Genomic DNA, 60,948 nt, shown 5'->3' on the forward strand with positions numbered 1-60,948 from the left:
GGCTCAGATTGTTTTCTAAGAGTCTGACAACATTATGGAAAGGATCCCTGCAGAGAGATACCTTTTTGTTAAAGACTAAGATCTGTTTAGAAACAGCCACTATATCACTCTGACCAAAGCCACCAGACTCCATTTACAGAAAATGGCCTTTTTTTTATCCCCAAGTATTCAAACTCAACAGAAACAAAATAAAACTCACCAAATCCAAGAGCAAAGGACTCAGAGAGAAGACGGACATCAGAGAAGCAGCAGGGAAAAGCAGCATGTAGAGTCAAACACTTTCACATCGAAATCTGGAATTATTCACCTGACATTATGACCGCAGAGACTTAAATATGTCTGACCTTTACCGAGTAAAAAGGTCACAGTAATTACTGGATAACAGAAATCCTGGAATACATTATGAACACATCATCCGGTATTTAAATGAATACATTAATAATAAGTTTAACTGATGAGTATTTCAGGTGTTTCATGCATGACAGGATGAGATATAAACAAAACTGGGACGCGCTCATCAAAACGTTGCTCCATTTCATCGCAAGTGGTCAAAAACTCCACGGGGCGCCTTTAAAATAGCATTTGCATCGCCTACATTAAATTATGTATCCTCACCAGTGCTGAAAGCGCGTCATTCATCATAAAACATTTGCATTTTTAATACATTTTGTTTGCACGAGTTTGTTTTCTTTTTCCCTCCATCACGAATTAAACGTGTCTAAACATCTCTTCTTTTCTGCACTAGCTTAACGGGGTGCCTTTAATTCAGTGACACATTTTAAGAGGCAGCAGGAGGTAACCTAATTACTCTCATGTAGCTTTGTCCTCAAACATAAAAACTAGGTTTTTAAGAACAAACAAGGCAGACCAGAAGAACACAAGAGGAAAACTGACTAGTTCTCTGCATGTCTCAGTGATATCCACTACATCCGTGCAAATATCCATTCAAATGTCCTCCCTTATTGTCTGTAACAGCGTTATTTCCCCACCGTGGGATCAATAAAGTTTTGTCTTATCTTATATTGTCTTATCTGAATTTTGGCACACCATCACGTAGAGTTCCCTCTGAGCTGGTGGCGTCCATGTTTGTTCTTCTTCTGCAGTGGGTGTTTTTCATGAACTCACCTTAAATCAGATAGAAACTTCATACCTTCCCAAAGCAACAGGAAGAGGATGCAGCAATAATAAAGATATGAGTTCATCCAGACTGTTCATGCACAGCCTCACAAATCGAGTTTCACTGAGTATTATGCACAAATGAGTGCATAAAAACACAACCACTGCACACTCTGAGTTACTGAATTGAGTTACGCATGGGGTGCTGATGGAGTCATTGTGACATTGAATATGTACTTAGCAGCTTATGATTTTTTTTGCTTAGATCAAAAGTGCATAATCAGCCAATAAAAAACAGTGAAATACTCTACGTCTTGCTTATTTGGAAAAAAAGAAATGAATAAATAAAATAATCGGCTTTAGTGTGAGAAATGTGTACTCACATCTGTGTTGACACTGGAAAAACATTTTCAGGAACATTGCAAATATAATGAGTCAAAAAGAGAGAAATGTATTAGCATATGCTGCATTGTAGAATATACTGTCATTAGCTACTGCAGTGTGTGAGTTGTTCAGCTCAGTGAAATAAAACTCGTTCGGTTGTTAATATACAAAAGCATGCTGTACTTTAGCTAATTAGAAGATTTAAACTGAAGGCGAGCGCCAATACATCTCTGTGTTTAATGAATCCTTTGGCTAAACCGCCTGACGCTACAATGCACGATGAAATGTGAAGTGTGGCAGCCTGTGAGCTCCGGTCAGCTGAAGATGTGTCAAGCAACTCACTCCTGAATTTGAACCAGCTTCCATTAAAACACTGATTAATTTGAGGGCCCTCCAGAATTTGCCAGAGCATGAAAGAGAGAATGAGGAGGAAAAGAGTGTGTGTGTGTGGTGGATGATTGCGTGCACACATGTTGTTGGTGAAAGTATTTAAACTGTGGACAGGAGGATTACAACATCCGAAATAATTGCTTTTCTCCTGTACTGACCCCTCTATGAAAGTTACTGGGGTGGGGGGGGTGGGGGTGTGAATCTTATATTTAACATTATAAAAAAAAAAAAAGATCTGAAAACAAACAAGTGTTTATGGCAAATAGCCGCAGCCAATCTCTACTGGCGTTATAATACTCAAGGAATCCATCTCACAGCTTCCTAAAATAACACTGATGTTTGAAGCAACAAATCTCCTGTGTCCTGCTGATCAGTGCGACGGACAGGCAGTCAGACATGTCCTGCATCCTGGGGGGGTCGCGGGATCAGCACCGCAGACAGTAATCATGACGCACATTCTGCAGAAACTCTGTGTGCAGTGCTTTATTTGAACATAAATTCAAACCCCACGAAGTGTAGTACCCCTTAGCTCTGAGAGTAGCACAGGTTAGCCTGTCATGGCGTTTGCAGCTGATGTTAGAGCAGATTTCAATTGATCCCTCACACTTTTTTGTGTGTTTTTATGGTTTTGAAGACTTTTTAAAAAGGCACCATCCTCCAGTCTCTTAATATTGCTCTTACAGTGCTGCAGTCCTATGCACAGAGCCTAAACATGGCAAAATCCAAAGCGTGTCTGGCCTGCTGTGCCTCGTTACGCTTTGCTAAACTGTGATTATAATTTGGGTGAGGATTTTAGTGAAAGGTAATTCCTAAACACGCACATGAAACAATGAGCTCTGCTGAAACGATGCAGGTAAAAGATCCCTGATGTCTTGAAAAGCCTGATAACCCAGAAGAAAAGCTTGATTGTAGAACTGTGACCTCATTGTGGCTTGCTTTTGTGCTGCACACACCCTCACAGGCACTCATGGTCAGACACATTTTTTATCTGAATCCATGGTAGAAAGGATTCCAGATCGCTCGGCTTATTGCTAATATCTATTGCTTTTGAAATGAAAAGATGCTTTTTTGTCTAACCGCTGTTCTCCAAGGTTAGGCTGAATGTGGTCGACCTCGCAATTTCTTTGTAGTTACCAAGGCTACAATGCAGCCTAATGCTCCGATCTAAAAGGCCTTTGCGTTGCTCAAGGGCACATTTACGAAACGGTGATTCAATCCTTCACAGCGGGTTTCATACATATTCTCCATTTTCAGAATGAGCAACATTCTAGTCACAAGCTTCCCTGACCTTTACGCCTCGACTGCAGCCATTTTAAAGAAACACGGGACTTGAAATGCAAGCAGTGACCTCCCCTCACACCGCCTGCCGATCAAATGGTGCATTCCAACCAACAGATGTTCAATCAGTCAATAGGTTGGCTGCTGTAATCTCCAGATGTTACCTACGCCCAGGAGATGCAATGAGTGGCATGTCCAGATGTTGGAAAACACTTTAAAAGCTAATCACTCTGAGATGCACATGCTGTTACAGATAGCAATGTGCTGATTAATTACATGTGATGGAGCTGACATGAGTCCAGCTTCATCATGTAATTAAAAAACACACACACAGAAAACGGTCCTACACACACCCAAAGAGGCTACAGTGGTTTCTCTTCGGAGAGACACCTGAGGCGCCCCGCCGTCCTCGGAAGACACGTTGTCTTGGCAACGGGCTGAAGCGGCAGCTAATGGCCTTCTTATCAATTTAAACCAAATGACTCTCAGGCAAAACAACGGCTCAATCCTCAACCCGCAGATGCGAACGCGGCTCAATCGTCCTTGAGATCTACACGAGCGCGGTCGAAGGGGGGGGCGAAAACGTGAACGCACGACCCAAACAAATGTCGAGAATCCACAGTTCACTCCACGATGCGGTAAACGTGTTCATATACATGCCCTGCCTGTTTGTACAAACATACAAACACACTCCATCATGTTGACAGGTTCATAAGGAGATTTCAGTTACGTCTCTACTGGACGGACACGCACGCACACGCACGCACACACAGCCACGTCCCAGTGGAATCCATCTTCATTTGTTGTGTGTGAGAGCAGCCCTGAGATTCAACTCCGTTCTCCTCCATAACTCATCCTCATTTCTCCAGATGCTCCTCACTGGTTGTCTCTGCTGTCTGAACAGAGCAGCAACATTTCCTCCAACCGGTGGCAAGGACACGATCTTCGCTCTCAATTATTTCCCTGCAGATTAAACGAGGAAACTTTTTTATGACCAAAAGTATTGCCTGATCTGAGGTTCTCACCGTGGGTACACACATCTACTCGGCAATATGGCTCATCTGAGGTTGTTGGGTGTAGTGTTGATGTTTAAAAGCAAGCTATCACCCCATTACACCTGGTATTAAAATGGAATAACGGTCTGATCTTGCCTTTGTGTCTACACCTGGTGTTTTTAATGCCCTGTTGTTATTCTCAGTGAGATTGGATCTCTGTCCTCCAGAGCAAAACCAAATTTTAATTTGCACTGATCCCGTCTTTCCGTTGACTTTGTATGCAAACCAAAGCCTCTGAAATTCACCTTGTGTTCTGTCTGAACACACAGGAAGAGTTTACATCACGTTAGCAGCTCTGCGAGGCTTTGCTTTGAGCTAAAGGCTAAATGTTAGCATGCTAACATGTCCCCAATTAGGAGGTTCAGGTGTTAAACGGGTATCATGTTTATCATGGTCACCATACTAGTTTAGCTTGTTAGCATGCTAAATTTGCTGATTAGAACTAAACACAAAGCAGGTCTACAGCTGAGGCTGTCATATCATGTCATACTATCATCACATTTTAGATTTATATATGGCAAACTTGTTAGTTAAGAGTTGTTTATTTACACATGTAGCAGCTACAGAGCAGCATAATCATTTATTTGGAGTGAATTTTGGCCACTTGGTTCAATATTCCCTCTCATTTAGCTCCCTTCTTGGCTTCCTCAAGCTAACACATAAATACATTAAGTCTCTTTACCTGCTAAATTCTCCACTACCATCTAGTCGTCCTTTTGGTGCTGAGCAGGTCATGCAAAGTGGATTTTTAGGGGTTTTTTTTGTGAAAACAGGTGTTCGCTGTGGCCAAAAATGACATCATGAGAACAGTGACAGTGATCCAAGAGTGCAGTCGTGGGACGAGCAGCTTAACAGTGAGCTGAAAGTCATCATCGATCTCTGCAAGTTCACAAGCAACCCTTTTCAAATCGTCACAGTTTTCACATTTCTTGCGTCCTTCGTGAAGGGAGAGGAAGGTATGAAGGTTGTATTTCGACGCCATGTTCACATTTTCAAACCAAAACTCACACAGCAAACTCTTTGGATTCTCTTTAACTCTCTAATGCGGATGGGAGGATATTAATCCTCCCATCTGGCTGTCACTAGTTTTTGGAAGCAAAGTACAGTTAATTATAAAAGGGTTGTCTTGGTAAAGCACAGCTCAGTGTGTGTGTGTGTGTGTGTGTGTGTGTGTGTGTGTGTGTGTGTGTGTGTGTGTGTGTGTGTGTGTGTGTGTTTGAGAGCATTGAGAGCATACAAGCAGGTGTGCTGAGAGTGATTAATCCTTGGGCAGACAACAGAGCAGAAAAACAAAATTAGATTAGGAAGATGATATTTTTCAGCTGTGTACCTGTGCCTTATTTTTTCTATTTTTTCCCGCAAATGATGCCTGGCCAGAAAGAAACAGACAACACAAACACAGTAATATAAGCACATTAGTCCATTGTTGAATGAGGTGGAGAAATTATGCAATATTTAACACTGATGTGAAAAGGGGATGGGAGGCAGAGATGTGTTTATATATAATTCAGAAAACTGGGGTGTGCTAACAGCACTGAAGGGCTATGATCTGTTGGGGGATTTGGCAAGCTAAGATAAGCTAAGCTAAGGCTAGACTGGGCTGCGCTAAGCCGGCTGGTAATAAGAGAGTTGGTCGAGTAATCTGTCAGTGTGCCAAAGTGGCGCGATCCTGTGGGAGCTCATTAGCTTAGCATTGTGCCTCGGTGGTCCTGCTTTGAATGAATGGAAGCACAAAGACAGAAACAAGCGCTCGTCGTGTTTCCTCCCACAGATCGTTCTTCGGCCCATTTTCTCTTTCTCTCTCCCCATCCTTCCCATCCCTGTCTTACTTTTTTCACCGGCTGACTAGTTTAACATGACGCTTATCATCTCGCTCTCAAAACGTTCCAGTCACTTCCCAAACCGCACTTTCACATTCATCAGACCGTGATTTTAAAGGCGACCCAGAGGCGCCCGTCAATGAGCCAAACAGGCCTTTCAGAAACTCCCAACCTGGCCCTCCATCACACAGACTCTCCTCTGACTCAAGCTACCTCACTCAAACTCCTCTCACTTTTTGTTTCACTTTAAACTCAAACAGGGAAAAAAAATATCTTTTCCCAGGCTAAACCATATTCTCCTTTTTGTCAAAGCTTTCATGCACCATCTGCTCCTTCCTTACAATTAGCCCTCCCTGCCTGACAGCCAGTGAAACATTTACATCTCCATTGTGGAGCTGCACTTCGCCTCCCCGGCTTCGAGAGAGGTGAGCCAACAGTCGAGGATTCCCGTTAATAGACGTGTGGAGGTGAAAGCCAGCTTCTTGCTGAAAATGACGCTCTCCTGTGTCTCACTGGTGCTCTTTGACAGCAATGAATCAGCCCCACCTGTAGAGCCTGATATATGGACTTTAATTAGAGGCTTTTTAACTGAGATGTCAACTGTGTGAGGCGGGTTATTAAGACCGGATTGCTTGGGCCGCCTTAATGATAAGTAATGAGTATGCAACCTCTGTGGAAATCAAGCCTCACTCCTGGATCTGGAGCCAATCAGGTTTCCTCTGACAGGGTACGCTTTTTATGACATACAGGTTGTTCAAGAATAGCAATAATATGTCATGTTTGCATGCACGTGCATGGTGGTGCAGCTTTCCCTGAGTGATTACGCGTCTTTGGGATGGTACCACAGGAAAAGGAAAGACACAAGAGAGTGGTGAAAAATTCAAGCGCACGGACATATCAGTTTTATGAGCTCTGTGAATGTACACCTCCATTATTTAGCAGTTCTTGGAGTGCAGCGTAACCGATCAAAGCCCTCGCGCTTCCACTGCAGGGAATTTTTAGTGTTCCAGGAAGGAAAGTTGTCGCAGGAACCCTCTCATTGCAAAAAAAAAAAAAAGGCTTTTGATCATTTACGATCACAGGCTGCCATGCATTATTCTGTGCCACACACACACACACGCACAGTGATACATATAGCATCTGCACCACAGCAGGCAGATAGATTATTAATCAAAAGATTAGCCATTAGTGAGTCACTTTTTCATGTGCTGTGGGAAAAATGCCTGAGCAATTTGTCCACACGCGCCCAAATCTCAACACAAACATACATCTGCACAAAGACACCAAGTAAAACCACCAGTTTCTCACACACTGTACATTACATAACAAAATGTACAGCTCGAACCCTTCCATCACTCAGGTTTTGCTTACAACCGGAGAGATCGGTGCATGAGTTACAGAAGAGTACAGAGCAGACTAAATCCAGTGAATAGAACCAGTCAGGATCAGCAGGGGAGGACCGGGGATCAGAGCCCAATCCTCTCCGACATCCTTCACATTTCTGCCGTTCTGCTGAAGCTGTCGGATGTTGCGCACACTGAGAGGAAGGGGAAATTTGTCAAAGCTTTGCAGGGGTAAAAAGGCAGAGACGAAGAGAACCGGCAGTTAGCTGCGAAAGAGAAAAACGGGGGAAGACTTCCTGTCAGTTTTGAGCACGAGCCGAGGTACAGTGGAGGGACACGCACCCTGGAGGCGAGGATATCTTTGAAGTGCCGCTACATCAAAGCATACTCGCTTTCATACTCATTTTTAATCTCTCTCCAGCCCCTCCAGTCATCACGCCTTGTGTTTACTGCTCCCCCTGTCAATGAAGAGAGTGATTGACGTACATACTGAGCGGAGAGCTCCACACCTGAGCTCCAAGCTTTAGGTACTCACACATGCAGCCCAGGGCATTAGACATGTGCGTGGAGCCTGATGAGACTGGAACAGCATTTTTTTTTGTACAAAAAAAGAAAAGGGACGACTATCTTGCCCTAAACTTAAAGAAAATTTTCCTAACTTAAAGGTGCACTTTTTGTAAAGCTGTAAAGAGCAACATCCAGTTTATTTTCCACAATTAAGTTAACTCTACTAAAAATAAAATTAACATTTGTGATAGCATAGACTGCTAATGATCCAACTGTACAACTAACAGGTTCACTCCATTTGTCTGGAAAACTGTGATGTTTTCTTTTATTAGTTCGGATTTCATGGCCATTAATGAACAGCATTTCCCACAATCCCCAAAACACTGTTGATTTCTCAGAAATTTACCAGGCAGCAGCCACAGTTGGAAGATGCAAATGATTGTTTCCTGGATTTTCTACAGTTAAAGGGCTTAAAGAGCAGCAGCTGAAAACCTCAACACATCCTCGTATCTGTCCGCATAAATGACTGAAGAGATCGATTGTGAGCGATTCCTCATATTTGAGCGCTGGAGAATAGCAGTGACGGGCTCCTTCGTTGTACCGGACCTTCGTCATCATGTGGTTAACGTGAAACGGTTGCAGTTTGCTTCGGTTTAGGCAACAAAACTACTTGGTTAGGTTCGTTACGTTGAGGAAAATGTGGACTTTATTACTAGAAGTCTCCACCTAATAATAAACATAAATACGGGTCATTATAACCAACTTGCGCAAATGATTTGTGTCCATTAGGCTGCAAAATCTTGTTTTTGCTGACCTCCAGTGGCTAAACTGAGAAGTGTACTCATGTTATGCTAACAACTTTACCCCTTCATACTTGCTGGAAACTTATTTTTGGCCTCAAACTCAGCAGCGATGTATGTTAGTGAATGGCTTTCAAAAATGTTTAATGAGGAAGGAAATGCGTTGAATATTTTTTCGTTTGTTTACAAGAAAACCCAACTTTAACTTTGCAGCTGCTTTTCAAGGTAAGAATCGTTAGACCTTGTGGATACAGACAGTGAGTTTCAGGGTCAGAAATTTAATTACAAGGCACGTATGATCTCAACCTGAAACGTCCTATAGATATTTCAGAGTTATCTGACCATCAGGTGTGAGGAAATATGGAGCATTAGCATTCAGTATTTGCGATAGCTGCTGCTGAAATCTCAGAGATGCATGTGCGGGGAATCGTGACCAGTCAAGGGCCAAAAATGAACAGACACCTGTCCAAAGATGTGAAAGAATTTTATATTACTGTCTCTCTTTCCATCCAAAATAAAAGCTCTATAGAATCTTTTTCATATGCAAAATTTGTGGGGGATCGAGCATAAAGCTCTTTGCATGCCTGCAGCGAGAAACAGTACACACTGAGATTTCTGTTATCGTGACCTCTGACACTCATTTGAATTCCTGCAGGTTGCGTATTATTCAGACGCTTCACCCGCTCGGGCTCTTCAAGCAGCGGATTTTGAAGCAGAGGCGTGAACGGGGATGTTCACCGGCGGGGAGAGGGAAATTATGAGAGCAACACACATCTGTCACCCCTGTGTGACTGCCCATGAGTTGAATTCATTTTGTCTGGTTGTCTCTTAGAACCGTCTCATCATAAACCGAGTCGACCTCTTTCACGATCACCACAAATCTATAAATCTGTCTGGAGAAGTCATAATTACAGTACAGCTAATGCAAATATAAAACATTAATTCAAAGCTATCCTCTGTTGGTCCCAGCAGGTTTTCCAAAAGGCTGATTTATCTCATGTTTAGACAAAACTATGACCCATATTATTTAACCTCAATTCCCAGGTGCAGACTCGGATCCAAAAAGGCACAAAGTACAGCAATAAGTACTGCTTTTGTGTTTTCACTTAAAGCCGGCGGGACTAGAAAGAGACAAAAACAAACTGTTTTGCGGCAGAAGGAGAAAAGACGGGGGATTTCAAGCATGATGGACTCAAGCAGCGTTCTGTTCCCCTCCCTCCTGTTCTTTTCTCTGTTTATGTTATGTTACAGCTACCTGTGCACACACAGATTTAAAGCATATACACAGAATCATTTTCAAGCGGAGGGGGGTTGGGTGTCCTCTCAAACGCATGAATGTTGAAGTCTTCTGTTTGCCACATTCGTCACGCTACTGGGACAAACATATGGTGGAGAAACGAGACCTGTCACTGCAGAAATACATCCCCAGATGTCCTTGATACGCTATACATCCCAGTTTAAATGCAGTACTTTCTTTCATCGTCACTCGGAGTGAAAGATTCCGTAACAAGTTATTTCCTCTGAGCTCAAGCAATGATGGGGGATTCACCTGTAAATCACATGAAATTGGTTTAACGGCACCATAGCATGCGACATCCATTTAACATCAATCAGCATGAATCAGCCGCAAGACATGGCACACACATAGACAAGCGCGGCATTACTGAGATGGAAGTGTTAATGAGGAGGAGGATGGCGATGGACCCATTTTAAAGCTGCACTCAAAAATAGCTCTGTGTAGACAATGGATTCAAGGGCTGTGCTATGAGGAAGAGGTCGCTCATAGGGGCGAACCGGCAGGGGATTATCACCTGACTCTGCAGCTCGCCTCAGGTATGAAGCATTTTAGCTTCTTTCAGCTCATTGTTTTGCTTTTACACCAAAAACCATTACTGTTTTGCTTCACTCTCACTGCTCTTATTGACCTTCTTTCCAGCTGCAGACAGCTGTTTGAATCTACCTGCCGATGAATCTGAGCACTAGTAATATGTAAAGCTTGATTACAATCGGCTGTTAAGAAGTGAATGTAAAATGAATGCATCCTGATCTAAACTGTGTGCAGCGGCTCTGCTCCAGCCACCCTACGAAGGAAACTCATTGCAGCTGGTTGTATTTCGTATTCTGTCAGTCGCTACTCAAAACTCATGAGCACAAGCGAGGGCTGGAACACATATAGATCGAACCTTTGCCCTCCATCTCATTGTTTGTCCTGTACGAGTACAATTTTGGATTGTATTGTCTGCAACTTTTTGTGCTGTCCTAACCAGCTCATGGAAAAGTCCCTAAATTGCATTTCTTTAATTTTTCTTCATTGCAATATTTCAAAATTTCCCTTAAAATTAATTCGACTATTCGTCTATGAAGCCATATCTTAGTTCAATTCTGACCATCTACAGAAGGAGTACCACAAATACTGACGGCTCTTGCTCAACATTTGAATTCCCTGAATGTACGGCATTCCTGTTTTTTGATATTTCATGTCACTATCAGGACACATCAGCATCAACACATTCAGACTTTTCTCTCTGAATTCATACTTACAGCAGCTGACATGACTAATTATCACCAGATGGAGGGTCATATTTCCTGTCCTGACATCGTATTAATCCCACGAGACAAGAACGGAGAATTAGCAGCCTACCTATCATTTTTAGATTAATGTGACAATAGGTTACGACCATGCTGCTGTCATTGTTCTGCTTTGTAAGCTCTCCAGTAAGCTGAACTGAGTTTAATCAAGTGCTGAGGAGCTCCCAGTGTCCCCATAGTTCCCACTATTCCTTCAACCTCTCAAGTCCGACATGCTGTCTCCTGTTTTGTTTCTGTCAGCAGGATGGCGGGAACATCAGGGGATCCGTTTCCACAAGATTAATTCTTTGAAATCACGAGGCATGTGACACGATCTGCTCACTGAACATAACAAAAAAACTTGTAAAGATATGGATCCTTCTACATTATGGATGATTTGTTTCTCGCCGTTTGGATTGTCGCCTTCCATCTGTCACTTTCTCTGTGGGTATAATTTAACCCCCGTGCACTGCTCCTAATTGCTCATCCTTTTTTGGAAACATCGTTTCATGTGTCTCCATGCTGAGGCCGGTTTGCACACAATGCATTGCTGTTGCGTGACTCCAATTCCTAAAGCAAATGTATGCCAGTATGAGCTCTTATTGAATATGACATGTTAAAGCAACCATGTTTCTTCTGGTATTTTGCACATAAATAATGTAACATACGGCGAGAGTGTTTTCGCTCGGCTGCCGAGGAGGATGACATGACAGGAAACGTGCATACAGACGTTTCTATAGGTGGGTTAATAAGCAGGACGATAAATGAGGCAGGACGGGGGTTTTCTGGTTAAAGAAAACAGGTTCATGAAGGGCTGAGCAGGGAGCTTTGTTTTTTTATGCGCCAGCAGATATGTGGCCATTACTGTCATCCCCAAACTTGGCAGGCTGACAGTTTAAATTGTGGAGAGAGAAATAGCAACTACATTTTACATTATTTATGCTACATTTCCTGGCGGTTGCCTCACACACTCTTATGCTGTGTTTAAGTCACTTTGCCACTTTTCTCACTGGTTTTAAACAAGAGCTGTTTCACTCCCTCCTCCGAACACGCACGCACACAAACACACACCTGGGCTTTTTCAGACTGATCCCCGGTAATGTGAAGCAGAGGGAAAGATGGCAGCCTTTCCACTCTGGATGTCATCTTTGTAAAGTGTGATCTAATGAGGAAATAGGAGCTAGCCTTCCTTTCCCTGAGTCTCTTTCACAGTCTCACAGCTCTCTGCTGTACAAACTGGAAGAAGAGCACAAGACCAGGCCCAATTAGCTCTGCTGTCACGGATCCCATGCAGTTAAAGCTCATACTGAATGTAATGCAAGCAGGTGGAACGTTAACAGTTTTGTCACATCACTTTAGTGTACAAACTATCAGTAAAGAAATATACAGCACTATGAATGCCAAGTACTTGTTTTGGCATCTCCACAGCAGGACAGAGAGGACTTTTCAGTGCCAAGACCATCTCAGCATGTGTTTTCATTTCATCTTCATGTGCATCACTGATTACTGGAATTTTTTATACTTGGGAAGACCAGTCATATACTAATAAAAGTGCCTAAGTGTCTGCACGCCAAACACAGTGATCATGTTACACAACAGTTTAAAGTGATTTACATTTGGAAACCTGCAGCACTGAGTTGTAATAGTACAGCAGAGTGAAGTACTAGGGAAAGATATCATAGAATAAAGTTGCCAATAAAAGGCATAATGTTATGAAAATGTAATGTCTAAACAGTCATTTCCTAATTTTCTGAACATAAAGTTAATATTTCATGAGAAAATGTTATGATATGAGAATGAAGTTGTAAGAAAAAGTCATGAGAATAAAATCATAATTTCTGAGAAAACAGTTATGAGGATAAAGTTGTAATTTTGTGAGAAGTCATGATCTTATGACATAAAGTTTTTTGTGAGACTTAGTCAGGATGTTGATAATAAAGTTGTAATTCTATGAGATGATATGATACTATGAGAACAAGGTAATTTTATGAGGAAAAAAGCTGTATTCAAGGTATCTAGAGATTCATGAAGCTCGTATCATAAGACCTCATTACTGGAACACACATTTGTTATGTTCAAAGTGATGGCAAGCCTGTTCCCAGGCACACATTTTGACTTGTCATAGTTGGAGGTGCAGAGTTACTGATAACATTATTAATGTTTTAAATAGGTGTCCCACGAAGCCATGACAGTGTGACAGCATGCACAATACCAGGATCCTGAAGTGAATTCAGCCATCATTCACTTTATAACTCAAACCTTTTTCTACTGTGCCATTTTAAAAAGTAAAACATTCAGCTGTGGTCTTATCCACAACAACGCATAATGTTCTTCAGTATTCATGAAACCAAAAAAAAAACAGCACATTGAGTGGACATTTGGCAGCAATCAAATCATCCTATTTATGAGCTGAGCGTTGCAGGAAGTTAACTTCCACTCCATGTCATAAATAGAGAAAAACAGAACTGTTGAATCAAAGCCTCGCTGTGGGTGTTCCTGCTTGTCCGTGTCTAAACATCCATGCATCACAGCTGATGTGTGCATACCAGCACGCCTGTGTGTTTGTGTAAAAGCACATGCATGCTTGTGTTTAGTGCTTGTGTATTTGTGGGGTTTCATCCTGTATTGCAATTACTAGACCTTCGCTATCAGTCACTTTAAAAAAAAGAGAAAACGATTCAAATCTATTATGCACCAAAGGTCACAGCGGGAGCACAACAAACCGCTAATTGGTGAGCAACGGAAAGTTGACGTGGCCATAAGCAGCTGTATAACTCTGTGATCCCAACCTAAGGTAATGCTGAAATCCATCTCACACTCCCAGAGACCAAATATAACCACAGTGTCTTGGCTGCTGCTTGTTGTGATGGAGGATTCACACTCTGAGGGAAGTTAGCATTGGGAGTAGGAGGAGATTTGTACATGTTGTGTAAAAGTCTGTTTGATCTGCACAAATTCTTGAATATTCTATATTTTGGCTCCAGATATTTGGCTGATAATCTTGTCAGAGTGACTAAAGATGAGTGAGCTGCTCGAGCTTAGTGTCTTTGTCATCACCAGCATCCATCGAGACTGAATGTGTTGCTGTTGAAAGGTATCAGATGTTGTAATTCCAGCTGAATGTGGTTCAATATTTCAACAAGTTTCAGACTCAGATTCAGCATCTGTAACCGTAGCAACACCCTTGGGTTCTTTGGTTTATGACCTTCCTGGAAAATACCCACTGTGCTTTCACTGTGCTTTGTGTTTGCTGTCAATTAGCAAAGGTTAGCATGTTAACACGCTAAACTATGACTGGGAGCATACTGAATATCATACCTGCTTCACATCACCATGTGAGCACGCCTTCGCATTAGCATTTGACCTTTTGCCTGCAAAAAAAAAATGACATTCCCATCACCCTCAGCTGTACTGTGTACTGCTAGCTAACAATGCTAACATGCCAAAGTAAGGTGGTGAACATTGCAAACATACCTGCTTATCTAAACATTAGCATGTTAGCATCCTGACCTCAGTATTTAGCTCAAGTAGAGCCTCCTAGAGCCACTAACATGGGTTAATCTTGTTATTTTCCCGCCTTTTTGGTGTAGTGGATACATGTATCAGTGAATGGCAGCATGACAGAAATGTTTTATCTACTTTAGATATTGCAAAAAGCAAATACTGTAATGTCGCATCAACCATTTTTCAGTCCATCTCTGCTGAGTGTACAAACTGCTTTCCAATGTATTTGATTTATTTCCAGTTTCTTGCATTTCCACTTCCAGATGGATGCAAAGTTATCTAAAGATGTGTGTTACCCCAAATATAAAATAGTATAAGCTTGCATATATGCACTCTCATGATTTCACCTGACCATTGCACCAATATAATGGATTGTACTCTTGCACTGTGAGATCCTGCTTTACTTTATCTGTGTATGATGCTGTTAGTTTATCCTCAAATATGAAGACAAAGACACTGTGGGTGTTAGTTGGCACTGGACTTGCTTGTGACTTAATGGTGGCACTGACACCTGCTGTTTAAACCAGGCTTGTGTTTGACCTTATCCAATATGGGGGGTAGGAGGTTGCCTGTCACCTCTTAATCTCATGTTTTGCTGGTGAAAGAGTGGAAGAGTGAGGAAAACTGTTGTTGTAGAGCTCTGATTGGAATCCTGTCTTGGCTAATAGCAGGATTATGTCTGAGTCCTCCTAAGCCTGCACTGCCGGGTTTTTATTCCGTTATAGTCCAGACATCTCCTGGGTTTTGTCATGAGAGTAGTGTTATCAGATGTGTGAACGTAAACACTGTCTGGAGAACTATGTCATGCTAAAAAAGTGGCCGAATCATTTTTACACATCACTATCAAAGCAGGAAGAGCTGCTCTTGTTTATTGACTGTGTAGATTTTTCACTCATGAATAAACCTGGTGATTTGCAAGGTGCCAAAGTTAATCTGCTTTGCATAAATAAATTGGTTAGCAGCATCTGTTCCTTATACAAGCTTGAAATGGAAGTCAGGAAATCAGAAAATTACCTAATTATTCATACACTACTGACAAACCTGAACATGTAAATGAAATTATAAAAATGGGTTCTTTCTTTAGAGGCAAATAAGATGTGGATGTGAGGGCGTCACGGCTGCGATAGTTGAAAGGAACCTGTGATTACACAGGCAATCAGTGATGTTATAGCCAATTCACAGTCATTAAATGTTCCATGGAAATGAACAGAGGAAAGAAATCAAGTGGGTCAGAGACTGTGGTCACACTAGAGCGATGTCCCAGGAGCAGGTTGGGAGTCAAGGACATGCTGGAGGAAGATCATATAAGCAATATGACTGAAATACCTCAACAAATATTGGATGGATTGCCACACATTCGTCTTCCCCTCAGGATGAATTGTAATTCCTTTGGTGATCACCTGACATGTCATCCAGCACCATCATCAGGTCAAACTTTCAACTGGCCTCATATCAAATGGCCCACCTGCAGCCTACATTCAGTTGTGCCTTCTGTTCACTGGAAATTAGCAAATTAGCACATTAACACACTGATCTATGAACATGCTAACACCATACCTGCATGTCAGCATTGTCACTGTGAGCATGTTAGCATACTAGCATTCAGCTCATAGCTCCACTGAGACGCTACAGCCTTCTCGAAAATGATGTGAAAACAACAAAGGTACGTACAAAATTAAATGTTATAATTCAGTATGTAAAGACCTTAGAACTTAAACCACCTTTATTCTATTTATTTATTTTATTCTGCTTTTCTCTTTTTGTCATTTCTCTTGTAGGATCTGATTCACGCCTTCCATTTACTGTGTTTTAATCAATTTTTTTTTTTTTTAAGTTTTGGGGGGCAACAGGAATACACAAATTTTCAGCAGACACACCAACTTATTCCAAATGAAATCATGAACCATATCACTGGGAATGTGTCCAAGTTAACATGTCTTATAAATGACTTATAACTCAAATGGTACATGGACATTTGTAGTTGAATGCCCTTGATCTCTGTGTCACCTAACCAGAGAAATCCAGTTCAGAGCAGGCATTGCAATTAAGGAGTTAATGTAGTGGTACCAATGGGCAGCACACAGAAATAGACATTCCTAGCTGTCTTCCCTGACTCCCACAGCCTCCATTCCTTTCCAGCTGTTTTGCAGAAACAACCATCCATCACCAGCCATTTGTGAAGTCTGCGTGCCTAAAATGTGTGTATGTGGATGTTTGCCAAGTGAACAGTCTGTCCTTTGTGTCTCCCAGGTGACACATCACATCTTGTCACCAGAGTGACTCGCATTGGCTGAGCGTGGACCAGGGTTTGGGGCAGCTCATAGGCATGCATACATGTCAATAAACCCGACAACATGCAATGACTGTAAACCTGCTTGAATGCACACACATGCCCAAATGTGACTCATATTTCGGGATGCTCAACAAACTGGGGATGCTAAATGATTTAAAGGGGGGTCCCTGGGACATGCCAGATATTATACATTTTTAGTGTTTTAAAGCCCCCTGAGCCATTTTCACAGGGCCCGGAAATTCTAGCAGCAGCCCTGCTCGCACATGCAAAAACACACGTTTCACCTGCCACATCACATCATGCCAAGAAGCTGTGCAAAGTGCATCCTGTCATAAGACTGTATTATGAGAGGGAGCGGAACAATCAAGTAAAGAAAGGTCATAACACTGCTGGGAACAAGGCAAGTCCCCGGTGCTCCACTTGAGCTTTTCCGGAGTCTGAATTTTGTTCTGGTGTGAGCTGGTGGCTTTGGAGGCTGCCTTAAATGGGTCGGTGTGAGCCTGCAGAGCCCTAGTCTCAGCCTCCAGACCTGCAGCAGAACAGTAAGTCATAGTCCCTAATTATCTTATCTTACGTAAATAATGTGTTAAATTTGGCATTTGTGGTCATGTTAATGTGTCCTCTAGACTTTAAAATGTAGCAGGAACAAGTTAGATAAGTTCTATTTGAATATGATTGTGCATTTGGTGCAGCACCTAAACGCAGTGAATGAAATGTGCAATAGCAGCAGAATTTGGGGCTTCTTGTCAGTCAGTTGTCAATTGTGGTTTTGAATCATTTGGAGCAATAGGATGAATTGTGCTTGCAAATGAGGTCCATGCTTAAAATGTTATGACCTCTGAAATACAAGTTTTGTTTGCTTTGTATTAAATGTCTCAGATCTGGATACAGGGAAAAAATTAGAAATGTGGCTATAAAAAAAATAATGCAAGTGATGTAGAGAGCTTATTTTTATCGGTATGATGCCAGAGATGTTCCATGAAACGTTGGCCAAGGACTTGATGCATCTATAGGCTTGATTCCTCTTTTATGTGATCATAACTTAAAAGCATTAGGCTGAACTTCAGGTTAAGGTGACAGACACATTCCCTTCATCCGAGAAACGCTTTCTGCCGCTCGCTAAACACTGAGACTGAGAGAGGGCTGGAAATATATGGTTCAGCGTTTCCCCCTCACAAGAACAGCACAGTAATCAATTCCATTTAGTACAAATCCAATGCACTTAAACTTCCAGCGCGAATAACCAGAGGCTGCAGAGCAGAGGTACATTTATCGATAAAGCAATTAATTCAAACTCCTCTTCTCCTCTCCTTGTCCTCCTCCTCTGGGACTGCTGCTCCCCCGCCATTAGCAGCAGAGGAACCTCAGGTAGCCATTACTCGTAAAAGTAACGCATTACTTATAAAAAAGGGAGTCAATTTCTCTTCTCACAAACTGTCATGGAGCAGAAAGCTGTTTTAACACCTCTTGTGAAAGAAAATTACATTGGCAGAGGAAAACTGCCAAAGCGGGAACAGTAACATTAAGCTAATAAATGTTAGCTTAGCTCTGTTTCTGCTGATTTTAGCTAGCTCGTGGTATCCGAAATGGGGAAATTAGGAGAGAATAAGGTCAAATTTGGTGGAGAAAACCCTGAAAAGTAAAAATCTTTTAATTTTTTTAAACTTTTATATGGTTAACTTAACTTAATTTGACATTTGACTACCTGAATAACTACGGTATCAGTAATGAGGTATTTGCAATGTGGCACACAGCTACTTTGGCTTTGCTCATGACTGCGCAGAGACTGTAACGTCATTAACGACACCACACTGCTGACTTTGCGCTCCAGTGCAATTTTAATACGGACTGGGTGAGCACCAGTCTGCCCAACGGAGAGGAGAGAGACGGGGAGAAACATGAAGAGCACCTGACACCCCCGTCAAGCCAAACTGAGAAAGCCAGAGCACGCTCGGAATTACATATTTAGCTTTCAAAGTAAAAGCGCAAATTCTCGGGACAAGCTCGGTGAGTATATGGAGCTATAAGCTCTAAAAACACAATTTAGATAAAAAAAAGTATGTTGTTACTTCATACTAAAATGATCATTTGTCTCAAATTTTCACTTTAAAGCTTCTACAGCTTACAGGGTGAGGGTGTAGCCATGTGAACGCTTGAATCGGTGTTTTAATTTGAAAACGCCAGACGGTAGCCGCGCTTTTATTTTGTCTGGCTTCACACTCTCTCCGTGTCTCAGAGCTCGGTCGGCTCGTAGAGACAGCAGGATGCCAAGGGGAGCACTCCGGCACACGGCGTCCGTTTTACCGTCTCCCGGCGTCGTCTCTCGGCCACAGCAACTCTGATGGGCGTTTTTACCTTCCTTTTACCGTCCTCGACGCTTGGATATTTTCGGAAGCCACGAAATGAAGCGAATGAATGTGAGCAACAAGAAGTGTCCTGTTGTTGTGCCTGTCTCCAGCATCACTAGTAGTCAAGTCCTCTCCGTGGATGCGGTGCCCCAGTGATGTTTAGTTTCCAGAGGATTTTATTTAGTGTTCTGTAGTGGACTACCCAACTTTCCCCCGCTTTTTTGTTGTCTTTTTCGAGGTTTTCCGTCTTTGAAACAAAGATTTCAGGATAGACCAACTCCGGAAAACCAGCGACTTGACATCTGCTCCTGGCGGAATAACCATTGTTAGCGGTTATTCGCCTTTACAAGCATCTTTTCTGGGGTGGGAATACGACTGATGCTTGCCTTGCTCGTCTATTCGAGTTTGTATCGTCTCGTTCTGTTTGTCTGTTTGTCCCACAGTGGCATGAAAATTCATGAATGCGTCCAAGGACATGTATACAAATTACGCATGCACCATGACGGTAGTAGGCTGTGCGTAATATCCTATTATTATATCCCTACCACATGAATGCAATAACAAACATATTCAGTGTCATTACTGTGTTTGGAGAACATTTGGCAGATCCATCATAACTTGATTGGTGTGTGTGTGTGCGTAGCATGGGCGTTAGGACTATGGCAGTGGACTCACGCTGAAGTGTTTTATACGAGAAAACACCAAAATGAGAACAATTTCAAAGTCCTGTATTGATCAAAATGTAGAATGACATCGCCAGGATTTAAATCAATGCCTGTAAATGTGCTCAAAGTTAGCAGCAAATTAAAAGCCCATTCCACGCGGCTCCATGCCTTTGCCATAATTAACGCCCCGTGTGTGTGGATGGATCAGGACGCACGCACGCCTGTCCCATGTGCCCGCGTGTGCGCCCCTGGCCGCGCTAACATGCCCCTTCTGTGTGTGTGTCTGTGTGTGTGTGCGTGTGTACAGCCACGCTGGAAGTCGCCCCCCATGTGGCCGTCGGGAGTGGGGAGCAGGCAGCCCTGCCCGCGGGAGTCGGCGCTGCGCAGGGCGGCCATCAGCGGCAACATCAGCGCCCTGCCGCCGCACGGCGTCCCCACCGGCCGCAGCGTCCGGGTCTTCATCTGTTCCAACCCCGACGGTAAGAGTCAGCGTGATCAACCCCCCACCCCCCTCCTCTGCCAGTCCTGCACACTCCCCTCAAGCCTGCGGACCCTCAAATTACACAAGACAGGTTTTTTTTTTTTTTTTTTTAATGTTGTGACTCATTTTACAAATATGGAAATACATTACTAGTATTCTGCATCCACACTTCTTGGGCTTTTTAGGTTTCAGCTCAATTGCCTGCAGTGGAAATTAACACAGTTAAGTAGCACGGTTCAGAAGATCTAATTTGTGTGGACATTTCTTGAGGAATAATCATAAAACAATTTGTGGCTAAGCATCTTAAATGATAAGCATCTGCCACTTTCTAAGCATGTGATCTTGTCATCCAGTATCGATTTGACCCATTCTGAAGGAAAAGTCAGTTCTCGTGTTAAGGTGTCCTCTGTTGGCTTGGCATTGAGCTGCAACATTTAAAGGACCACTTGACATACTGGAAAACATCTTAAATTAGGTCACATCAGGCCATGTGATAACTTGACAAGAAACAAAGAAGGTGCATGATTTATTCCCCAACCAAAGCACAGATCGCTTTGGACGCAGAGTGCATGTGCGAGACGGTCGGGTCGTGAGGGAGACACCCAGTTGCAGCGCTGTATTTGAATATGCCCCGTGGGCTAAAGGGTAAAAATAGGCTCAGTAAAACTGGAGTAAACAAGGCAAGGGAAGTAGAGTAGGCTATGAGAGGGAGAGAGAAGGAGGCCATGCCAGGATTAAAAAGGGAGGTTGCTTTTGTCGATGCATCACTGTCATCTGCTTGCCCTCACTGAGCAAATTGCTGCGGACATCACCCGCCCACTCCCGCCAAAAATAAATAAATAAATAAAATAACGAGCTGACCTCAGATTATTGCACTGTTATGGCCTTCAGTCGAAGACAAAAAGTCTGGCACTGCTTCGCCACCTGTAGCTGACTCAGTCATTCAGACCGCTCCCGTCACAGCGGGAACGTAACGCTCCGATCTCCACGTGGATGGAAAAACAATGAGGGGGCTATTCCAAGGAGCTGTTTTCACACCGTCGGCACAAATAGAAAGAGACACATCTCAGCTGTGAAAGAGAGCTAATTATGCACTGCTGTTTCCAGTGAAGCGAGGTGCTGGCGTCTCGAGCCATATCCTAATAATGAAGCTGCAGCGGTTTGTCTCACGCTGCTGACTCCCCTCCACAAGTTCACCTTGATCGAGTTACATTTGTTTTGATCTTTTTTGGACTAGCAGTTCAATCCATTGCAGCATTCAGATTCAAACTGATCGCACAAGCTTCACAAGCAAAGTCTACCCTCCGGTTCAACGTGCACATGGAGAGATACAGTTATTCATGACTGTGACCCAGGTCTGCCCTCAATCCTGCTGCAGAGCCCGTTTCTCCATGTTCACTAGAGGGGGCTATCCATGCACAGGTTTTATGGCTTTCACCTGACTCCACATGTGCTGTGTAATGACATCCACGTTTTGATGGCGCCCAGTCACAATGAGAGGACAGCCCTCTGCTTCAGCATCACTCTTTTGGCATCTCCGTCCAGCATTTTAATTTAAAACCCCGCCACGGGCGTCCTGCTGTCGCCGAGCCGTGGGAGCCAGACAGGATCACCTTCGCCTTGACAAACTTCCCTTTTATAGCGGTGGACAAAATATACGCCACACATAACGATGTCGTTTCAGCATTTGTAATACCGGACGCGGGAAAGGTGCGATAATCCTGCCATCACAACAGTATAACTGCACTTTTCTTTTATTGTGTCTGTGTGACTGGGGGACCTCTCTGCTTTGATCTACAGTACCAAGAGTTTTATGTGCTTGGTTATAGCGTCGCTCGGCTGAATACACTGACCCTAATGCCCTTAATCAAAAGCCACAGACAGCCGCAACGCACCTCCACTGCTGTACTCTGCTGTCCTGTCCGTCTCGCCTGTAAATGGGCGTGACACTCAATTTTAACAACACCTGTAAAAGTACATTGTCCTCTCAGAGGATGTCATGGAAGAGAGGCCGGAGCGTGCACAGGTGTTGCAGAGTGTTTGCCAAAATGCGAGCCCAACTACTAATTTGAGTGGATTTACATCCTCCTTCCATGATGTTAATGAATCACTCAAGTTCTTGGCTGAGGTGGATGAATTTGTGTGTGTGGATCAATTAAAAGTCCCACTATCTGTTCTCGCCAGTCGCCAGACGGTAGCAGCAAACCAGAGAAGAGCCTGACGTGATTTATTTTTCTGCGTACTGTTTAGTCCATTATGCAGCCCGTCTCATCTGTCAATACGCATGCGAGCGTCCGTGCGTGTGCGCGTTCGTGGAGATCCATATAAGCATATCAAGACAACTCCATTACCTTGCTGCAGTCGCCTCGGGGGCTCTGGCACGGGTTGTTTGCGATAGGCAGCTATTTGTATGCAAGCTATCACTTAAGCTGTTTAAAGTTGATAAAAGCACGAGGCCTTAGGGATGCGATGCTTAAAATCATCTCCCCCTCCAACGCACCATCATCAAGGCAACAGTATGTCACCGCTGAGACCACTAATTACATTACATTTAACCCCACAATTATTCCCAGTGTTCAGATTTCCTCTGTTTGTCTTTTTCAGGCTGTTGTTGTCGTTTGCAGCTCAGATTTCGTTAATTCGCTGTTCTTCTTCCTTCAGAAATATCCCCCCTCTCCCCAATCATCCACTTTTTGGAATCGAGTCTGGTGAGAGAGAACAAAGGAGAGAGTGGGAGGGATGGCAGGGAGGATGACTTGTGGAGAGAGTGTGTCAAGGGTGGCTTTTGTTTAATAAATTGCTTCTCAGGGGCTGGAGAGTGCCAGATTTTTTGGACGAGGCCGGCCCCGTTCTGCGGCATCGTGGAGTTCATGACGCATGATAGCGAGCTTATTTCTCCACCTCCTGCGTCGTCCTCTGCCTCCGTTCTTTTCCCCAAAGGGAGACTAGTTTGGCAGCAGCCTTTACTGACCTCTCTCTGAGTTTTCCAGAGTGCTGTGGAGCAATTCTGCACCCCCAGGACATCGTTCTGACAAATTCAGCAGTTGCCCTCTCGCACTCATCCGACTCCCCGGGTGTTCAGAGCATTTTATGGAACACGCTGTAAAAGCATTTCATCAGGGAGCGACGGCGATGAGAGCAAGCAGCCCGCGAGATACACCTGAGTCAAACTCCGCAATGATTATCCACTCATAACCAACATAATTAAACTCGAGAAAACCAGTGTTGTCTGCAAGTGGTTTAGAAGTAATGGGAATTTTATTTTATGTGCACATGAAGGACGCTGCCGAGGGAGAGTTAGAGGGCTGATAATTGAGATTTCAGCCCTGTAATTTCCTAACAATGTTTTATTCAGCGTCTTCTTCTTGGAAGGTGTATTCATTTTGGGAGCCTCTGTCTATTTTTGGCCACATCTAAAATCATCTTGAGCCGATGCGGTAATGCTTGAAGCCTCGCCAAAAACCGTCTCTTCACTGTCTTCGTTAGTTTGGAGCATCAAAATGTCAATGCATCAAAGGTGTTGTCTGGATATCTTTGCTTCCAGCTGCGCGTTTTATTCATCAACCTCTTCAGAAATGTATCTGTCCATTCTCTAATTTGCAGATTCAGACTGTAAAAAGACAAATTGACGAATTTCCCAAAACTGAGGAGTTGCTGCTTCACTTAAAAAAAAAAAAAAATCACATGAATATTTAAGACATCTCCCACAGTTAAAGTCTTCTTTGAACACAATACTGTTTCTCTTCATTTCTCTCAATCCAACCACAGCAAGGACACGAGGACAGAGAGAAGGATTGCAAGCAAAGATTAATCAGCGGGAAAAGAAAAGTTTCCGAGATTAAAACGAAATAAAATGTGACGTCTACACAGCTCAACAGTTTCTCGAAACCAGTAAGCTAACCTCCTCTCAGTTTGTGTACACCAACCAAAACCAGAAGGTAGGTGGGAGTAGTTCACTAGGGGCCCGACATTTGGGTGTCCCCACCCAAAATTCTCTGTTTTCAGCTCAAACTGTGGGAAGACATCTCATCTGTTATGTCTGACGGCTGATTGGAGCACCGGACTGCCCTGAGGACATGCAGCGTCCGTGGTTTACCTCCATCTTTAACTCAGAGGAGAGTCTCTGCGATCTTGACAATGATGTCATCATCGCTTCCTATAATTGGGCTGTGAAGCGTTCAGGGCATAAATGTGCGCATTTCACGTCAAAGTCCCTGAAAGCCCCGCGAGTGGCTTTTGAGGCAACAGCTGCCAGCACAGATGTTACCCAGAGAACTTTATGTTGGGTAGACGAACACTTGTTCTGCATTCGGATCAATCACAGTGTAGGTGACTGGCAGAGAGGTGGGGGAGGACCCCATCACTGGCATGCCCTGCTGTATCAGCATGCTGTTGGTGATGGTGGCACCGTCACCTCCAGTGGATTCTCTGCATCCTGAGTCAGTGGTTTCCAGCTAACCTGTAGGGCCTCCCCGTGCTCAGGACACGCAGGAACATCTGGCCTTTATGGATGGCTGATCTCCACCGCCGCCGCCGCAATTTGCCTTTAGCATCTTCCAGGTCATTCGGTATCGATTTGCTCACTGACTGTGCGTTTGCATCATTGCGGTTCAGGTTGAGATCTGCACACTGAGAGAGTTTCGGAAGTTTTTGGGCAGCAGTGGTCTGAGAGGGAAAGAAGAAATGTTTTGCTTCGCTCTATCGATGCTTTACGTTGCTTTGCATTCGATGAGACGAGTGAGCGAACAACATGCTGCAGGTTTGCGGCTGAATTTGAACTCAAGCTGCAACAAAAGAGTCTTTTTCTTATCAGTTGATCAGTTTATTATCGCTATTAATCAATTAATTGTTTAGCCTGTTCCCACAGTCATTCCTAGTTGGTTTTCAGTGGTATTTTTGTGTCCTGCAGTCCAAAACGTTCACATCTGAGAAGCTGGAACCAGATTTCTGTTTGATAAATGACTGAAACGACAAATCAGTTATCAAAACTGTCTCAGTGCTAATCTGAAAATTTACTCGGAGCGGTGGTTCTCAAGCTTTTTTGCTTGTGGCGTCTTGAATTTTGACGTTATTTCTGGATCTACCGACCTCTCTTCACAGTTTGCATACAAACAGTTTTCAGTTTTCTCAGATTATTTCCATTTCACAATTAATTTTAGGAGGGCAGAACAGATATAACCACCTTTTTTATAGCAGAAGCACAGTTTGGAAATAACCAGCACTAATTTTGGGGACCACTGCGCTAGAAAGATGCTCATCTTTACGTGTTTGAGCTGCTGTGTGTTGTCCATACACAACTTTGGGTGGTTTTCTTCAATTGGTTTTTGATTGGGCTGCATGATATAGTAAAACAAATGATAGTTATTTTGACAGATACGAATATTTCAATATGACTCATGATTTGTTTGTTGGGGTCTGGACCAAACAAACATATTTGGAGGCCTGTGCTTTGGATGTTGCACTCGGCCATATTGAGATTTTAATAATACTTCGATTCGCTGTTCAGCCCTGGATTTGTACCTCCACTCCGTTCCAATGAAGGTGAGAGGAATTTCCTTTGTGATGTCTTTCTGGAGGCAGATATATCTAAACCTGGTGATCTCACACACACACACACACACACACTGTACATCAACATGGGCGACCGCTCTTGTCACAGCGTTGTTCTATTTGCGAAGACACTCGTCTTGTGGATTCGCTCGCTCTCCCTCACTGTCTTTTAATCACAGATCTCTCAGCAGTTGTGCATACTAAGTGGCTCTGGAGTGTCAGTCGGCGTAGCTTGATGAGAGAGTGATTGCTTTGTCAGTCGTGTTGATGAGACTCCGAGAGGGCAGCTGTGGACCGGCCACTGTCTGGAGGAATGAAGGTGAAGCACTGTAACTAACATCACTACATATATAATGCTGCAATGCTTTTGGTCTGTTATCCAGAGATACTTGAGCGCTTCTGAGACGATTTGTTGTCATTAATCAAGTTGAAATGGCAAACAAGCCCAAGTTGCAGTTGTTTCATTCCACCGTGCATTGAATATCTTTCAGTTCGGACGATTGGTTGGACGAAACAAGCAATATGACGACGCCATGTTCAAATTCTGATGGGCTGTTTTCACCGTTTCACATGTTAAGGACTAAAGAAGAAGCAGGAAAATTTGGCCGCATCTCTTTGTACACCTGACCACCCATGAGTTCCCCAAGGATGAGGGAGGAGGAGGGGAAGGGAAAAGAGAGAGCTGACAGGACGTATCTGAAAGTAGAGCCGGGTTGGTCGTCACCACTGAAATAAACAGATTGGAAAATTAGAGGGAAGGACACACACAGCGAGAAAGGGGGCGCATGGAACATCCAGCCTTTGTTCCTTCGCATGTGGGTGTGTACGCAGCAGACACACACATACGTCAGGCTGCCATAACTCATCATCATCCCACAAAAAAAAGGAGAGAGAGAGAGAGAGAGGGATGGAGAGAGAGGCGTCTCGCTGTTATCAGCACAATACAAACAACAACACAGTTTAGTCTGTCAGGTCACAAGCAGACACACAACAGCAAGACGCAGACTTCACTCGTTTTCCACCTTTCAGCACTTCCCAAACGCATAACACACGAACCCACGTCCACACACGCCGCTATCTCTGCGTTCATGACGTCACCGGTGATCTTCGCCGTTTATCGCGCTGCAACGTCTCTCTGATGGAATGAGACCGCAGCTCCACTGATGCAGCAGCTGCCATTTATTCCATTTGCATACCATTACAGCCGTTTTTGATTTGACATTTTGCTCGCGTAGCTGTGGGCGGATACATGTACGGTCACGGCCCAGAGCCTTACTAAAGATAGATGAGAGGCAAGATACGTCAGACTAAATTTGCGGGCTCTTCTACTCGCGGTGCGTGTGACACGGTTAGCGGCTGTTTGCGCGCCGGGCCGCCGTGCGTGTTCATGTGCAAGTCAGCTTCTTGGTCACACGGGGCCTCTCTGTCGGGCATGTTCTGTTTTTAACTATCCGTCCACACCCTTCAGAAAAAGAGGGGGAGGAAGAGACTGGGCCTGTCCGAATAAATTACAGTAACCATTTGGAAGACAGTGAAAAAGAGAGGAGAGGAGGAAAGAAAGTGGGACACAACAACAAGCCGTGGGCAGTCACTCTGTGACACTCTGACTGTCCAATGTGATCACTGCCTTGGTGAGGCTGGATAATCCCACATTCTTCAACAGTGTGTGTCCGCACGGCCTCTTCTAGGTAATCTTCATGGGTGTGAGAAGGCTGCATGTTTACAAGCTGTGGACACACACGCTGACAGGGTGCTGATGATGATATTGGAAGATGTCATGTCAGAGGTGAGACGATTAGTGAAAACTAGCAATTTGAAGACGTCACCTTGAGGTTAGGGGCAGATTTCACAGTCTTCTGATGCTTTATAGACAAAAGGACCAATCGGTTAATGATCATCTGATCAATAATCATTAGTCAAGGCCTGAAATGAGATTGGATTGAGTTGTTTTGTCGAGGTGTATAGTTGTAATATGTTTCCAGCGGTGTTCAAACCCAAGAAATATGCCTTTTTATTTATTCTATTCATCTGTCGCTGTTGGGCGGCACAGTGACGCAGAAGGTAGTGCGCGTGCCTCACAGCAAGAAGGTGACCGGTTCGATCCCCGGGTCGGGCGGGGTGAAGTTTACATGTTCTTCCCGTGCATGCGTGGGTTCTTTCCAGCAACTCCGGCTTCCTCCCACAGACCAAAAACATGCTCATTAGGTTAATTGGTGACTCTAAATTGTCCTTAGGTGTGAGCGTGAGCGTGAATGGTTGTGTGTCTCTATATGTTGCCCTGCAATCGGCTGGCGACCGGTCCAGGGTGTACCCCGCCTCTCGCCCAATGACAGCTAGGACAGGCTCCAGCCCCTCGCAACCCCGAAAAGGGATAGTCAGGCATAGACAATGGATGGATGGATGGACCTGTCGCTGCAACTTCTGGGGAAACATGGGAAACACTAGATCCGAGGAGAGAGGTGGGAGAACGTGATTCACAGCTGTCCTCAGATGACTCCAGAAACTGCTGTTATGACAGCCAGGACCACCCAAGTGATATTAGTGACCCTGATAATGATGGATGGATGGATGGATGGATGAGGGGCAAAAGGTTTTAAAGTTTCTACAACCAAGTGCAGTCGCTCTCAATTCATCTGCGATTGTGTTTGAGTTTTCTTCAGAAAAGCTGAAATTTGGGGCAAATAATTTACTTTAGTGGCTTTGTTCCTCGTCTGTTGAATGAATGTATAAAAAGGCTGAACTGTGGTCAAACCTAGGCTGCTTTTTGAAATGCGTTGAGTGTGGAGGGTTTTCGATGTGCTAGCAGACGAGTTCTGCTTCCAATCTTTCTGCTGTGCTTAGTTAAGCTAAGCTAAGCTAAGCTAAGCTAATCACTTCCTGGCTCTACCTCTGTATTATGTCTTTCATTTCCTCCCTTTAATCAAACTGGCCATGTAAATGAGCCTTTAGCTATCATCTGCTCGTTGCTCTGCTCCTGTCTCCCTTTTCTGCATGTTATTTTAACACTTTAACACGTCCTCTGTCTTTTGTCTCCAGACACCGAGGCGGAGAGGAACGCGCTGAAGGAGCACGTCTACCCCAAACTTCGAGACTTCTGCAGGGAGAACTATGGGATTGAATTCCAGGTAACAGGCTGCGTTCCCTTTTTTCTACCTTCCCTTTTCCTTTGATTTATTCCCTTTCTGTCTTACCTGCCTCCCGCTCAAGGGGGGCTGTAACTTCCAGAGATGTAGATTGCTGGTCCTGACTGTTAAGTGCCTCCAAATCTACACCGTGGCTTACAGAGCCGGCCGTACCTGGAGGGGCCCTGAGAGCAGCGTGAGGGGTCCTGTCCCTTTAAGCGGACAGAAGGCCAGCAGAGATAAGGTTTCCATCAGTGAACGCTGGCACAAATCTCGCTGTGGATAAGGCGGCGTGATGCGAGGGCTTTCCCTTTGTTGTTGTCGGAGAATCAGCGCATTCTCCCCGCGGTGTCCACTGATCGGCGTCATTTGCATTGCAAATCAGCATCAGTGTACACGGAAAGATTGCTATCAGAGGTTTGTTTGTTTAACAAATCCAGGAGAGCCCTCCGGTCATGGGGGGAGATTTCTGCAATAGATTGTTCCTGGAAGGATTTGAGGAGATTTGATTCCGATGGGGGGACTTGTGACCCCTGAATTGTTGCGCAAAGCTGGAGTCAGCTGGGTGTCGGCAGCTAATTCTCATTTCATGCTAAGAATGTTTGGTAAACAGCTCCGAGCGCATGCTATCTAAAAGGTGTTACAACAAGACTTAGCACAATGGTGTTTAGAATTCCTCGCCTGCATGCACGGGTCCTTGTAACAGTGGGCTAATTGGAGGACTTGGAAGGTTTTGAAGTACTGATGTGTGATTGGGGTCATTTTACATCCAAAGAAAACCATAAATATTCTTTCTTGCTGTGCACAAGTTGGGTTGGATTCAGTAATTTGTGCAGTTTGTTACATTTGAATGCATCACTGCTGTTTTTCCGTGAAGTCTGGCCACACACGTACGAGCTAGCGCCGGGCCACCGTGCCGTAAACATCATGCACATCCTCAGAAATTTGAATTCAGAAGCGATAACTGATACCAAATCTTAGCTCTTTTTAATCTGTTGTTGTTTATAAAATCTACTCTGAAATGGTTTTTGTGAGGAGACGAGCCAGCCGCTGAACGGGATGAATCATTTGTCATTCGGCGTATGGCTCCAAAGCCAATGTTCCTGCCCACCGTCGACGGATTCTCCACAGGCTTGATGCGCTTATTATTACAACCATCAATTATATAAAGTCAAAGGGTCAAAGACGCCGCAACCAGACGGAAAGATCTGACAAATGTCCCTGCGTGCCATCGAGAAGTGCAAGATGATGCGAGAAAAGCCAGGCGGAGACGTTTTGGCTCCGGTATCCGTGGCCACGTGTCTGTCTGGTGATTCAGCTCGCTGTGACGAAGCGTGAGCTGAAATGATTATGCAGAAGGCCTGGGAGTTAATACTATGACTCACTTACTCTGCACTCCCTCCTCCTCCTCCTACATCCCAAACCCCCCCACTCCTCATCCTCACCCACGCAATGTGAGAATTGGCACCTTGGCTTAAAGCACAGTTTACTGGAGCTGGAGAGTGACTTGCACTGGTGCGTGCGAATCTCAACGTGTGAAATCACGAACCACGTCTACGTGCGGGGTCTTTGCAGCCTCGCTCTTCTTCTGCTTGCGTTTTTGCTTTGATTCTGGAATGCATGTTGCGATCCTGCCTCCCCTTTCACACACGCTCGCTCCGTCTCGCGCACACATCCGCTGGCACACACTGACACACATATGCCAAGCTTATGAAACCCGATTCTCCCCGGTCCCTCATCACTTGACTCAGTTTCCAACCAGAACGCTCCCTTAAGAGGATGCAGAGGGATCGCGGGAGACGGAGAGAGGGATAGAGGGAGGACGAGGGCGCGGAAATCCAGCCCAGGGGCCGAGGGCTGCGTCCTCATTCAGTCAGTGCACGGCAGCGCCGAGAGGGGTAGCAGGGGCGGTGGGGGGGTTCAGCCTCTGTGATCCCTTTTTACCATTTCTGTCCCCCGTGTTTCCTGCTCTCCCTGTCTTTCATCACTCATTTGCATCCGTTCTTTTTGTAAATTCACAATAGAGACACACAGGAAGATGCAGCGAGGAAGCAATGGCAAAGATGCACGTGAGGATCAGGGTCAGCGAAGGTTTCAGCCATGCGACGTTGCTGCTGGTGCGTGTGAGGTTTGGCTGCCTCTAATACGGCTCCGCTCTGTGGAAACTAAACATTCAACCATACGGTGTTATTGATGAGACGCTGATCAATGGATTTCATGCTTGCAGCTGAGTTTTTGGACGCTCAAATATCTGATTTATTTATTACAGTGTGGTGGCCCAGCGGGACCAAGCACAGTTGGTTATCAGGCCTTTATTCACTGTCTGAGCTGATGATGGTGGGTCTTGTCGTGCTGATGCAGATCTTGGATCTAATTTGGTTTAGTTTTTGGTTTCGATCTCACATTAGCTGTTTAGCTCTGCTCTCAGGATTCAAACGGGTACTTCTCCTTCAGGTGGTGATATGAGTTTGTGTTATTCATAATTTCAGATATATCACCTATGGCAGGCCCAAATAGTTTCCCTTCTGGGCGTTAATTAAGTTGTATGGTGGAGATGTGCAGCTGAAAAGACATCGAAGTATCTGTTAAAACTGGGCAAAAGTTTGTTGAAAAGTTAAAGTTTATCGAGATTTGCTTGAGTTGTATTTCAAAAACTATAGTTCACCAGGTTTTACCAGATCTTCTGAACATATTTCTTTCAAAAAACAGCACAAACATGTTTAAAATGTAACTCCCTCACAGTGTGAGTAAGGACGACTGCTTTCCTTCCACCTACAACCTGGATTAGTCTGCAGCAGAGCTGCCCAAAGTGGTGTCCACGGGCCAAAGCTGGCCTGCCACCATTAGTTTCCATTTTGACTCTCCAAGGGAAAAATTCTGGGCACCCGGGGTCTGTAAACTCACACCTCAGCCCTCAGTGGTGCACATGCTGGGCTGTCACCTTCTCATCCAGATCCCGGCTCCCATGATTTTGCATTTTTTGGCCTCATAAAGCATCTTACAGTACAATCACTTCCTCTCACATGCAGGAGATAAACTGAATCTCAGGGTTACTGGAAGCTGCGTTGTTAACAATGTGTTCTGGCCTCTCTGAGCTTGCCCAACTCACCGGCCGTCTCACACACACATACACACACACGGTCAGACAGTGCAATTATAATAAAAGTTGAGTTGAATTTCTGCTCAACGGCTGTCACTTGGACGTCTTTTACAAATCACAGCACCAGCAGCGAGATGGGAGACGAGATGATGGGCGAGACGATGTCTCATGATGACTGAAAAATAGCCTTTTCATGGAGTCAGTTGTGTTTGCACTTTCAGGGAAGCAGGAACATGGCTGTCATTTTGGCTTTGTTGAGAAAGGACACAGCGCTCTTTGAATATGTCACCCACTTAAAAATTTAAAAGTGGCTAATTAACTTTAATGTTTTGCCTTTTATCTTCAAGTCACTTCTTCTCAAAAGCTCTTAAATAATTTTTACTAAAACAAATGAACTGAATCCATTTAGAGACATTTAATTTCTTTCTCTGTGTGATGATGGAAATCTCAAGTCTGACTGTAGATATTTGTTTTTCGGCTGAGAGGCTGTTCAAAGCATGAAGTGCTCATCGCTCCTCCATCTGTTTACCTGGCTGCCATGTTTCTGGTTTTGTGTCTCTCAGTCTGTTTCTTTCACTGCTCGGCAGCAGGCCACCATCTCCGTTCTCTGTCCTGCTCTGAAATTGTTGTTTTCTCTCTTCAGCCTCTACAGAAACGTATGAGTGCGCCAGCTGCCTCCGCAGGAACGATGCTGACAATCAGTGAGGAATAATCAAAAATCAAACAGGTTTCAGCTAACGCATACAAGTATAACCTGCGGGAAAAGTGTCTTATTACTGTCACCCTGATGGTTATATTTTCACTGTTGTCAGTTTATCTCTTGTCAGCAGGATATCTCAGAAAATGGGAGCATATTTCTGACATTTGACGGACAGATCGGCCTGGAAAAAGCATGAATCGTTGTTTTTATCCAAGACAACAAAACCAAAACGTAGACACCGGTGTCTTAGTGTTGTGACATGTTCAAGGAGGTACAAATAATTTTAAAAGATCGGGGCAAATGTAGAAAATGTCGCATCTAACATCCGGTGGTCAGATGGACTGAGCATGATGCGCTGCAGGTAATGCTCTGATTGCAGGTTTGTGCTCGGTCACAATCCCAAAACCTCCTCAGGGTATTCACATTATAAAACTCTTTCCTTGACTTGAAAACGCATTTTTGCCGAATGCAGAAATGTCCACATTGATTGAGCTACAGGGCAGCTGAGAGATGAGAAGATGAACTGCAGAAGAAGCTGCGTCGACCCTTTGACTTCACTCATAATGTACCCTGGTTCCCATTAAGTTTAAGAGACTATTTTATCAGGTCTGGCAGGTGTTCTGACTGCACGATCAAAGCGTAACGATCGAGTGTCTCGCAGGCGATAGCAGCTGCAGAAAAAAATGGGAACAATTGAACCTCAAGTTTTTTCTTGAACTTTCTGTTCTTAGTTATGGTCGAAGTCTGTTCTCTGAGCGTTAACACCCTCAAAGTTTGCAATTCACACCCAGAAAGCTGAATTATTCCCAATCACTGCAGTGTGTCCACCAGTGGCGTAGCCACATAAGGGCCAGTGTGGGCCAGTGCCACTATGACTGACAGCTGGCCCACCCTTTCAGAAGTGGCTGGCATTAACTTGAAAGGAAGGTTGCGTTGGGGAATGAGTTTGCGTCCCTGGTAGAGGTGATGGACAGCTGTCCGCTGGACATTTTCCTGGATGTCAATAAGCTGTATCGCATTGCATCGGGAGAATTCACACGAACCTGCGATCCTCCATGGGAACTCCCCTCTCTCTTTCACAAAATGTAAAAAATAGTGGACCACACTACTTCGCAAGAGTCCACCCTGTTGAAAAATCCTGGCCACGCCACTGGTGTCCACCGGCTGGCCAGCAGAAATCTGTGCTCTGCCGCACACCCGCAATGGTCGACAGTGCTGCGATTAGTTTGTCGGTGTGGGTTCACTTATTGGTTCGAGGAGCTTCCAAGTTGGCCAGATGGTTTGTCACACAGATCCATCTGCGAGGTCGTCTGAGTAAACTGCTCGGAAAAGGGCAAGAAACACTTGGCAGGTGATTGGACGAACCATCTGTTTGTCAGCGTCTACCGCTGGCTGACTTCAGCAAATCAGATCAATGACCTATACAGTATAGTAGGAGAGCAAAACTTGTGCTGAAGCCATCTTTTCCATCAAGAAAAGCCTTCAGTGTCATTCTTTGCTCTCCAGCTCTGATATAACTGATGCTATCGCAGCATCTAAGCTAACCTCTTTAGGTTAGCTCTTGAGTTCGAGATGGATTCTAGAGTCACGTGATCTTGTATGATCTCGCCAATCCAGCCGACCCTCAAGGTCCACGTTGCATCTACTCTCATGTAACTCTCAAGCGCCTCCATCTGGCGTGGACACATCAAACCTCATCTCACATTCAGAGCACCAGTCCCAATGCTGCGTTCGACCGCCTATAAAAAAACCCATCAGACTTGCTCCTGCTATGAAAAAGGTGTCTCCCAGAGCTGTTTTACTCTCCCTCCTCCGCTGCTGCCTCATTACAGTCACCACGAGTCATGTGATCTCATTACCTCATGTCTTTGACTGGCTCTTAACCTTAACTTGCTATGGTTGAGCTGCAGCGTCTGAAACGCTGCGCCATAATTAGCCCTGTGTGTCAGAGCTTGACAGATTTTCTCCGAGGCGTGCATGTGAAATTTCCGCTCAGCACTCATTATTGACAACCTCAATCAACTCTATTAGAGTCACAAAGAGAGATCTGACCTCTTACCGTAGCAGACGGATGACTGACGGGGTAAACGTAGCATTGAGAGATTGAACATTAAAGTCTAAATCCCTGCTTACCTTCCCTTCTTTTTTGTATTTCATATCGCTGCAAAAAATTTCTGATTTGGCCACAGATTTGCTGCTAAAACCTGCACTTTCCTCGAGCACCAAGAAAGCTGCATTCATCAAACATTCTTAGAGATTTACTACATGTTCCTGATAAAATTGCCTGCAGTGGAGAGCTTAAGAGATATTTATGTTGGCACCGTGTCTATTTTTACCGTTGTTTTCTGCCTGAGAGTCTGTTGGTGGGGTTTTTCCGCCTTTTTTCCCCGCCTGATTTCATGCCCTTTCTTCCTGGGCATCTTGGGCATAATCCCAAAGTCTAATAGTCTAACATTCAATAAATGAAAGAAAAAAAAAAAAAAAAGGGCTCCTCCTGCATTTGACCCGCCATGGGCAAACGCCTTCCAAGGGCATTAGAAAGCTGCTTAGCAGAAGCTGCTTCGGCTCTTACGTAAGCAACGGCGCCCCCACTACCGCGGTTTTGGGAAGAGAGGGAAAGAGTCGGGGGAGAGAGAGGAGCAGGAGAAACGACGGGGAAGTTGGCATGAAAGGAAAAGACACAAAAAAGTTAGAAACAACACCACTCCTGAACTAATCATCCATCCATGAACGTTCCCGTCTCTTTGCCTGTTCTTCTGCACACTCAGGTGGGCTGATGGGCCAAATTTAATCAGCACATCCTCCGCACACGATATGACTAATATCTTCATTTAGCTTTTAATTACCCCGCATCCTCCCAATCACCTGATGGAACCCAGCAGAAACCTCATCGTAATCATGGGGCGCTCATCTCACTTCACTCCACCTCCCGGCGGTCCTCGTCGACCGAAGAGCCGATCGCAGTCTCCCACACATGTGCGTTGGAAGTAGATTAGCGACATTGATACAGTGGCTGATGTGCTCAGCAGTGAGTTTTCCGCAACGGGCCAACACGAGGGATCATGTGTGTGTGAGTGGGAGAGTAAAGTAAAAGCCTTTGGTGGTTCAGAATAATGCAAAGAGGCTTGTAACTGAACTTAATCAGCACTGTTGTAAAATAAGTGCCACACATTCTTTGGTTCTGGCTTCTCGAACGTGAGCTTTGTGCTTTTATATCATTTGGAGCTAAAACAATTAGTCCGTTAATTGATCACTCAGAAAATTACTCAGCAACTATTTTGATTACCAGTTAAGTCATTTCTCAAAGGAAATGCCAAACAGTCCCAGGGCAGCTTTTCAGCCCTGATGATTCATGCTGTTCTTTGTCTTATGTGACAGCAAACTGAATATCTTTGAGGTTTGTTTGGACAAAACATGCAGTTTAAAAGATGTCAGCCCAAGATGAAAATAATTGTTAGTTGCAGGCCTGCTATTATCCATCGAATATCTTTGGACTTTTGATCAGACAAAAAAAGAAATTTGAAGATGTCTCTTCGGGCTCTTGCATTGGATGTTTGCGACATTTAACAGGACCAGACGATTGATCACACAACAGGTAAAAATTTAAAGAACATGAATAATAGAGAGATGCATCCAGTGGCTCCCAGCATAGAGCTCGGGGGCCCCTTAAGGGTTGCAACACAATTCTGAATGGTTGTAATACAAGACAGGAAATCAAAGAAAATGTTCTTAGATTTTTCTCTGCTACACTCATTTGTTTCCATTCTTTCATGTTTTGTGTGGATCTTTAATGTCAGTAGTCATCGCTTCATCCTAGACGTGCAATATGCAGCCTGTGGATGGGGGTCGCAACTCCGCATCGCTTTGTTCTCAGGTGTTACAGGGCAAACAGTTGGTAGCCACTGGAATAATTGATAATGAAAATGTTTGTTATTTGCAGCCTGAGGCTGTGGAAGAAATATGCAGCTCGCTGTCTCCTTCCAGAGTAACACAGCTGCTCACAGGTGCACAACAACAATCAGACAGATGAGCCGGGGTGTAGCTCCAGCCCTCCCGCTGCTCCCACCAGCACCAGCAGAGGCGAACATCTCCCAGACTGTCAAAGTAAAATCCCACACGCTCAGTTTCAGTGGCGAGCAGTTGTGCCGGGCTGCCACTCACTGCTGTTTTCTGCCACACTGCGGATGTGTCAGTCATTGTGCCGGGCTAAACTCATTTGAGCTAGCGAGTGTGGTGAGCAGCAGAGCATGAAGGAAGACAGCAGCAACCCTCGCTGCTGAATCACTTTGGCTTCACCTCACCCCACCCCTCTTTGCTCTGCCTCTACTTTTCACCCCTGAAACGTCGCCATCCGGGAGGCAGACCAGCAGAGTGGAGAGCCACAAGAGAGGCGAAGAAGAGGCGAATTATGAGATCAAGCGCGTGATGCGTTTTTGGGGACTGAAACTTGAGCCTCAAGGTGGCTAAAAACTGCAGAGACCAGGAAGCTGCCAGAAGGAGGTCTTCCCTTTGGACAAGACCGAGCCAGCAGCAGCATGGAGTGCTTACAGGCACTTCCTCACCTTCCTCTCCTCCGGTGGGAGAGCCCCCCCGTGGCGTGTTTACAGTTTGAATTGTCTGAGCTGCCAAAACTTGTGACAAGTGTGTTGAGGGCGACCCCCTCTGTGGCGTGTGTGTGTGTGTGTGTGTGTGTGTGTGTGTGTGTGTGTGTGTGTGTGTGTGTGTGTGTGTGTGTGTGTGTGTTCAGTCACCCCTCCCGGCTGGTCTCATGCTCAGAGCAGCGTCGTGGTTTTCAGCCACACAGAGCAGGTTGAAAGCAGTAATGGCATTAGTTCAACTGTGATTTGAGAGCGTAAGCTGGAGCTGTTTTGCTTTTGTTTAATTAGACTTAACTCAAAACTTGGCATCCGTTTTCCTCCAGCTCCATTCAGCGCGGTGCTGCTCTGCTCAATTGTTTTATTTTCTCTCCACTAAGTTCATTACATTTCTGTGTGTGCATGCAAATCAAAATGTGTCCTAAAGTGCTCTCCTGCGGCAGCAAAGCCTCCCAGTAAAATAAGTATTTCACTTCCTAAAAGGAAAACCTGTCATTTACTTGTTCTTTGGCAAGCGGAGGAAGGTGGTCTAGCTGTTTTTTTCTTTTCTATTGCAGAGATTTTTCCACAAAGGACAAGAATACATTTCCAGTGTGTGTCTTTTTGCTCTTATTAGACGCACAGTCATGTCAGGTTTGGCCCATGTTTGTGTGTTTCCAGGTAGTGGACCTGTACTGGGGCGTGGACCCGGAGGAGTGGGACAGTCCGGAGCTGCAGAGACTCAGAATGAAGCTCCTGGAGGAATGTCTGAAGACCTCAGCAGGACCGTGTTTTGTTGTAAGTACTACACACCACACAGGTCACAGGTTTGGATGTTATCACTGCGTGTCCACACTTTGCATAATAATAAGAAAATATGTTAAATCAGTGTCTGCTTCGTATTTCCCCACAATCCCTCTGATATGACATTAAGAAACAGCTGTTCCCTCGCTGTCAAACCACCAGTTCTGGTCACGTTTGCAGAGTGGCAGCTTTTGCAAGAGTTGATTTGCTTTGTTAGGGTGCTGCCAATAACTCTGTCACGATAAAAAACCTATTTCTGTCTATGTTACCTGATGAATTGATATTTTCACCACATAAAACCAGCTTCACAAACATGACAGGAGATGCAAACTCATCTTTGCCGGAGTGCAAAGGAGAAGAAAAGCACCCTGGGCAAGGATATCGGAAAAGCTTAAAACCCATGCGAGGCTAAAATTACACTCATACAAATGAGTTATGCGAGGACCTCTGCAAGGAGAAGGAGAGAGAGTGGCATGAGGCGTAATCACGGCTGACATTTCAATGATCTTTTCTAGATCATTTTAGGCGACGGGAGAAAGGAAAAAAAGTCAGGCACAAGGACGGAAGAGGATGAAGACAGGAGTGAGGAGAGGAGGAGGAATTGATGGTGAATTATTCAAATAGAAGAGATCCGTTTCTAGAGGTTGAAATTGAGGTGAGAGATCACAGGGAGGGGTAATGCATTCTGGGTAGGGCAGGAGCCCCGGTCTGCAGGGAGCATAATCTCCTTCCCCAGACCAAGTTTTCTATTTTCCTCGCCGCCCCCTCCCTGCATGCACGGCTTCCTCCTGCCTCTCTCATTCACCAGTTGCTGTTCTCAGTCTCTCTCACGCAAACAAGCGCACAAAACACACTTTTCACAGCGAAACATCTGCGGCTCAACGACAAAAACAGCTCCGGAAACATGAGAAATGACAGCGTCTCCCTGCGCGACCCTTCCACGCGTCTAAAACAGCTGATTTGTTTGGTCTTAACTTCAAAAATAATTTAGTTGAATAATAATTAGAATGCTTGCAAGCATACTGTATAAGAGCCCCAGGACAGCCGACTATGACACTCTATAAATCCACAGCAAGAAAACATCAGAACACAGATGCCAAATAACAACCAGAGACAATCCATTCATCATATGCAGCGTGGCAGAAATTTGGTATCAAAAGCATCTGATATCACCAAGCACGCAAAACACACAGCTGAACAGAGCCAAGACAAATGTTAGCACAAGCAGGAAGTGTTGGAGCTTACCTTGGCGAGGTCAGGCGGTGACGTCACGCGAAGGAAAAGCGTTCATCGGGCTCGAAGCGGCGGCTGTAAGGAACAGCCAACCAGAACTCTAGAGCTTTCTGGAGAAGCTGCTTTGTAATCAAAGCGCTCACAGGCGAGCTTCCTCGTGTTCGCGGTGGCAGCAGGTGCTGGCAGGTGATCAGCTTGAAAAGACCGCCCTCTACCAAAGGGTGCGTTGGATATATGTCGCAGCATCTTGACTGTGTCATGTGATTTGATAGCCTGAGCAGTGTGCAGGCTCTAAAACATTTAGATATTGTTAAATATTATGGTTAGATATTATTAAGAACATCTACTCTGCTGCATGCCCACGCTCTTTTTTTCCCAGTGTGCCTTCGCATTGCAGCAGTTTCCTCCAAACACTGCCTGAGTGCTTCAGTGGTGACCCCTGCACACAGTCTAGAAGTTTAAGATTTCTCTGCAGATGTTTTTGTTTTTGTCCTTAAGTTTTCCGCCGCATCCTGAGATTTGATGTCACGACCTCTGAAGCGCACGGAGACGCTGTGCCGTATCAGGCCGTACAGTGTCAGCTCAGTCAGACCAAACTGCGCTGAAATGACCAGATCCGAGCTGAGAAGAAGTAATCCGCTCGCCTCTTTCGTGCTGCTTGGCGCGCTGATTTCATTCATTCCCATCAGCCGCGCCGCCCTCTGTCTCTGCTGCAATTTCACCATCTTAACCCCGACTGACCCCGAGCAATGCCACACAACATGCTGCGGGAAAGCAGGCGCACAGAAACACAGGCACGCTCACACACACGCGCGCGCACACACGCAGACACACAGCTTTTTGTTCCCTCCTGCTTTCAAACACACACCCACGCAGGCACGTACAAACAGAGCATCCTGACCTGAGGCACTTTCTCTGTCATGAAATGGAGAATCAGTTAGGGTGAACTCTAACTCTGGGTGATACAGACTGTTTACACCCCGCTACACATGCACACACACACATCTATAGTGCATGTCCTCCCCATCTGGCTGGTTAAATCTTTAATGGCATATTCTAGTAGTCCACTCTCGGTGGTGAATGAAGGGTTTTATAGAGCCCACAATAGCTCCACAGAATTAAGTCTCATTCAGACTTGTCAGAGCCAGCTGCTGCAGCCCCTGCAGCCGGGCTCCCCGCCGCCGCCGCCACACAGGCCGGCCAGCCCCGTCTCCAGAAGCGAGGAGCTCTGAGGCGGCGGCGGGTCCTTTGATCAGGGACTTAGATCCTCGTTTATGACAGTTCTGGGTTGTCTGGGCCATCTCTGGAGTACTGTTGTTTATTTTTACAGGGTGGGAGACCTAGATATATATGTGAGGACGGGGGGAAACGTCAGCAGAATTTAGGGTCTTGTTATATCTGCAGCAGCATACGGTAGGCGTCAGTGTGTCAGCGTGCACTGTTCAGGAAAACCCCAGAGTCTCTCCTGCGCTGCTTTTCGTTCATCTCCTTTCAAACTGCTCCACACGCCGTTATCGCCAGCTTCACCCACTGAGGCGCGCGCCTCAAACGCTGCAGCCCAAGTGTCACCCCCAGCTAACACACACACCTATACACAGAGCCACACGGCAGTAAGAGGGGACTTCAAAGAGAAGCTGATGTGGGGGGTCTGCAGCCTACAACAACTGTGACAGAGCCCAACACTCGGATCAGAGGGGGGACGGAAGAGAGGGCGAAGACAGGGGGAAAATCTGTGAAAGGCACAATTACATCTGCATTGATTATTGATGCGAGAGGAAATAGAGGAGGTGGGATTTGTTTCTGTTGCAGAAAAAATGGAGAGATAAAGAGAGGTGGAGGGGATAAGGAACGCGAGAGAGGAAACAGGATTGACACGCGGAGTGGAGGTGTGTCTCTCGCTGCAACACCTGGAAACCTCTTGATTCTCCGTCTGGCACACACACCTCTCCTCCTTCACCTATGAGTCACTGCTCTGCTGTACTCCAGAATCAGAGTAATAGCATTGATATCGAGCTTTGTAACTTCTACACAAAGGCAGGCTTAATCCCACTCATCATCTCAGGCTGATCACCGGGATCTGGGGATTTACATCTCGCCGCTCCGCGTTTTTAAAGGCGTTCATTCACCTCGTTACGCGGGATTGAGTGGAATCACAACTATGAAAACAACCAAGTTCCTTTCATTTCCCCGGCATGTGTGAGCATCAAGTCGCCTTCGTTCATAAGACGGAGAGTGGGCTGTTATATAACCGGCGTTTTATTGGAAGTGTCAGTCTTTCTTTATGAGCAGGAATCAATTGCAGCAAGTGTTTTTCAAAGGGCACGGCTGAACACAAGACAGGTGGCAGCGCAGGGTTGTTAAACACACACACACACACACCACTACACCTGGGTGAAGGGGGGCTTTTCTCTAACCTGTCGATGCAATAATGCTGGTTTCCATGGCGATAGCAGGGGTTGGCATGGTGATGGTGTCATTGACCCGGAGATTAAGCATGACAATGAGCCACGTCTGTTTTCACCTCTTTCTTCTTCTTCTTCTTCTTCTTCTTCTTCTTCTTCTTCTTCTTCTTCTTCTTCTTCTTCGTCTTCTTTCTTCTTCTTTCGTCCTCTGTCTCCTGCTCTCCAGCGGTCTCAAATGTCCCCGCGTAAAAAAAACCCACCAAAAACTCGACAAACGCCTCAAGGACGTGTATCGGCACACAGAGAGCAGCCGCTCATCCAGTTTTCCTGCCCTTTCTACTTGCCTGACTGGCCTTGTGGCAGGTTTACTGCATGTAAGAGGATAGTAGAGGATACTGTAGCTCTTATTTTCTCTCTGCTTCGCCTCCATTCAGCTAAACATGATGTAACTGCTAATGTGATAGCCCTCACTGGCGGGTTTACCTCTCGTATCCAGTGGAATTCGATACAGGGAGCAAATTATTGCTGCTTACAATCCAGCAAAGAAAGAAACCTGCAAGAAATGACTTACTTGATGTTGGAAATTGAGTCAGTCAATGACATATGCAACGTTTAATAAACTAAAATGAGCATGCACGCTAAATCCGCTTGATTTTCAAGTGTGCTGTCGATCGAAATGCTCAAAGGAAATAGAGGAGCTGCTCAAAGTGGCAAAATAAATAAAGGACGGTGGTGAAGCAGTTCCTGCAAGAGAATGGGATTGAGGTTTAAAGGATAAAGCTAATATAGGTCTCGAAAACAGCACTCAAACGTGTAAATAGAGAATTTTTTGAGGGACTAGTTTCAGCAGTGGATTGATACACATTTGTTGATCTTACAAGTATATCTGAGGATAACGATGGGACTTGTTCGGATCAAAATGTTGGGTTAAGTCTTGTCATGTAATTTGTTGACAATAAGAAGAAAATGTAGAACATCAGCAGCCTTTTTGTTTAATTAGCATCATCTTTTCATAATAGCACAAACCTGCAGCCTCCATAACGTCCAGTTTTCTGTGACAATTAGAGCAGACCGTAACGGATCATGGAAATCGCTCACGCCTGAGCGACTGCGCCGAAAATTAAATATTTCTCTGATCAGATCGTGTTTCTTTCTGGAGCCATTTCCCCCCTCTGCAGTGCCAAAGCTTATGCAGCAGATATCAGAACAGTTGACTGTGTGTTTCATTGATTGATTGACCGCGTGAGCGATTGATTTGTTGATTCATACTGTAGCTGAGTACAATATCTTAGTCGCCTCTCCCAACTGGCTCATCAGATAAAGTGCACTTAGCCAGAGTATAAAATCCCTTTGAAGGATGAAAAGCCAGAGGAGGGAGAGGGGCCGAGGAGCGCGGCTAAAACTGGAAATGCATTTGGCCCCTGTGTGCTTTGGCATTGTCACTTTAGCCTCCCGTGCTCCTCACACCTGCGGTTGCTGAAGTGTAATAAGAACTACCACCACCCAATCAAAAGAGAGACGCACACACGCACGGACACACACTTGTCAGCTGCCGTGCTGTAATCCACTTTCGATGGCCTTGTTCCAGGCGAGCTCTCTGGCTAAGACAGGCATGTTAAAACCACCCGGCAAATATTTGGACACTTCTTACAGTTTGGCTCCGGTAAGTTGAGTGGGTGACAGAAGTGACAGTAGATTACACGCGAGGGTGGAGTGGGGTGAGGGCGCTGATGTGTTGGCATTTGAACACCTGATTTTGCTGTTTTGATAAGCACCGCTTGGTTTTATCCTAATCTCTATCTCACCACACACACGCACACACACAGTCGGTCACCCGCTCCATTCATCCCGCTGTATCACCACGAGGCAAGCTGACAGAGACTTTGTCAGCAACTTGGAGAGTGACTGCTCTCTCCTCCTCTCTCTCTCTCTCTCTCTCTCTCTCACACACACACACACACTCACTATATGTCTCTCTCTCCGCATTACTGTAGTTCAGCCCAGTGCCTCCGTCCTCCACTGACACATCACTGCAGCACCGTGAGTCATAGAGGGTGGATGAGGTGACCTGCAGGGTAGCCTGGTGGTTCAAGAATCCGTCCTGTCACAGGTTCATAGACAATCTGCAGGTCTCTAAAGAGCCTCTTGTTTGTAGGCTTATATGTAGATTTAATATTATGTAAAAAATGTTTGGATCAAGGCCTTAAATGCTCACCAGATCTCTGAACTCATGGCACTGTACAATACATTAAATACAAGCTCTGTAGTGACTGTTCATGAAGCCCTTCAGCCTCACATCAGCATGACCAGCTAACTAGATTGCTACCAAACTGCAGGTTAGGTTTTTTAAAAAGCCATGTTCACGATAGCACGTCCATTGTGTAGACAGTCTTGGACTATACCACCATGTAGGCACTGGACACGGCATTTTAAACCAACCCATGGCGGGACTGTTCATCCATCCATCCATCCATCCATTTTCTATACCGCCTATCTCTTTCGGGGTTGCGGGGGGGCTGGAGCCTATCCCTTGTCAACGGGTGAAAGGTGGGGTACACCCTAGACCGGTCGCCAGTCGATTGCAGGGCAACACACAAGACAAACAACCATTCACACTCACATCTAGGGGAAATTTTAGAGTCACCAATTCACCTAATCAGCATGTTTTTGGTTTGTGGGAGGAAGCCGGAGTACCCGGAGAGAACCCACGCATGCACGGGAAGAACATGCAAACTTCGCACAGAAAGATCCCGACCGGGGATCGAACCGGCAACCTTCTTGCTGTGCCACCATGCTGCCTCGGACTGTTCATTAATAACCTAATTAGCAAACTAGCTTGCTACAGTTGCTATGAGGACCTGTTGTTTCAAAACTTACTATGAATTTTGAATGGACAGGTGAGTCCGCCCGTGTTAAGACAAGACGACTGGATTGCTGGAATTGAATCAATTGGGTTTCAATACAATTTCTTATAACAGATTGCATCCCATTTATCCCAATCAGATCTCAGGTTGTCTCTTGGTTTCACATTTCTGCTGAGGAGTGCAGCTAATTATGTCTTTGTCGGCACCCTGAGCTGAAGAATCTTCAGCAACGCTCTGTATTCCTGCTTCAATGACATGCTTTGGCCTTGAATGCATCTCGTGACCTTTCCCGTCAATCAAAACTGAAAGCAGTGAGCGGCCTGGCCCAGTTATCTCTGAAACTCTGTATTTTGGCTGGGAGGGAGCACAGAGAGGTGCACGCAGGAGGAAAGCCCTTTCCTCTCTCCCTGTCTTTGGTCCTTCTTTATTTAGTCTTGCATCACGCAGATGCTCGGCTCATGTTCTGTACTTACATTAGCGCTGTTTTCTAATTAGGCGTCTTGCTTTATTGGATGTACTTGAATATTCCAGTCACAGGAGGGTTCATTTATTCATTACTTAGCATAGATTTCTTTTCAGCCTTCTTGTTTTATTGCAAATACTTTAACATTCAGGGGATATTTCTTTCATTTCCTGTTGTTGTTTTTCTCCCTTTAGTGGAGGCTACATACAGATCAATGTTTATATAATGCAAAGATGGGTTTGGAGCCAAAGCACAATACCCAACCTCGAAAGTGACACCTCCTCCCCCAAAACAACTGATACTGTACCTGGAAACAAGATGCAAAATGGACCTTTGGGTACCAAATTTATGCAGCATGATTACAAAACTGCAGGACTGTAAATGAATCCACCATGTGCATTTGTGGGTTTTGAGAGTAGGACGTTCCTACGGACCATGCCACATGCCATCATCTGATTCTGCTTGTTCTCTGCATCTGTTCCCACTGCGAATGCCAAGGGAACGAGGAGTCCAACACGGAGTGGCTTTGAAGCGTCATTGCCGTGAGCGCACCAGCATAGTTTTCCTGCTCATCGGAGCTCACAGTTATTTGGCTCGTCCCTCGCTCGCTGCCCGTCTTCGCCCCCGGGGGCTTTAGCCGCATGTGAATTACGACACATGGAGTAAAGATCAGCTGGTCGTGGAGTTGGAGCATTTCCAGTGATTTCTGCTCCCATTGTCCTCGAACGCGACCGATGGAGCGCATCCAGGAGCGTGCGAGGAAACGGCCGTGATCACTTCCGATGCTGTTGAATGGGTTGCCACTCAGAAGCGTGTGCGGAGATGCCGAGGGGAAGAGTGAGGAGTCGTCAGGGCTTACTGTACAGTAGATATGCCATGTGGAGTGGGAGATAATAGTGGGATGAAAAGGCCACTGTTTAATTTGATGGTGCCTAATTATGCAGCTACTGCGTCGAGAGTTCTGGTTTCTGACTGAAAAGATTGTGGAGAACGATTGTTTGGCTTTGGTGGAGAAGACGCAGTGAGGATTATGAGCGTTAACCTATAGCAAGACAATCAAATTCAATCAAACTTCACAGTCCGAGATTCATCTACATACGTCCTTTTCATTAATGCATTCATTTCCCCTCATTTAAAACAGCCCCATCTGTTCTATACATAAGGCAATCTGCTCATTTTCTTAATACTACTGATTACTGAGCATTAGGAAATTTGGCCGAGGCTGAGTGTTTTACATAAATGTGTCATTCAAACATTTGCCGTGAAGCAGCGGAACAAATCTGCTTTTTCTGACTGAAAACAATGAATTATGAGAAGAGACTGGGTTTAAACTGTGCCTTTGTGCTACCAGATAGCTTCCTATGTATGGTCAGATTTGTAATATTGTTGATATGTGTTAACGTGGGACGTCTCAGCGGTTACAATTAGCATCCAGCTGCTGAAGTGTTTTGGGGATGGTGGTCAGCCAGTGTGAGTTAACAACACTTCAAGGGCCTCTTGTTAACCACAGTCGCAGCAGCCTTTTCCGTCCTATTCTTCATATAAAGACTAATGAGATGACTCTTGCTCATCCTCCTCCAGCTTTAATGCTTGAATTGCTCTTTTACATATCTTTACATGGTGATTTATTTATGTTGGTGCGTGAGGCCGGATGGCGTTTTCGTTTCACAAACGCGGGTTCCGTTTGCTTGTGAACGATTGTTATTTTCAACACTTCCTGCAAACATAAACGCGTCTCTGTGGGAAGAGAGGCATTTTCTTATTTAAACTATACATATGCGGCTGTGGTGGAAAGCAATTTCCATCCAAGATAGAGCTGTCACTATGCACCACAGTGTACACAGAGTGGGGATTGTGGTGGCAGCTCCATCCCCGATGTCACAAATTGGCTGGTGGATGTCCCAACTGCACCACACTTGTGCCTGTGGCTCTGAAATTGCCTTAAATAAGTTGCACGGTATGCATCATTGACTCCACTCTGCGCCGCTGATCCAAAAAACAGAGCCCTAAAACAGTTTGAAGGCTCATGATGATACACATTTCCTGCATCTCTCTCCCTCACCTTCCCTGCCCTCCATCTTTCTTTCTTTCTGTCCTTCCTTCCTTCCTGCCTTCAGGGTCTGGTGGGAGAAAAGTACGGCAGCATCCGAGTGCCGGGGGAGGTGGAATCAGCGGAGTTTGAGATGATCTTGGATGCAGCTGTGGAGGCGGGGCTGGAGACACACATCTTGGAAGAGTGGTACTGCAGGGATGAAAACTCTGTGCCACCCGCATACTACCTCAAACCCAAAGCCCAAATGCTTAAGAACTACCAGAACTCAGTGAGTGCAGCCAACGTGCAACCATGACAGGGGCAGAAAGGGGCTTTGTTGGTGGTTGTTACCCACATGGAGGTTACTAAACAGTGCTGATAATGCATTGTTGTCCTTGAGCTCGGAGGTTCATGAATTTCAGTCTCCTTGAGGAACACATTTTATATGCACACACAGAAAAGAAAAACCGGCTTTGCCTTCAGTTTAGGAGCAAAGTTGTTTAGTCTCAGGCAGTTCTTGAGCTCTTTTGAAGTCTTTTGCTTCACTTTTTGCCAAAACAAAATAAAAAAAGAAAAGAAAGTTTTAGTACATTTGCAGATGACCTTGTAAAAGTCATTTAACAACAATCCTGTCAGCACAGTTAATTTTAAATAAAACCATTTAGCTTCTGAGTTCCTCTGAGTTTTGCTCAGAACTGCATGTTACTGTTTCCTTGACTTTTACTTTAAGTCATGAAAACTACATTGTTGGCTTAACACACTCTAGGATGCTAAAAGTGAAGTGATCAGTGAAGACTTGAAAATTTGAAAGTCATTTTTGCCTTCGTTACTGCATGTGTCTGCGCAGAGCTTAAGAAAACGCGAATAACCGCAGTCCTTCGTCTAAACTGTCCTCTCGCTGCCCTCCGTCCCACTTAGATGGAGTCGAGCAGCGCAGCCAAGACCAAGAATGACAAGGCCTGGAGGAATGTGTCGGAGGAGATCAAGAGGATCTTCCGAACCGCGGTGCTGCAGCTTCAGGAGAAGGGGACCATGAAGAGCGCTCAGGCCAAGAAATTCCTTTGCTCTGGTTGGTTTCAGGTCGCCTTTTTCTTCCTTTCTCTTCTCTTCATGTCCTTCTTTTGACGACTTCTTTTCAAGTTGGAACACGTCTTGCTGGCTGATGTTTTGCTCGCTTCTACCTCCCCTGGTTTCTATTATGGTTTTTCAAATTTCTTTATGTTATGTTAAAAAAATACCTTTAATTTGATGACAAATAACATAATTCTATGAAATTGTGTTTGATTCTTGAGCTAATCGATAAGTTGGTTCATCAATTAGTGGAACAACAAAATAATTCTGCAGTCATCAGTGAATCGCTGCCATTTCTGAGCCAGAAATGGCAAAAGTTTACCGGTTTTAGCTTCTCAAATGTGAATATCTGCTGGTTTTTAGTCTTCTATGATAGTAAATGAACATTTTTGTGTAATTTTGTGTCTGTATTTTAATATTTTTGACACGTTTCTGCCATTTTATAGACTAAACAATTAATCAAGAAAATGATCAGCAGATTATCAGATCATCACGATAATAGTAAGTTGCAGCCTTATAGTTGATAAAATAAGTGACGTCAGTTTATTTATCCCATAAAGTCAAATCAATCACACCTGACAACATTATGTCTGATAATAGTGTATCCTGTGTGATCCAGTATATGTGATTGAAATGCCAGCGTTCCCACAGGTTTTTATTTTGGCAGCATCTTGCCTGAAATAAAGAAAGCTTCTGCTGACGTGATGATTTAGAAGAAATAATGATTTTAAAAGAAAATATTAGGCCTCAGCGGAAAAAATCACTCAACAAAGTCCATGAATTTAATGAGCGAGGCTCTTGTGTAGTTCGTCATCTTGTAGCTAAACTGATAACGAGAGAGGAGATGCAATCAGGACCCGTCAGGCTCAGCTCGGCTGATGACAGTGATTGATGGATCACACTGAATGGTCATCTCACGGTAATCAATCCAAATAATGTGCTGCGATGTCAAGTAAAAACAGACAGCATTTTTTTTCTCCTTGTTTTCCATTAATTTCACTGTTTACTGATGTTGTTGTGTAATATTTTCGGTGATTATCAGGCCAGAGTGTTGTGTTAGTCACAAAACCACAAATTGATTGTGTGGTGTGGTTCAGTGTGGTTCTAGAAAGCACTAATTATTTTTCACCCAAGGGGCCAGACAAACTTTAAAACAGAGAATCAAATAAAAACAGTATTATCAGTTTTAGTGTAACAGGTAACAGCAAAAACAAAAGGTAGGACTCTGACATTTGAACAATTCCTCCCACTGTTTAATTTCACCCTGTGAGGTTGCTCTCATATCAGTTCGTGTCTATAAAAGACTCCATTTGGGAATCGCCCGGTTATTGCTGAATTGTTTGGACAGCACTGGACTAATCTTTTCTCTTCTGAGGTGGTCATGATGGGAGATGATCTAAGCAATAACATGATCAGGATCTGATGAGTCCTTGCTTTATAGTCCTGATCCTGTTCTCGTAGAGACGACACAGTATGCAGCCATTTGTAATGGTGGAAATCAGGAGTAAGCTAATTAACTAATTGCCGCTCAAGTTTTCTAAGTTGCTTGAAAAGGAAGCACCTCTTTTGTGTCAGGAAACTGCAGTTTTTATGCACTTTAATTGAGCACACTGGGCTTTAAGCGCTGCCTGGTTTTGCTGTATAGAGGAACTTGTGCCGTCTCCTGGAACTCCCAACTTTCCTTTCACACTTTTCTCTCTCCCACCTAATTAGTGGGCTACCATGTGAGCAGAACTACACAGGAGATGCTGGCAGAAATTCAGTCAGCTGGCTCTTTGTAGGAGAGCCTGTGATTCAGTTCAGTGGTGCTGGCTTATGTGATTTTATCAACTTTGTTTCCTCTTAAATAAGGCTCAAGAGAAATGTATGTAATTGGAAGCTAAAGGCTTCTAAAGTCAGTTCAGCTTTGCTCCTGAAAGAAATCTAAATCCTACATCTGTTAGACGTTTATCTTTGCAAGTTGAACATTATAATCCAGCACTGGGCCTTATCATCACTGGGCCATTTTAGAACTTAGCAAACACAACCGAATCATAAGTTTTCAAAAGTCGTGACATATGGAGAAGTTGAGGAAGAGTTCTTAGCAATCCGATGTTTTTTTCTCTTATTTCAGCCTTGGAGGACGAATTGGACTTTGCCCTTGGGAAACAAACTCCTGCCTTTCTCAGGAAATGTGTCTGCTACATTCGCAAGATCTCCAACTTCGACCGCTTCGCCAAACTCCCCGAGATGGCCCGATACATGGACATCGTGGTCAGTGGCGATCGCGTCATGCGCAACCAGGAAGCCTACGAACGCCTGCTGAAGGTACGGGACGAATTCATCCCCACGGTCGTCGCTGCCTCCAACCTCCGCGTCTACTCTTCAGTCACTCACTGCGACATGAAGTTAGGCTACTCCCAAGAAGTGGAGAGCAACTATGTGGAAGGTCTGTGTAAACAGTTCTACGAGGACATGGTGGACATCATCCAAGCCACGGTCCAGCAGAACTTCGACACGGAGACCGACCCGCTGTACGATGAGATCCTGCAGCACCTGTCGCTCTGTAAAAGCTACGCTGAGCTCTACACGTTCAAGACAGAGTCCTTGGATTACATACAAGAGTATCTTTTGCCGTCCAAGGGGAGCAGAATGAGCCCTCTGGTGGTCTATGGAGGACCCTGCACTGGGAAGACCTTGCTGCTGTCGGAGGTGGCCACACAGGTGAGATGCTAAAATATGATGGTGCCATCAGTCTTCTCTTGTGCGATCCCCGCCTGCACTTTGGCCGGCCCTCGTGGTGCGTTCACGCTCGTCTGTCTGATCTGAGCATGTGTCCATCTTTGTACAACAGCGTATGAGGGGGCGTGCAACTGTTCATCTCTTCTCATCAAACACTTGCTTGACCATCTGTGTGTCTGCCAAAAGACGGTTCATTGCCATGCAGATGTCTCTAATTTCCAGTGAAGCCATGCATATGCGTGTGTGTGTGTCAGCCTATGACTTTTTTTGGTGTGTATGCTTTTTCAACATGTGTGAACATCTGCAGAGATTTACACAAAGTCTGCATGCATTTGTTTCTGAAAGTGAGCGTGCATGCGTCGTGTTCTCTGTTCGCTCTCTGGCTTTGTGTGTGCCATCTGGCCGCCCGGCTACATTAGGATCACACCATCGCCAAGATCACACCGCACACACCCACAGATCTACCCGTCCTGTCCAGCTTTTACAATAACTGTCACAGTGATGCACTCATTTATTATACGAGTCATTCATATCACCCGAGTTCATTGTGTGGTTCTGTAAAGTGTTACACTAACACTCATTAAAAGAGCAACAAGACAATGATCAAACACACACTCATTGAGCAGAAGTTGTATGTTGGTGTGTAAGAGAGCATGGACAAAGAATAAGGAGGAAAGAGGCAAGAAAATGGGATATTTCTACGCTAATTTCTATTACAACTGAATCCTATTGCTTCAGTACACCCGGGGCATGTGCCTACTTTCCGTCAGGGGAGTTTACCTGTTTTCCTAGAGCCTGTCCTGATTTTCTGCCATAGCTTTTTCAATCATCTTTGTTCTTTCATGTTTTCAATACCAGGTGGATCTTTCAAAGGCTTCCTTGTAACACGCTGGCAACCGCACTGTGTCCTCAAGTGGAAACAAGTTTTTGGAAATAGAAAAGGGGAAAATCTGCTTTCTGAAATCAGAAAGAAAGTTTTTAGAAATTCACAAAACACTAGATGTCAGTTTTATCCATTAATAAGTGACTAGTACTTCTCACAGTCAAAGAGGAATATATGAAATGATTCATTGAAATGATGATGGTTGTATGACTTATCAGATGCTGCCCACACTGATTAACCAACTAATTGAATCACCCTAATACATGTTCAGTATGTGATCTGGTTGCCCACTTCACGTGTTCTGCCTGTGCTGGTGTTGAACACCTTTCCATTTACTTAAAAGCTGAAACTGGATCATAAAATATGTGCTTCCACAACCAGATAGATGTTGAAGTTTTCTGCAGTTGGCTAAAGTTTCTCTCCACCATATTCTCATGTGTGTTATTCTCTAGCCTTTTAGTACTTACAAGTTAAGGCAAGTTAAAACAAAAGATAATAGTCTGAGGTCCTCTGTGGCCTTGGTGTTTGAGGGAGAGAGGGATGTTATTAGATTTAGGCCTGTCTTTTTGGTGCAGGATGAATGCAGAAGTGTTCTGAGGCCACTGTGCTACGACTCTGTGCTCGAGTCTGCAGGGTGTACTTCACACCTAACCTGTTTGGTTTGATTCAACTGAACCCTGGAGCATTTATTTCTAAAATTTACTGATTTACATTATAGGGAATTGCAAGGAGGACAGGTCGCCACAATGTGACTATATAAACAGATTTGTGTGTATGAGTAATACACATCCACACACACAAACACACACAAACACACAAATACTCTACTGACAAATACTGTGCCTCTCTCTTATTCTGTCCTCCTCGCTCACACACAGCTAAATGATGAGTAGGTGTCATCAGTGTTGCCCTAAAAGTGTCAAGTAGCATCTTAATGCTCAAAATCTCAGCTGGGCCATTTTGTGAATTCATGAATGGAATTACATTGTAGTAGTGCTCATTCATAGAATGTTTCTCATGATGAGAGAAATGATTCATATATGAATAAAATCTATGTATTAATGATATTGAGAATGATAATGTTCATTAAAAATGAACACTACTGGGTTTTATACATTTTTCTATGTCTAAAAAATGTTGGTGGAGTGCAGATATACTTTCATATGGTTAAAATGTATTACGCCTCTCCTTACTGTGCTGATGAGCCCTGCTTTCATACTGTTAGAATAACAATTAATTAGATCCCTCTGCCCTCACTCTAGAGCTTTGATTAATCTAGTTGTTTTGATTGTGTTTCTCTGACCAGAACAAGTAGAACACAAGTAAATGTTGCACACAGTAAATATGAACAAATGTCTGAAAATGTTCTCCATCTTAACACTTTGTTTTGTTTCGCATAGCCTATCATGTGTGCTATGGACCCTAGTATTAAAATTGTACTCTTCTCTAACAGTCATCTCTGTATGCTGTTTTTCAGGCCTACACATGGCTGCAGAAAGAGATGGGCCCTGAAACTGATCCAGTGGTCATTGTCCGTTTTATTGGCTCCAGTCAGCTCTCCACAGACCTACGCACCCTCCTCCAGAGCATTTGTGAACAGATTGCACTAAACTACCGCTGCCTGATTCACTTTTTGCCTAACAAGATCCAGGAGATGAGAGAGCTGCTGATCAACCTTCTTGGGGAATCTTCATTTCACAGGCCCTTGGTCATTGTCCTGGATGCCCTGGAGCAGCTCTCAGATACTGATGAAGTTCGCAAGCTGTGGTGGCTCCCCATACACCTGCCTCGGACAGTTCGCATTGTAGTCTCAACTTTGCCCAATAAACACGGAATCTTGCAGAAGCTTCGACACCTCATACATGATGAGGGGTATTATGTGGAATTAATCCAGAGGGACCGCAAGGTCTGCAGCCAAACATTAAAACAGCAGTTGCTGGGGGTGAAGAGAAAAGTCACCTCAGGCCAACAGATCTATGTCAATGAGGCACTTGCCAAGTGTACGTTGCCAATGTTTGTCAATCTTATCTACAGAGAAGTAGTTCATTGGAGGTCTCATAAAGATGTGGATGATAGGTCCCTGTGCTCCACAGTGCATGAAAGCATTGAACAGCTCTTCTACTCAGTGGAGAACAAGTTGGGACAAAGATTTGTCTTCAGAGCATTAGGGTATATCACCATGGCCAAGGCTGGCCTAACTGAGGTTGAGCTAGAAGATATTCTGTCCCTTGATAATATAGTTCTTGGTGATGTTATTGTGGCAACATACCTCAAAAACCCCTTGAGGATCTCTTATGATTTGGTTGCAAGGCTCAAGGAAGAGCTGGAAGGTTATCTGGTCGAACGTCAAGTACGTAACGTCACCTTGATGGTTTGGGCCAACAGACACCTTCATCTCATTGCCCAGAAGCTGTACCTTAGCAATGAGGAGGATGTCCATCAAATGCACAGCCTCTTAGCGGAGTACTTCTTGGGGGCATGGTCAGGAGGGAGGAAAAAGATCTTCACTTACGATAACAACCATTTCACTTCGCTGAATATATCTCATCACAAAAACCCTCACCATCAGCAGTCCCATGAAAAGGCATCCTCGGACAAGTACTCATATGACAGGCAAACTCCTGAGCAGCCTTGGGTGTTCCAGTGCAACCTTTTGGAGCCTGACATTTTCTTTGTCAATCACAGGAAGATGATAGAGCTGGTGTACCACCTTACCAGGAGTGGGCGCACTGATGACCTCATGTTCGGTGTCATCATGAACTTCAGCTGGCTGTACACAATGATTAAGATTGGCCAGTTTGAAAAGGCTTTAACAGACATTGACCTAGCTTACAGCTACACCCAAGAAAAAGAACTGAAGTTCCTAGCCACCACTCTCCGTAGCATTAAGGTGAAAGTGCTGAAGAACCCTGCATCACTGTCTGCAGAACTGCAGCAAAGGCTTCTGCCAGTTGTCACCTCCCTCCCCAAGCTCAGACACCTCCTGCTGGAGTGTGACAAAGATGGCCCGAAATACTGCTCCATTGTGCCTCTCCACTCCTCTATGGATGTCACCTACAGTCCAGAGAGGCTGCCTTTGTGCTCTAGTTACATGCAGATTGTGGAGATCTTGCCCACTCTAGCCCCAAACATAGTCCTTGTAGCCCTGGAAGATGGTTCTGTCAGCACCTGGGATGTAGAAAGCAGACAACTTCTAAGACAGATTGACACGGCTAGATCAGTTGTGCTGGGAATCAGGCTAACCACTGATGAAAAGTATCTGGTCGTGGCCACAACCAAAAACACGCTCCTCATCTATGATAATCACAAGTCCTGCCTTTTATCTGAGGTTGAAATCAAGGGGTCCAAGCACGGTGGTGTTACTGGTGGGGTGGCTTTCATCAATGGATTTACTTTGTCCACCCATCATGCTTTGGCTTGGCTTGAGGCCAGTAAAGACGTCAACGTTATTGACCTACTTTACGGTTGGCCTCTCTACCAGTTCCATTGCTGGTATGAGGTGACTTGTGTCCAGTGCTCTCCAGATGGAATGTATGCCTTCTGTGGCCAGTACCTCAACACTGCATCCATCTTTCATCTGGGAAATGGGGACAAGTTGGCCACCGTGACCTCTGACTTTTCTGGGGGATTCGTAAAATCCATTCTAGTTCTGGACACCCTTCATCAAATGGTGATGATTGACAATGAAGGCAGTTTGTCAGTATGGAACACCAAAGAGATCACCAACCCACGGCTGATGGAGGATTATGATTGTAGAGGGGATGATAGTGAAGTGGTAAGCATTGAGTTATCTGAAGACCAGCGCTCAATTCTCATTTGCAAGGCCAGAAGTATCGAGGTACTGGACACAAAAGTATGGAAAATGGTAGAAAAGTTCAAAGCCAAACGTACCGAACGCTTTGTGGCCGCTGTTCTCTCGAAGAATGGACAAAGCATTGTGGCCTCCATGGAGAACACCTCCTCCATATTTGTCTGGAGGAGGGACAGTGGACAGTGCATGGCTAGCCTGATAGAGATCTCAGGGGCTATCGTCAAACTCATTAAATCAGTCCACCACAACCTGCTCCTCTCTGTTGCCAGCAGTGGAGTGTTGTCTGTTTGGGACATTGATATCATCACCGCCATGTCCAATATTGACAAAACAGGTAAGAAGATCCAGACATTGCAGCTGTCTGGCAGAGAGGATTATGTGTTTACCATGGATGGTTCAGAAGCTGTCCACAAGTGGAACTTCAGCACTGGCTTCATTGAGACAGTCTTTAAGCACGAGGGCATAGTGGAGAACTGTGTCCTAACCTCCTCAGGGGATCTCATGGTGACTTCAGATGACAAGTCTAGTCAGTACATCTGGCAAACCAACACTGGAGAAAACATCTTTCGCATTAATGGACAGAGAATATCACAGCTGCTAATCACCCACAATGACCAATTTGTGGTGTCTCTCTGTGAGCAGAACGCATCCAGAGTCTGGAGGCTAGCGACTGGGCACAAAGTGTGCAACATTTTAGTCACCCTCCAGAATGCACTGATCACTACAGCAAACACTTTCCTTGTGGGAACTTCCAAAAACAAGCTCCTTGCTGTCAGCCTGTGGTCGGGCAGTGTGTCCAAGAAGTTTGTCTGTGATGATGGCATTACCATCGTCAACTTCAAGCTCATTCCTGACTGTCCGGACTGTGTGGTGTTCATCACATCCACGGAGACCGTCTTCATCTGGAGCGTGGCAGATGAGTCAGTCTGCAGGCGAGTCCAGCTGCCCACCAACTTCCTCAAAAATCTAGAGGACTTCCAGATCTCACCCAATGGGAAACTAGGAATTGTTTCCAAAGGTGATGAGAATATAAATGTCCTGGATCTCCACAGCGGGAAGTTGAGGCTTGTCCATGCTGCGGGTATAATTTGGCGTCAGAAATTATCAAGAGATGGACGTTATTTAGTGTATGTCTGTTTCCGGAACTGTGATGAAGACGATGATGCCGGTGTTGTGTCCAATCTGATCGTGATGCGCCTTGCTGATGGTAAGAGCATTGGCACATGCTCCTTATACAAGACGCCCACTTTCCTGTCTCTCTCACAGCGAGCACTAAACATCATCATTGGCTTCGAGGATGGCAGCATCGGCACATACACAGTAGTGGATCGTGTTGATGCTGCCCTCAAGATAAAGATAGCCACCTCCAACAGCCGACAGATTGTCAACAACGCCTCGCAGAAGGTGCGGCCCAAATGTGGCAACCATTCCTTTAAGACCGTTGCTGACTGCATTTGGAGGGAGTCAACTGAGGTCTTTTCCAGAGACAGCCCTATCAACGTGTCTGACTCTGGTGAAGGTGAGTCGACCACGCCTACAAAAAAGACTGAACTGTTGCAGTGAGAAGTGGAGATCAGAGACGTGGGTGGGGTAAGGACAGGCAGGTGGAGATAGGTGACAAAGTTTAGAATCTCTGGGGTTGCAGTTGATTCTTGTTTACAGCCACGTGATTCAGCTGCAGATGTCAGCCCTCTGGGTAGTTAATGGGCCGACCATTTTAACGCTGCACTCAAATTATGTATTACTTACTTCCAACTTATGATACAGTTTATCTTTATTTTACACACGAAGACTGTTAGAAAAATACTATGTTTTTGAAAAGAAGAAACATGTCAGTTCTGTGAGGTATTAGTTTGCCATTACGTGTCCTTTTGCATTTGAAGAACAAAGTTATTATTCAAATGTCTCTGTCAAAACATTTTCAAAGCCATTCCAGTGATCTTAGCCACTTTCATTGTACACTATCCTTATTTACATTGTGCACATGAAGTCATAATGTTGTTCCTAAAACAAAAGAGCGTATTTATGTTTGTATCAACATCAGTCGGTACTGTACAAAAAGGAAGAACTATGAACATATGTACATATCCCTTTTTGGCTGCTGCAATATGTGCAACTCCTTAAAAATGTTATGTTGTGCTTAATGCAATCAAAGTGAGTGCCTGGAATTTAAAATGTTCTTTATGTGCAGATTACAAGATTTATGAAAATGCAGGGAATTTGTAAACACAGTATACACACAGTTACATACGACTTGCATTGATGTTAAATCTAAAGGATCAGTGTACTGATATCCAGTCAACAACTTGAGAGACTGATGGCATTGCTTTTTGTAATGATAGTTGTAGAAATTTCTTGGAACAGTTTACGTAAATTTGATGTGAATTTACCTGCAGTTCCATCAGTTCGTGTGCTGTTTGTGTTAAGGGAAACACCACTATTGAGCATACAGTGTAGCATAGCACCATACACATTCACGCCTTAACCAGTGTACTTGCTTTAGGTTTAGTGGAGTTTGTTCAAATGTTGCAGTAGAAAAGGACAGAGTGATTAGCCCATTGTTTCACTTAAACAACTTGGCCACGTGAATATATTTAGAGGTTTAGACAGTAGGTGGAAGCACTTTATGAGTGGTTTGTGAGAAATTATTAGATTTATTCATATGAAACATTGTATAAATTGTTTAAAGTGATCTAGAGTTGTCTTAAAATAGTGGTATTGGGTTTGCCTACAAAAATACACAAGGCCATCCAGGTACTTGCAGGCTACAGCTACACTCCCTCTGAATATGCCTGTTGTCAATACAAAAAGTGACAAGGGATGGGACAGATGGAAACATATGGGATCAAATAAGGGTTAATAAGATGATGAGCTTGTGAAATTATTTAAACTTTGGTTGCATATCAGCTTTTGTACACCTGTGAAAAAATCATGGAAAATTCAGGATGGTGAATGTGTAGAAAAAATTGTAGTTGCTTAAAAAAGATAGAAAAATAAAACGTGCACAAATGTATCAACAGTGAAGTTACACATAATAGTTGTGAGCGTGAATGTGGCCCAGTTTTTACAGCCAAAATCATGGTCAAAGTTACTCTTTACATTTACTTTGTGCTTCAAATCTGTATTCACACAAGAGTAACAAGAGAGTTACCTCTCTTCTGATATTATTTTTGCACAAAATGCATTCAGACATTGTGAAATTGTTTACATAATTGCAAATATTTTCCTACACATTCACAAATTAGAATTTGGCACACAGGTTTTTGTCACAGGGTTTGAATTTCTTTCCTATCATTTCTCAAGCTTCAAATCTTTCTGACCCTTCTGTGAGCCCGTAGAAATCTGACTCTGGTGACATCATGACAGGCTGAAATAAAAGCTGTTTCAGATCTGGTTTGCTGACAATCCAACAGAAGACACGAGTTATGTATGAGGTTGTACCTTGCAGGTACCTTGATTGCTTATTTTTAAAAAGCATGTCTGTATTAACCTAAAACGCAATTCTGAGCTCCGATGAGACCAATCATCTGCCAGGCATGATTGAAAAAAAACACACTTACACTTTGACATATACTTTTTAAGGGCTATTCCATATTATTGTATGTTTACTAGTTTTGAACTGTTGAGGTAATAATGGCCCTTGGATAATTTCAAAACCGGGTAGCAGCATCAAGCTTTAAAATACTTTTTTTCCCCACAACTCAAGAGTTTCTAAATTGAGAAAAAAAAAAAAAAAAAAAAAAAAAAGAAAGAAACATATTATATCATGTAATTGCCAAAGTCCCGATTATAGTTTGTGTTTCATTTTGTTGACCGTCTCATTTGTTTTTTGAGGCTCGTACTGTAATTATATTGGTACCAAACTGTTTCAGTGTTCTACTGTGATTATGTTTATGATAGAGAAAATGTGCTATCTTTGCTAAAAAGTTTAAAAAGAGTCCTCTTATAAAATATATTGGAATGCCAGTTTAAGAGTATATTTGAATGTGTCCATATGGAAGCCAGTAAAAGGTATTATTGTATGTTAAGTAACTTGAATGACTTTTAATAACTTACATGTTTGCAACTCATAGTTGACATACTGGTATAATGAATGTTTCTATGGTATTCTTTGTATTGTCAGGACTGACTTACCTGTTTAGAGATTTATATTTTCATAAATGTTGTACTTACATTTTGTTACAGAGTTGTTTAACTGGAATTCAAACAGAAAAGAAACTTATGTCTGAAGCAATATGAAACTAGTGTGTATGCATTGTTTGTATGAAACATTTTAATGTAATAAAATGGTTCACTTTTTGCCTCCACCGCACCGCCTCAGGCTTCTTTCTGTAATTAGAGGTTGATACTAGACATGGCAATCAGGTTTCTGCTGTTAGACACCCGAGTGTTTTATTTACTTTGATCTCAGACAATGATTGGTGTGAATAAACTCTCTTCTAATTGGCTACAAGAAGCCCAGTCCTGACGTCCCATATAAGAGAAATTGCAAAGCATCCTGAGAAACAGGTTATTCATGAAGGGGGTTGTTGTTGTTTCACAGAGTCAGAAAACACTGACAGAGAAACACACACATCAACAGAACGGAGCTGTAAAATGATTTGATAGGCCAGTAATTGCCCTTCTGCGCTTGATGCCGAATGCCAGACAAGCGTGGTGAATATTTCTCCAACACTGGCCGACATTGTCATTATAATTAGGCGATGTGTGTGCACTGCACCTGTACAGTGCCCTGCGCCAAACACACACACACACATAGACACACACACACAAACTTGCAAGGCAAACACATCCAGGATCAAGCTGTGATCGGCCAATAAAAGCCTGTTGCTTTGGGCTACTATTTTAATTTCCCAGTGGTGTCACTCTAAGCCAATCTGTAGCGTGTGTGTATGTGTCTGTGTGTGTGTGTGTGTGTGTGTGTGTGTGTGCCCTGTCTCCACGGCAACATCAGGTCCACAGCGGTGACGGGTTTGGCCACGCCTCTCATTGTAATGATGGTGAGCTCATGTCTGTTGGCTATTGGGGCTGCTTCCAGTCCTTGTGACAACAAGGGCTTGACTATC

General features: G+C 44.4%; 1 protein-coding gene across 2 annotated transcripts; it reads left to right on the plus strand.

The window, feature by feature from the left end:
- Nucleotides 1-19,434: 19,434 nt before the first annotated feature.
- Nucleotides 19,435-60,185, plus strand: LOC139351649 (NACHT and WD repeat domain-containing protein 2). 2 transcript variants are annotated; one of them, XM_070993633.1, is made up of 8 exons: nucleotides 19,435-19,475; nucleotides 20,379-20,550; nucleotides 29,139-29,227; nucleotides 38,280-38,396; nucleotides 47,482-47,685; nucleotides 48,315-48,465; nucleotides 50,581-51,170; nucleotides 53,549-60,185. In XM_070993633.1, exons 1-8 carry the CDS (start codon nucleotides 19,461-19,463, stop codon nucleotides 57,443-57,445), a joined length of 5,235 nt encoding a protein of 1,744 aa, XP_070849734.1. In that variant the 5' UTR covers nucleotides 19,435-19,460; the 3' UTR covers nucleotides 57,446-60,185. The 2 variants fall into 2 exon arrangements, with proteins under 2 accessions (XP_070849734.1, XP_070849735.1); XM_070993634.1 differs by lacking the exon at nucleotides 19,435-19,475 and adding an exon at nucleotides 19,673-19,769.
- The last annotated feature ends 763 nt before the right edge of the window (nucleotides 60,186-60,948 follow it).

This window comes from Chaetodon trifascialis, chromosome 23 (genome assembly GCF_039877785.1).
Source record: "Chaetodon trifascialis isolate fChaTrf1 chromosome 23, fChaTrf1.hap1, whole genome shotgun sequence".
NCBI classification, from domain to species: Eukaryota; Metazoa; Chordata; class Actinopteri; order Chaetodontiformes; family Chaetodontidae; genus Chaetodon; species Chaetodon trifascialis.

Coding starts and splice junctions, on each gene's coding strand:
- LOC139351649 (XM_070993633.1), top strand. Junction 20,551..29,138: donor CATCTGTTCCAACCCCGACG/GTAAGAGTCAGC, acceptor TTTTGTCTCCAG/ACACCGAGGCGGAGAGGAAC. Junction 51,171..53,548: donor TGTCGGAGGTGGCCACACAG/GTGAGATGCTAA, acceptor GCTGTTTTTCAG/GCCTACACATGGCTGCAGAA.